The sequence below is a fragment of the Pinus tabuliformis genome, chromosome 5_2 (assembly GCF_031772625.1).
Source record: "Pinus tabuliformis cultivar Carrire ecotype Pingquan chromosome 5_2, CPIR1, whole genome shotgun sequence".
Classification (NCBI taxonomy): domain Eukaryota; kingdom Viridiplantae; phylum Streptophyta; class Pinopsida; order Pinales; family Pinaceae; genus Pinus; species Pinus tabuliformis.
The window spans coordinates 1,046,670,776-1,046,742,864 of record NC_142306.1 but is presented as its reverse complement, the minus strand read 5'-3'; the positions used below and the strand labels follow the sequence as shown (position 1 = coordinate 1,046,742,864).

The window sequence follows — 72,089 nt, the reverse complement described above, 5'->3', positions numbered from 1 at the left end:
CGGTCTGCTGGCTTCCTGTAGAACCAGTTTTCCCTGATTTGGCTTGCTTGGCTGGGGGTGCCTTCTCCTTCAATTTTGCTGTGGTTTCCTTGGATGTGCCCTCACTTGCTTGGACCTTTTCAGTCCTTTCTGCCCTGATTTGCAATATGGAGGGCATCTTCTACTAGCAGCTTGATAAGCCCATGATGGGCCAGCTGGTCTGGTCAGTCAGGAGGAGCCCCAGTGCTTCCCCCTTTGCCAGTTATTGGTGGAACAGGTGTTTCTTCCCATACCCCTAGCACATATACATTATCCCTTTGGGGAATGTCGTCGATCCCATCTATTCCATCCTCAAGTAAACCCAGTGTCCCTTCCTTCAGTTTTGTGCGACACTTAATCAATGACTGTAGGAGGAAGTAGGGGATGCTTAGCTTTTGTTCTGTGGGTAAATCCATCTTATGCCTGAGTTCAGTGAGCAACCGGAAGTGATAACCATATACAATACTGAATCGCCCCCCACAAGTAATGTATTTCATAATCTGAAGGCTGACCTTGCTCCAAAATGGATGTAGGTTAGCTCTCCGGACCCCATTTTTATCCTCTGAAAACTGTTCTTTTCGTAGGAAGAATTCCTTTTTGGCCTTCTGGCCCAATTTCCTTTCCTCTTTATCCCAGGGTACCCCCAATGGCAAGTTAGTGACCCGACTAATGAGTTGTGGGGTGAGTTTTAAGGTCAATCCTCGGAAATTTACAGTGGCCAGTGTCTTTGATTTAGGCTGCAGGGACCTTAGGAACTCCTCTGTTATCTCATTTCCTCCTTTGATTCTCAGGACAGGGTTTCTCAGATGTTTGTGTCTCCCTTTTCACCAATTCCCTGGTTATAATGTTGTTGCTGCCCAAAAACTTGACTGTCAAAATGAAATTAGGCTCTCACAGACAAAGTGCAGAGCAGATTTTTATACCAATCATATAACAGTCACACAAAAAAATTGATACGTGCACAGGTGAGCCTTACAGCAGTTTGTCATAATAGTGGGGAGAGTTTGTTAACAGGAATCATGGAGGTGAGTACAACGCAGCACCATTTAAAAGAAATTTTGTGTATCATATAAGCAAACCACCATTCTTGACCCACAGGCAGACTGGTTTTAATTTTCCCCACTTCAAACAAGCTAGTTCACCACCTTTCGAAATATCATGCATGGGAATGGTGTTTTTGAGCCTACCTCTCTTCAAGCTCCAAATTTGATGAAGAAAAACTCGGGCTTTTCTGCTCTGGAAGGCTTTGCTGTACTTTCCTGTAGAACGTCTTCCTGTAGAACGCCCCTGCGCCTCTGAGTGAGCCCGATACGCTGGAGAATTGTGAACCAGGCTGCAAAGCTCAATGGAGGACGGTGGATTAATCATTTTTTGGAAGTGGAGTATGCATACTTCAGATGAAAATGTTGCAAGTGCAAGTTAACAACAATTTGTGAGTTTCAGCCGAGCGTTCGTTAATTGCTGCGTGATTTGTGGTGAGGTGACAAAAATGTGCGCTGGATTTATTTGAACTGCAGTGATGTTATGAACTGCATGTTCTCTTCTATCTGTTAATCATTTGATGTCCTGTGCGCTGGAGTTCAACACGTCTACCACTACCTGTGTTTTTCAAATTTCACGTGAACGACTATACACGTATGTTGCGTGATTTTTGCCTGGATGAATGCAATCGAATCTAGCTAGCTTCCTAGCTGAATCCCACCATCTCATTCATTCATGCAGTGCTTAGATTAGATTCATGCAATAGAGGAATGAGTTTTAGTCACATACCTGGAAGTCGAATGTGACTGCCGTGAGGTGCTGTGGCCTTTCATTTGCTGCATGCATTGGTTTCTATGGTTGCATGAGGGCTTGGTGGCTGATTCATGGCTATTTTTTCTTGTGAAGGTATCCTCTGGCCGGATCCATGCTGTAGGAGCTGGCTTCACATTCAAATCTGCACCCTCAAGCTGCTGCTGCTTAATTTTCACAGGACCGAAACTTGTTTGCGCCATTGCTTCTAAACGATAGATCGGATCGTTCTGAAACTTTCTAAGCATGTTCCTATCATCATGATGCACCTCCCATAGCAAAATTGCAATCAATGGATGCACAGATTTCGAGAAAAACGGAAAATGGCTGAAGGTTACAAGGATCAATTTCTTGGAAACCGTGCATCGGAATCGGCTGAAACTGCTTGGGTAAGCTACTATCATCCATATGCATCTCCCCATGAAATAGGTTTTGAAATGGATGCACGGATATGGAGAAAATGCAAAAATGGCTGACGGTGATGGAGGCGGATTTCTTGGAAACCGTGCACCAGAATTGGATGAAATTGCTCGGGCATGTTGCCATCGTCCCTATACAACTCCCCCTGTAACATTTTTGCAAATGGATGCACGGTTTTCAAGCTAGGGAAAAAACAAATTATGTTCTATGTATTTTTTTCAAAGCAGTCTGCAAGTTTTTGCATGGAAAGAAAAAATGAGCTTGGGTTGTGATGCAGGCATGGAGATGATGTAGGAGGAGTTTGAAAATTGCAGGAGGACTTATGAACCCTTGCAGAAGCTATCATGTTCGCCAAACCACCTTTTTGAAATCCATTTCTAGCTTCCTGTAGAAATCATGTAATTTCTACAGGAACTTCAAGTAGAACACACAGTTTTGAGGAAAGAAGCACAATGAGATGGAAAAAATGATGGAGAAGGGTGAGGGATGGAAACATGGATGCTTGCAGGCCTCATGGATAGATTCCCGACCTTCGGGTCCTCTTCAGAAATCAATTTTGGCTTGTTTGTAGGCTTCCTGTAGAAGACACAGAACTTCCTGTAGAAAACGCAGAACTTCCTGTAGAAGGCACAGAACTTGCTCTGTCTTTGTTTTGAGCGATCCTCCTGACCTGCAATGTCCTTCTTGCAACCTGCAATTATCCAATGGAAATTAGGTTTATTTTTCTTTTTCTTTTTCTCTTTTTTTTTTTTTGAAAAACAACTAGGGCGCCTCATGGAGGTTTTCACCCTAATTGCCTGCCCTGGGCGCCTCCAAGGGAGGTTTTCACCCAGAGATATTATTCTCTTTTCTCTTTTTTCCCAATCCATTGACTGCCTCATGGAGGTTTTCAATCAACGAGCCAATCTAAGGCGCCTCCGAGGAGGTTTTCACCTTAGATTTCTATTTTCCTCTTATTTTCATTTTTTTTTATGTTTTTTCATTTTTTTTTCTACCCTACCCTACTTGAAAAACAAAATTCTTTTCAAGTATAAGAATACTTCCAATGGAGCCATGTGCACATCGAGATTAGAGACAAAATGATGTGGCGGCTTGAGATGCATGCTTTGACAGCTATCCGGATTTCAGAGACCAAATGATTTGACTTTGAAGGGATCAAACATAGCTGAAGAAGAGAGTACTGCTACAACTTAGTGACTGTCTGAAACCATATCTCAATATAGCTCTGGTATCCTTGGTCCTTTTGCTCATCTGGATCATGTTTCATGTCACCTTCTACCATGACTTTCTCATCTTCCTCTTTTTGCTGATCTTTCTCTTGAATACATGGAATATTTGATGGTAACCATGAGGGAGATTTCTCGATCTCTACTTCTGATGTCTTCCCTTCATCAAGTGCAGCTCATGGTGCTTTGATCTCCTCTTTTGAATCTTCTTTTGCCTTTGGTCCTTCAATGTTGTCAATATAATCTCTGCTTTGCAATACTCTTCTTGAGCTATGGTAAAGAGCATTGAGCTCAAGAGGAGTCATTTGGACATGTTGTGTCTCAGCATTGCAATTGTGTTGAGCTGCTCCAATGGGCAAGTTTGGGAATGGTGGTACGGGTAGAGTGGGGGCGTATATTTGAGATGGATGCGGATGGGGTTGTGTTTGAGCAGGTGGTGGAGGCAAAGGAGTGGGATGAGAGTTGTACTAGGGCCTCCACCCCTGATGAGGTGCATTCCACTGAGGCTGTGGCTGAGCATAAGAATGAAAAGAATGAGCAACTGGTTGGGCATAATATGGATCTTTGAAGGAATAAGGAGGAGGTGTGAACCAGGAAGGATGAGCAGGGGGACCCCAAGAAGGCATGAAAGTGGCTTGATAGGGGTCATAATAGGTCTCGGATGTCCCTTGCAGTTCCTGCTGGTAAGATCTAGGTCCATGTGGCCTCCTTTGGTTCATATAATAGAGTGATTCAGTGGCTCCTTTGGTTCTCTGATATGCAACTTTAAGTCCAGGCAAGGAAGGGCACTGATCTGTAGGATGGTCTCTTTCACAGACAAAACACACTTCTATGGAGTGCAATGGACATTCGTTCCTAGGATGCTTTCTAGTGCATCTAGGACAAAAGATGGCCAAAGTGCTCTTGGCTTCCTCTTGCTTCCTTTGGATCTATAAGGTATCCAGTTGCATGGCAAGAAACTGCCTCATCTCACTCTTGAAATCTTCCATCTGATTTGAAAATTCATTTTTGGATAAGGTACTGCTCCCAACATTTCTGTTTGCAGCTATTTGCTCCAGAGGGATGTTTTCTTCTTCTTCTTCCCTTGAGGTTCTTCAAATATGTCTTGCTGTCCACCTAAGGGTTCTTTAATCACAGCCATTGAAGAAGAGAGAAGGTTGCTGTGTGAAGCAGTGGGGGTGTTGTGCAATCATTTTTCTGAATTATCTCTACTCCTACAAGCCATGAAAGGAAATATTTTTGGTTGATTTTTCTTTTTTCTGCTTGTACCTGCAAAACTAAAATAGATTGAACTGCAACTATCTTGCTGAAATGAAAATGCGGAATTGAAATGAAAGCAGGAAAGAACTAATATATTTTGCTCAAATAAAATTGCAGGAATGAAATGTTAGGCTACGCTTGCGGAATTGAAATGCTAATCTACGCTTACAGAAATGAAATTGCGGAATTGAAATGCTAATCTATGAAAGCGGGAAATGCTAATCTACTTTTGCAGAAACGAAATTGCATAATGGAAATGAAATAAACTACTTAGCAGACGGTTGTAGTGGAAAATAGAAGAAAAGCAGCAATCACCAATACTCTGACTCTTCCCCGACAACGGCGCCAAAAAGAGTGGTGAGCCCCAGTATTGCAGCAATAATGCTGCAACTCCTGGAACTCCCTTCTTTAATTTTATCAACCTGGTAGTTCGTAACAAACTTGGAAGCGACGATGCTGTATGCACAAGTACTAGCTCTTGCCGCAGCTGTCACCTGGTCAGCTGGCACAAGTCCGCTAGGAGCTTAAGCCAACTTCTATGAGCTCTGAGAAGAAACTTTTTAACTGATGGATGAAAGCTAACTAAAAGAAGGCTGATCTACTTGTAAAAAGAAACTGGAAAGCTGAAAGGAAACGTAAACCCTAGCAAACCCTAATTTTACTAGCTATCCCTACCGATGCAAGAAAGAGGATGCAAGCTACTGAAAGAAATTCCATTGACTTCTAGGAAGGTAAAATGCATGTGTCTAAGCTACAACTACATTAACATCTGAAAGAAACATCTTTTTGTATTTTTGAATAAGTTGTTAGAATTATCATGCATGCGATTTAACTGTTTTTTACTGTGCAGAGGTGGATTGGCGAGAGGAAATGCTTGGAGGAGGTTGGGAAGGTCTAGAGAGGGCCTAAGGGTTTCCTAACACCCTTCCAGAGAGTTTCACAGAGTTTGGCTATCAAGAATATGCCCTTGCGAATAATCCTCTTTACTATGGAAATGTTGGTGAGTAGCATGACACTTCATGTCGCAAATAGATCATACATGTTGTATGCGCTTGAGTGTCTCGAGCCAACTATGTTCAACTGGTGTGAGGCAGTATTCTCCTTGATGAAAGAGTAGCTCACTAAGGTAAAAAGCGATAAGATAAAAAAATTCAGCTATGGATTGATCTTGATTGCTTTTAATTTGGAGAGAATTTCATTGATGAAACCTCATCATGTGACATTGAGTTTAGCTGGTCCTAGAGATCCAAAGATGTGTAGAGTTGATGGCTAGACATGCTGGTTAACCATCAATCTCATTTTCTACCGCATTCTTCAGTTGGCTCCGTCGACAACATATTGTCATAGAGGAGAATCCATATGCAGGGATGGATTTCTGTAGAGATCTAGATTTGAGATTAACAGTGGGTGCTCAATGGGGTGCTATAGGTAAATTGTTTTGACCATGTATTTTTTATTTTTTGAGTTTTTACATGTTTTTGTGTTTTTTTTATGCTTCCAAGACTAAACTAAAAATGTTATCATGTATATGATGTTGGCAATGTTCGACCAATGGGTCATCAATAGGAGGCAGGTGAACCAGCAGGGAGAAATGTCGGAAGAGAAGTTCTCCAGGATTTAGATCTAATCGAGACACTGGCGGAGTTGCAGCATCATATAGAGGGGTTAACCCTCGGTATACCAGATGTTTGAATCGAGGAGTTATCGATGAGACTACAACGCCATACTATTGGTGTACCTAGCCATTGGATGAGGCTATTGCACATGATAGCTCAGGCAGTGACTTTTTATCATGAGCATCATTAGATCTACTTAGGATGATTTACTGTATGCATTTTGAGGTTTTGAGGTCAGATGACCAACATGTCTTGGACACACATTTTTGTAAAAACTTTGAAAATCTATCTATTTTACTTTCAGTGTTTCTGTATGGTTATGTGTAATCCTATTCAATTGTTGATGTGAATTGAAAATTTACTCTTTACATATGTCATAAATGTCTATTTAACACATAATTCGCTAAAGAATCAGTCAATGTGTTAAAGTTTCTGGAAATGTGTTGATATTGAATGTAATCAAAATGTCTTTCCAAGAGACGAACTCCAAGGAATATACGATGAATAGTTGGATTTCGGATGGTATAAAGATTCGTAAGTTGTAGTACGACAAGTTGTGAGTCTAGCCTAATGATGATTTGGTGAATGCCAAGTGAAATGGCTTCAGAGAGGAGTTCAATCAATGCACTATACTCAGCGATATTGTTTGTAGAACAACCGATCCAAAACCCTTGAAAACTCACTAACTCTCCACTTGGAGCGAATATGGCCCATGCTACAGAGGATATGTTCTGCATACTATGACTAGCACCATTGACATAACCAACAAATGGTTCCAAAGATTTCAACATCTACAACAAATGAAAAGTGGATTAATAACCACATAAAACCTCTAAAATTCACACTGTGACACACACACGCAATCAAAGCATATATACAATGTTTTTACTACGCACAATCAAGCATAGTAACGTTTAAGATACATCTCGTTTCAGGGCTGCAACAATGGAATTCCATCATAATCAACCAACTCGTAAGCACCTTTTTCCAAAACACACTTGACAATGTAGGGGCCCATCCATAGTGGTTCAAATTTTCTTGTTCCTAATTTATCAGCTTCCTGATCATAAAGCAAGACCAGGTCTCCTTTTGAGAATATGCGAGGCTTGACATTGCGGTCATATTGCACCTTAATTCATTTCTTATGTGCTTCGTTGGCCAATGCAGCTTCACGACGTGTTTCATCTAGATGGATGAGTTCTAAGAAACGTGCTTCCTCATCAGAAGTGTCAGGTAACAAGTCAATTGCAAGTTTTAGTGATGAAATCTCACATTGTATTGGCAATATTACCTCAAGACCATACACTAATTCAAAAGGTGTGAATCCAGTTACATTTCTTACCGAGGTTCAGTAAGCCCACAAAGCTGAGTACAGGATCAAATGCCAGTTTTGTTTGTGAACTCCTATCATTCGTTGAAGCATTCGCTTAAGTACTTTGTTGATGACTTCAACTTGTCCATTAGCAAATGGATAATAAGGAGTGGAAATATCATGTGAGAGTCCTAACTTGGCAGTTAATTCAGTCATTATGTGATTGCGAAAATGCGAACCATGATCTGTAACTACAGCTTGTGGTACACCAAACTATGCAACCACATGGTTGAAGAAAAAAATGAAACTATCTCAACACTATTGTTTAATGTAGGCATCGCCTTGGCCCATTTCGTAAAATAGTCAACGGCGACAATAATATACCCATGCCTCCCCAGCTGAGTGAGGGTTACATGTCATGAAATCAATGCCCCATTTTGCAAATGGTCCAACATTAACGACAGGATGCAGTGGTGCAGGTGGTAATTGAGTTTTACAGTCAAAAATTTGGAATGCATGACAACTTCTGACAGCAGTAATGCAATCGTTAAATATAGTAGGTGAGAAGTAACCAACATGGAGAATTTTCTGTGTGGTAGTATAACCAGATAAATTTCCACCACAAGCACCAGAATGGAAATCATTTAGAACTTTCTCAGATTCCTCATGTGTGAGGCACCTACGAAAAATTGTATCGATACCGCAACGGTAAAGGGTGTCGCCAATGATCACATAATCTTTGGCTTGATATCGAATACATCATTATTGCAAGTGAAAGGTATCAGACCAGAAAGTTTGGTTTTGGAGATAGATAAGTATATATCCATACTGTTAGTTTCCTATACCAATAGGAGTCATAATTTTGAATGACTAAGGTTAAGCCTTGTAATATTGTAAATACCTTTGCTTTCTGCAAATGTTTTCCGTATTATAAAAAATTAAAAAATGTAAATAGGGTATGTCCTAAAAGAAAAAACAAAGGACAAAAAGAATAAGAGAAGGTCAAAAATTGAAAATATATGAACCCCAAAAACAAAGAGACCATGAAAGTCTGCAAGTCCAAATGTCACTACTATTTACTTTTTATGCATAATAAGGATTGTGTGCAACTTGTTATTCATGCCACTATTTAGTCAATTTAGTATGTCCTAAATTGCTACATTAATTATCAATCCGGGAGTCGTAAACTGATGAAGTGTGGCGCACTATATGTGCAAGACAACCTCCTTCTTACTTTTTATTGTTTTCAATTTTTATTTTGTTTTGGGATTTTTATCTTTGTTTATCTCCTAATGTAAATGGGAAATCCTATTCCTGAGTTTTGAGAATACTTTAGAAGGCAAGTATGGATGTAGATATTAAGGCAATTATGTCCTTTATGATGATTTCTAGAGCTTAACACTTCAGAGGATCTCAAAACATATTAGTGATGAAATTAATACTTGGACAAGAATGTAAATGTCCAGCTATTCAAATCAAACAAATAATGAACTACTGATCATGAAATCACTATCTCTGCTGCTCATCTAAATACAGAAAAATAAGTTAAGCTACTGCACTCAAACAAATCAAAAACTACAAACTAGTAAAAGTAAAATCAATTCACTTCACTTATAGTCCGATAGCTCGCCAAGTAATCTTTTCAAGGTTAAGCTATGGCTATGGAGATAACGTCAATAACATGAGGAATTGATATCTAAACTAACTAACAAAGCAAATGAAAATAAAATCAAGTCACTTCACTTATAGTCCAATAGCTCTCCAAGTAGTCTTTTCGGGGTTAAGCTATGGCTTTGGAGATAATGTCAATAACATGAAGAACCTAATATCTAATTGCAGAAAAATAAAAGTAACATCAAATCACATCACTCATAGTCCGATAGCTCGCCAAGTAGTCTTTTCAGGGTTAAGCTATGGCTCTGGAGATAACGTCAATGACATGAAGAATTTGATATTTAAACTAACTAACAAAGCAATTGAATAAGACTAAGATCAAATCATAACTGGAATTGAAAAGCTAAGAAAAAAAAGTCAGCAAAGAGGCTAATCTCATGTCACTAGTTATTGCAAAAATTGTATGAAAATGCCCGGGCCTAACCTATCCTGAAACACACACTGATCAGTGTTAGCAAAAATATACAATGCTTGAAAAATTGTGTACAGGAATGAAACATTAACATCATAACTAACTTATGAAATATATATAGGTGAATAAACTATGAAATATCTACAATGGAAATAAGACAACAGCATATAAAAACTTTACAGAAATAAAGAAACAAAACCTTAGCCAGCAGGGGCCCTCTGCACGGCCTTGGTTAACACGCTGTCAGTCTGGAATTACGCTCACACAATCATGTAAAACAGAGTCTTGTTATATTGCAAAACAGAGGAAGGATCCTCTCGTTACAATAGCAGGGCCAATGTCACGGCACAGTACATGAACTAACAGCAAGATTACCTCCAAAAACTAACTAGCTACATGCGTTTACAAATGCGTTATTTATAAACGAAATTACATAACAGTTTTCCTATGAAACACCTTCAGCAGAGGACACGTAAAAAGACAGCATCCGTGAGCTTAACATGATGGTTGCCAAGATCATTCAATCTACCAAAAGGTAGCTGTTGGATTTACATCACGGGGGCAGTCTACAGCTGTCAAAACATAGCCATGGATCTAGGAACGGCCTCAGACCCTTCACGTGTTGAAAACAGAGACCTGTTTGTCGTAGAACTCCTCGTTTGACTATTTTTTGACCAAGGATTTCCTCTACGAGTTTAGCTGAACCAATAGGATCTGATTCATGTCCAGATCATTCCTAAATTGCCCACGTGCCTCGTTTTGCTTGATGACACCTGTAACCTAGAGATAAAAAAAAACAGCTACGGAAAGTCAAGTCAGCTGTGGAAAGTGGCTGCATTCCGCAGCTGATGAGCAAAATCTAAGTCAAATAGCAAACACAAAAATATAGTTAGAAAACCACTTAAATGCTCTTTTAGAATCAATATGTAAAGATTTTTGATAGCTTGTGGGGAACTGGTGAGGGGAAAAAGTCTAGAAAAGTGTGTAGAAGAGATGTAGTTTTAGGGCTCAACATACCCCCACTGTGAAGGTGTTGCATGTCCTCATGCAACCAAAACTGTGACTATCCTCCCTTCAGTTCATGTGTTCTGAAACCTCTGCTAACACATCCAGCCCTCTTTTCTTCTTTCTTGGTACCACTGTCATCCTAGGCTTCCTCATTAGGCACTTGAATTTGAGGTTGATGAGAGCTCTACTCAACCTCCTGCTCTTGTTCTTCAATTTTCTATTTTTCTTCTGCCACAGCCCAAGATGCAACATGGTGTTGTCGTGAATAATCTTATCCAACCTGCTCTGTTCTTTTAATGTTTCATTTTCTCTTTTGATGTGTCTATTTAGGACTTCCAGTTCAAAAACTTCCTATTTTAGTGATTGGATTAGAGCTTCCTGGGTTGTATTAGGCTGGGCAGATGAGGTTCCTTGATCTGTGGTAGTCTTCTCCAACGACTCAATAAAATCATACATTTCTTGCTGGTTTGGATCTATCTCAGGTGTAGCCTTTCTTGGGCTGTCCCAAAAATCTAGCTGAGAAGGACTGATCTCAAAATCTGGCTGAGAAGGACTGATCTCAAAATTTGGTTGAGAAATAGGAGTATGGTGTGGGCTACGGCCAGGAGGGATTGCTGGAGGTTGTTCCAGTGTTTCCCCTGGTAAATCAATGAAGTGGGGCCCTTTAGTTTGTACTTTCCTCAGTTTTCCTTTAAGTCTGGAGCTCCTCCTTAGATTCTGTGAGCCAGCGTCTCCTTTCTCCACACTCTGTTTTTCTTTCCCTTTTCTCTTTGTAGTAGCTGATTGTTCCTGAAGGTAAACTAGTCTTTTAGAAAGTATTTGGTCCTCTTTTCAGGAAGGTTTTGGGGTTTGATAGACAACTTCAATATTTCTTTTCCCCTTTAGTTTTCTTTGCTTCCTAACCTCATTTATTTCCTTCCTACCTTTAAACAACTTCTCTTCCTTATTAGTTTCTTTAGCTATGTTAGTAGGAGTGTCCTGAATGTTCACACTTGTTTTCCTTCTCCTACTTTTCCTTGCTGAGCTACTCTCGGGTGTTTCAGGTGGGTCCTGAAAGAAGTTTCTAATCAAGAACTGTTCCCAGGTGTCCTTATTTTCCTTCAACTGTTTTTCAATCAAAATTCTTACAAGGCCATGATGGTAAAGGTGGGGTTCTATGTCCTCCAGATTCTTTTGTACAGTTATGGACATCTTTTTCAAGCTATTCAGTAGAAAAGAAGGCAAATTGATGGTTTGATTTTCTAGAAAATTCATTAGCAACCAGATGTGGTACATGTACATGGACCCAAACCAGCCTTCACATGTAATAAACTTCTAGATTATCAATAATAAACTAGTCCACTTTTCCTCTAAAGCAGAGATAGGGATTCCACATTTGATAATGGTTATATCCATACCTAGATTGCGTAGGATAACCCTCCAGGCCCTCTCATCAAAGTTTTTGTTTTTGAACCACCATTCCCCCTCCTATGGGAGTTTCGTTGCTGCTGCGATAAATGCTTCTGTGACTGAAAATTTAAGATCTCCAACCTCAACTTCCACGCCATTAAAAAACCTTGCAAATGTCTTCTTAACTTCTTTATCGTAACCTCTAAATTTCTGGATGAACTATAGCCACCGTGCCTTCCTTAATATGCTTTTCAATTGTGGATACCCCTCTATGAATTTAGGCCCTTCCGGTTCTGCTCTTAGTAAAAGACCCATTCCTTCCTCCTGCTTTAAAATATGTCTGTGAGTGATGGACTGTGAGTAATGGATTGACGGAGGTGAAACAGTTGTGTTAGCGGGGAATGGAGAAGGTTTGTGGAGAAAAACCAGTAGTTATAAACGGAAGAGCAGAGAACAGGTAATGAGAATGAGTTCACGGAGATGTAAATAGGCCAGAAATAACAACCGCAACTTCAATGGGATGGTATGGAAATAGAGTGAGCCCGGCTTTTGAGCTAGAAGGCTACGGGATAGGTGTGAGCATGTTCTCAAAATGACTGCGGATTTGTGCGGTGGGACAGAGCCGTGATCAAATAGATTACGTCCTCATAATTACCCGATTCAGCAGGTGGAATGCCAACATACAAATAAACACGAGTTAAATTCGGAGGCGGATCATGAGGCCGTTAAAAATTAATGCAAAGTTCGTGGAGGAATCATGTAAAGGCCATGGAGTGGTTATGAAATCTATTGATGCTAATCATTACACATAATGGAGCCGGTGGTTTCATAACTATATAGAATGTGCTTTAAAATGCTATTTGAAATGAATCTTGCTCTTACCTTAGAATTTTGCCACTTCTGTCCACTAACCTTCGATTAGCTGCTTTCTGTTGGTGCTTTAGGTGCTTTATATCTTCAAAATATTTTCCTTTGTCATCCCTGCATTTGGTTCTCATCATTATTTGGCTAACATCTGACTGTCAATACTGAATAACAGAGTGTTAGCTGCGGAATCAACAACCAGCTGTGGAATCAGTTTTTAGATGCGGAAACTGAATTCAGCTGCGGAAACTAACACAGTGAACATATGACTGAATGGAGATGGATGAAAATGAATGATGACTGAGTGAATGATATATGAAAACTTGGTCATAAAAGGGATTTTATTGGTGGAATGTGATGATGAAATGAAATGAAGTGAAGCGAAATGAAGTGAATGACATGAAACTATGAATAAAATAAAATAAAAAAATTGGAAAATATAGGGTGTAAGAAGCTTCTGATTTTCGCCCTGTATTTTCTGTATAAGACTGCCAATGAGTGATTGGTTTTCAAACTTATACAAATATTTTTTATTTTTTTTATTTATTTATTTATTTTTATTTTTTTTGTAACAGAAAAGAACAAAGACTAGGCTGGTGGAGAAGAAGGATTCTTCTTCACCAGGCTTATTGCAGAATTATCTTGAAATATTTTGACAAATTCCTCTTTTGAGAGTGGCTTATGATTGATCTTTAATCTGTGGCCATTCACAATAAGAGGCGTTTGATATTCGTCAATGGTTTTGATTTTTACCACTCCATTGCTAAAGACTTTGTTAATCTCATATGGCCCAAGCCAATGAGTCTGAAATTTACCTTTGAAATATTTGAACTTGGAATCAAATAGAAATTCCCAATCTCCTTCTTGAAACTTTTTCTCCTTAATGTATTTGTCATGCCACTTAGCTCTTTGATATTGAACTAGATCAGTTCTTAGGATTACTTCTTGTCTGATCTCATCTAATTCATTCAACGGCTCCATTCGATGCTTTTGGGCTTCTGATAGATCCAATCCCAACTAAACTGCCATCTTGAAAGTTCTAACTTGGAACTCAATGGGGAGCAGAACTTCTTTTACATAAACAAGTTCAGAGGGAGAATGTCCTGTTGTATTCCTCCATGTAGTTTTGTAGGCCCATAAGGCTTCAGGAAGCCTTTCTACCCAATCTCTTCTGTGTAGATGAACAATCTTGGTAATGATGCCTTCAATAACTTTGTTTGTAGACTCCACTTGACCATTTTCTTGCGGATGGTAAGGAGTAGATTTTCTGTGCTTGACCTTGTACTCTTACATCAGCTTCTCCACTAGTTTGGATGTGAACTGACCTCTCTGATCTGTTACAATTTCTCTTGGAACACCAAAGCGAGTAAAAATATCCTCATAAAGAGAACTAACAACTAAATGCTCAGTAGCAGAAAATAATGCTTTGGCTTCTACCCATTTCGTGACATAATCAGTACATACCAATATATACTTTATTTGTTTATATGGTGGGTTAATAGGTCCAATGAAGTCTAAAGCCCATTTTTCAAAGGGTTCGATATACCTGTGGTTGTAATGGCATTTCATTTGAGAGGGTAGGTTTCCCTACTCTTTGGCAACTATCACACCTTTTGTCATATTGTTTTGCATCTTTGAAGAGGGATGGCCAATAATATCCTAAAGAGAGGATTTTATAGGCTGTCCTTCTGTCAGAAAAGTGTCCGTCGCATGGTTCATCATGACATGCTTTGAGAATATCAGGCATTTCATCTTCCCTAACACATCTTCTGATCACAAAATCTGGCCCTGTTTTAAACAATTCGTTAGAAATCCATGAATATTTTGAAATCTCCTGAATAATCTTTCTTCTCTCGCGAGGAAATAAATGTGGAGGTAGTTTCCCTGTAACCAAATAGTTAGCTATATCTGCATACCAAGGAGTCTTAGTAATGACTGCAAATAAATATTCATCATGAAACTTGTCCTCTATAGGAGAATCTTCTTTAGTATTCTGAATCCTAGACAAGAAATCAGCTATTGTATTTTGTTTCCCTGGTCTATCTAACACAGTAATATTGAATTTCTATAAAAGTAGGAGCCACCTTGTAACTCTACCATTAGTAATGGGTTTGTTCATTAGATATCTAATTGCAGAATGATCAGTATGAATAAAAGTTTCATAGCCTGTTATATAATGTCTGAACTTATTGATTGCATGAACAACAGCTAAAAACTCTTTTTTAGTCACAGTATAATTCAACTCAGTAGGAGTTAAATTTTTACTGGTATAGTAAATGGCATAAGAAACTAAATATTTTTGTCCCAATACAGCCCCTAGAGCTGTATCTGAAGCATCTGTAGAAATATGGAAAGGAAGTTTCCAATTTGGTCCTCTCAAGATAGGTGCTTCAGATATTCTTGTTTTCAAAGTTTCAAATGCTGATTGGCAATCAAGACCCATTTGAATTCACAGTCTTTTGTAAGCAGTTTGAAGAGTGGAGATGCTATTTTGGTGAAGTTTTCTATAAATCTACTATAATATCCAGTAAACCCCAGAAAACTTCTAACATCTTTTTGACAATTTGGAATAGGTAACTTGGAGATGACTTCAACTTTTGATCTATCAACTTTAATCCCATCCCCTGAAATATGATGTCCTAAAACAATACCTTCAGTAAACATCATAAAGCATTTTTCATGGCTTAGTGAAAGGTTTGTTTCTTTACATCTTATAAGGACTTTTTCCAAATTTTCTAATGCCTCTTCAAACGAATCACCATAAACTGTAAAATATATACCTCTATACAATCATGGATTAGATCGGCAAAAATTCCTAGTACTGCTATTTGGAATGTTGCGGGTGCATTACATAATCCAAAAGGAAGCACTTGATAAGAAAAAGTTCCCCATGGACACGTAAATGTGGTCTTATTCTGATCTTTAGGTGCTACCTGAATTTGATTATAACCACTAAAACCATCCAAAAATGAAAAGTAGTTTTTGCCTGCTAATGTATCTAATACTTGATCGATAAAGGGCAAAGGAATGTGATCCTTCAAGGTTGCTTTATTCAATTCCCTGTAATCAATGCACACTCTCCATTTACCATTCTTTTTGGGTACTATAACCAAAGGAGAAACCTATTGGCTATCTGAAATTGGGTAAATGAAGTTTACATTGAGTAGTTTTTGGAGCTCTTCTTTCACTCTCCCTAAGATTTGGATTCATCCTTCTCTGAGGTTGTCTGATTAGTCTATTGTTTTACTCGATATAGATATGATGGATGCAAGTCTTAGGATCAATACCTTTCATATCAATATAATCCCATGCAAATGCAACAAAGTGTTTTTGCAAGATTTTGGTTAGCTCTTCTTGTTGTGACTTTTCCAAGTTTTCGTTGATATTCAGTGTTTTACCTGGAAAAATTTCAATGGTAGAACTACCAAACTCTTCCATAGAGTAAAGAGACATTTGTCTTGATGATAGATATTCAATATCAGAATCTAACTGAAATTGTGTGTGGTCATATTCTGAAGATGTTCCAAAATTTTCTAATGTGTTCAAAATTTGACTATCTTCACTAATTTCAGAGATAGTAAAGACAGGTTGTATAATATCTTCATCGTCGACCCATTCATTGTCTCCTACTTTTGTAATTTCCTTTCTTGGAGGATACAAATTGAATTTCTTTAACGAACTACCATCAGAAATTTACATATCTCCAGATCTACAACTAATGAAAGCATCAGTTGTGGCTAGCTAAGGTCTTCCTAAGATGAGTGGATGCCCTCCTAAATTACTCTTGGGAGTCAAAATCATGAAATCTACTAGATATTCCCAAGAATCTAAGGAGACTGAAATATCTTCTAATACACCATCTGGTTTGATTATTGATCTATCTGCAAGTTGCAGTAAGGTGGGTGTGAAAAGAATATTAGGAAGTTTAAGTTGTTCCATAGTCTGTCTACTCATAATGTTGATAGCAGCCCCTAAGTCAATCAAAGTGTTTGGAATTTCTATCCCATTTATATGTGTCTTGACAATTGGACTACCTGGATCTACATACTTCTACATGGTAATTTTTCCCATCATGATATCTACAATTTTTCCTACTAGGTGGATTCTTCTTGTATCTCTTGGTTTCCTTCCTGGTCTTTTAAGACTCAACTCCTTTATTGTTTTTGCTATAATAGGAATCTCTCTAATGGATTGTAGCAAGGGAATCTTAATACAAACATTCTTTAATTCACCTAGAAAATCATAGTCAGGCAACAAGATTTGTTTTTCCACCCCTTCGTCAATTTGTAATCTTTCAGGGAAAGGAGGTGTGGATGAAGATGCAGGTTGCTCAACTATAGGAGTTGTGGGGGTTGACTCTTTTTATTTTTATTTTTGAATGATTGGTTTTTGGAGAGATGCTTCCTCAAAACCTTTATTGACTTTAAGAGAATCCTCCTTAGAGGTACCTTGCTCTTGAACATCTATAGAAGGTTTTTCTAAAACTCTACCAGACCTGAGTTGAACATCATTAAGAGGAACAATCATATAGGTATGAAATTGTTGTCCTTCTACCATATAAGCATTCTAAGGATTCTTGTTGTTGGGATTTGGCAATGGCTGGGCTGGTAGTTGATTTGTCTTTTGTTGAAATGGAAGCAAGAGTTGAGAATTTGGATTTTGTTGAGAAGGTTATTGTTGTGGGAATGGCAATGAAAGTTGTGGGTTTTGATTTGGAATTTGTGGATTTTGTTGATTTTGAAAAGATGGAGGATATTGATAAAATTGAGCAAATCTCCCATAAGGATTTTGCATCCCTTGTGCCCATGATTGGTATGGATTTTGAGGTTGGGGCCAAGGTTGTTGCCAAGAATTCTAATTTGGCGGGAGCTGAAAGTTCATAGGATTGTTAAATCCCTGATTTTGTTGCCCCTGCCACGGTCTTCTTGAAACAAAACAAAGGGACTCTACTGAATTTGGATCTTCCTGAAAGACAGCTTTGAGCCCAGAGATTGAAGGACAATCCTTGGTCTCATGACTTTCTGAGAAAATCATACATGTTTCTACAACTTTTGCATCCAAGGGACATTCCCTTGGAGCATGTTTCTTTCTACATTTTGGACAAAAGATGGCCAAGGCTTCAGCTTCTGCTTTCTGCTTGTTTTGTATTTTAAGGGTGTCTAGTTGTTCACTAAGGCTCCCTAGAATATCAGTTCTAAACTCATCAAGCATATTGCCAATCTCTGCCCTATTTACTGATCCAGTTGAAGATTTGTTTGCTCTAATAAGAGAAGGATCTCTTGGCCCTTTTTTAGTTTTATATTTTCCCCTTGAGAGATGGACACATAGTTCTGCTATATCACGAAGTGGAAGTTGAGAAATGTCTCCTTTCCCCATCATGTTTAAAATATCTATCCATTCATCTCTAATGGCTTTCAATAAAAGGGCTTTCAAGGTTTCCTGATCTAAATTACTCATTTTTGCTCTCTTAAGTTGTATTGAAATCTTTCAAGTAAATCCTCCAAGTTTTCATCTTCTCTTTGCATCATCTTGAATACCTCATCCTTATGATTGGTGGGCATACAATAATCCACGTATCTATCCAAAAATGTTTGTTTCGTATCATTCCAAGTCCAAATAGATTGAGTGACTAATCCCATGAACCATTTCAAAGCAGCTCCTTTCAATGTTGAAGGAAACAGTTTGAGTTTTTGAGAGTCTTCCATATAGTCATAGGTTCGGCACAAGACTTCAAACTCAAATAGAAATGTTTCAGGATCCTCACTTCGCAACCCATAAAAGTTTGGGAGGACAGATGGTGAAATGTTTTTCATTGTTGTATGTGTTTCCTCATTAACTATAGGGAATCCAAATGAGTTATCTCCTTCCCTATTTCCCCCATTGTTACCTCTACCTCCTCCATTATTTCCTCTTCCTCTACCTCTACCCCCTCCTCCAAATCCATCTACTACTTCCTCTATCATGATAGTTTCCTCAGAGTCTTCTGGTTCTTCTATTAATGGTGAACGAGGGAGAGTTTCTCCCTTTCCCTCTTCTTCAGGTGATTCTACTTCTTTGATTACAATATGTTCCCCTATAGAAGTGAAGAAAGGTTCTTCTCCTAGATTAGATTTAGTAGATAGTGTGGGAGAATCTCCTAATTCGGCTGCTGCCCCTTGAATTCCAAGAATCATAAGGCTAGGAGTATGAGTTGGAGATGATGGAGGTGTATCTTGTCTATGCCTTGAATTAGCTGGAGTTGTGAAAATCAAACTTTTGGCCCTAGCTATAAACCTTCCCCTAGAATCTCTTGCCCTATGCATGTCATTTTTTATTTATTTTATTTATTTTTATTTTTTAATTTGGGCTAATAATTCTCTTTCTCATCTTCCAGGTCACACTTGGTGCAAGAATAGAGCATAATCAAGAAATTATTGAACTAATAACTCTCTTTTCTGATCCTCCAGATCACACTAGGTGCAAGAGGAGAGCATACTTCAAGAAGTTATCAATTTTCCCTTCTTCTTTTTTTTTAAGAGATCGGCTACCTAGTTACACTTCCCCGGCAACGACGCCAAACTGTTTAGTCAATTTAGTATGTCCTAAATTGCTACATTAATTATCAATCCGGGAGTCATAAACTAATGAAGTGTGGCACACTATATGTGCAAGACAAACTCCTTCTTACTTTTTATTGTTTTCAATTTTTATTTTGTTTTGGAGTTTTTATCTTTGTTTATCGCTTAATGTGAATGGGAAATCCTATTCCTGAGTTTTGAGAATACTTTATAAGGCAAGTATGGATGTAGATATTAAGGCAATTATGTCCTTTATGATGATTTCCAGAGCTTAACACTTCAGAGGATCTCAAAACATATTAGTGATGAAATTAATACTTGGATAAGAATGTAAACGTGCAGCTATTCAAATCAAACGAATAATGAACTATTGATCATGAAATCACTATCTCTGCTGCTCATCTAAATACAGAAAAATAAGTTAAGCTACTGCACTCAAACAAATCAAAAACTGCAAACTAGTAAAAGTAAAATCAATTCACTTCACTTATAGTCCGATAGCTCGCCAAGTAGTATTTTCGGGGTTAAGCTATGGCTCTAGAGATAACTTCAATAACATGAGGAATTGATATCTAAACTAACTAACAAAGCAAATGAAAATAAAATCAAGGCACTTCACTTATAGTCTGATAGCTCGCCAAGTAGTCTTTTCGGGGTTAGGTTATGGCTCTGGAGATAACGTCAATAACATGACGAACCTGATATTTAATTGCAGAAAAATAAAAGTAACATCATATCACATCACTCATAGTCCGATAGCTCGCCAAGTAGTCTTTTCGGGGTTAAGCTATGGCTTTGGAGATAACATCAATGACATGAAGAATTTGATATTTAAACTAACTAACAAAGCAATTGAATAAGACTGAGATCAAAGCATAACTGGAATTGAAAAGCTAAGAAAACAAAGTCATCAAAGAGGCAAATCTCATGTCACTAGTTATTGCAAAAATTGTATGAAAATGCCTGGGCCTAGCCTATCCTAAAACACACACTGATCAGTGTTAGCAAAAATATACAATGCTTGAAAAATCATGTACAAGAATGAAACATTAACATCATAACTAACTTATGAAATATACACAGGTGAATAAACTATGAAATATCTACAATGGAAATAAGACAACAACATATAAAAACTTTACAAAAATAAAGAAACAAAACCTCAGCCAGCAGGGGCCCTCTGCACGGCCTTGGTTAACACGCTGTCAGTCTGGAATTACGCTCACACAGTCATGTAAAACAAAGTCTTGTTATATTGCAAAACAGAGGAAGGATCCTCTCGTTACAATAGCAGGGCCAATGTCACGACACAGTGCATGAACTAACAGCAAGATTACCTCCAAAAACTAACTAGATACATTTGTTTGCAAATGCGTTATTTATAAAGGAAATTACATAACAGTTTTCCTATGAAACACCTTCGGCAAAGGACATGTAAAAAACAACATCCGTGAGCTTAACATGATGGTTGCCAAGATCATTCAATCTACCGAAAGGTGGCTGTTGGATTTACATCGTGGGGGTAGTCTACAGTTGTCAAAGCGTAGCCATGGATCTAGGAATGGCCTTGGACCCTTCACGTGTTGAAAACAGAGACCTGTTTGCCATAGAACTCCTCATTTGACTATTGTTTGACCAAGGCTTTCCTCTACGAATTTAGCTGAACCAATAGGACCTGATCCATGTCCAGATCATTCCTAAACTGCCCACGTGCCTCGTTTTGCTTGATGACACCTGTAACCTAGAGATAAACAAAAACAGTTGCGGAAATTCGAGTCAGCTGCGGAAAGTGGCTGCATTCTACGGCTGATGAGCAAAATCGAAGTCAAATAGCAAACACAAAAATATAGTTAGAAAACCACTTAAATGCTCTTTTAGAATCAATATGTAATGATTTTTGATAGCTTGTGGGGCACTAGTGAGGGGAAAAAGTCTAGAAAAGTGTGTAGAAGAGATGTAGTTTCAGGGCTCAACAACTACAATCCATGGTAATCAAATAATTTAATCTTGGCTATTCCATGATTTGAATTTCATGTTTATAGATTAGAGAATAAAATCTGACCAAACAGTTTAATCTTGGCAGATCATAGTTAGGTAGAGAAAATAAAAGGATCTCATAGCTTAATCTGAGCCCTTAGATGATATAAGATTAGAGTTAGATAGTTTTCTTTATGTAAGAAAAATAGATGAATAAGGGTTTTCTAGCTTAAATGCACCTTAAGAAATGAAGAAAATATGTTAGAGTTAAGAAATGGGTAAGTAGAATAAAGGTTACTGAACTACAAAGTTACTTGGGTCAAAGAACATGCATCATGCTTATATACATCTTTCAACATGTATGGTCAGCTATGAAGGCAAATACAAAGGTTTACTAGTTCATGTGATTAACTTCCCCTCATTCACTTATCCCCTTTACTTACTAATTTCCTGTCAACAATTATGTTCTAAATACTTTTAACCCTACAGTAAAAGAGGCTCAAGAGCATTTCTCTGACTTTTGGAGGGACCAGACCCTCGACTTAATGACTTATGGACTCAAGTGCTAGAATCCCCTTCATAAACACATTACCCCTTCAAAAAAATCCATTTCCTCTTATTACCCTAAAAAACCCCATTTCCTAAGGTTTAAACCCAATTTACCTAAGAAAAGTAATACCCCCCCATGTAAATCCCTTTCACACAAAAAACCCACAAAAAAGCATTTTTCCTAAGTATAAAGCTAAAATGTGCAATTGCATGCCTTTTGCCCTTTTAACTTAGGAAAAAACCCTTGCCATCGCTTTTCATATTAATTAACTAATTTTATTATATAACTCCCCTATAACCCTTTTCTCATAAATAAATTAAAACCCTATATAAAATACCCCAACCTCTTAGTTTTAAATAAAAACTATATAAACTACCCATATCCCGACATGAGTAATTAATCCTGGTAGTTAACCCTACCCCATCGCCTAATCCTATCATTAAGCGGCACTCGATCACTTAACCCAGGGTTTAAGCCTAAAATAATTCCCAAATTGCCCTGATTAAACCCTTGGCCCCCCCTCAACTCCCGTTTATTTCCCCCCGCGCAGCTCTCCCACCAAACTACCATCAGATCTCAATCCCGCAGATCTAACAACCTACATTCATATCGGTTGAACCCGATCACCTAACTTTACCCGCCTGATAAGACGATTTTCCCCCGACCCTCGATGGCTACGTGTCACGCACTAAAGCACATCAGGTGACCCCTCCTCAAAACCGCCCACGCCTCTAAAGCGGTGCGAGGGCCCTCCAATACCACTTCTCCATCATTCCGATCAATCACCCATCATTCAAAAATATGAATTTCGTGCCATATTTCATAAGTTTTCCCGTTAAAGTTTAAACCTTGAAAAACCCATGTTTTCTCACTTTTCGCCTGTTTTACTGTGTAAACCTATGAAACCCTTCAGCACCACCCTGTCCCTCTGCAATGCGATTTCACCTCCATTTATGCCTATAACACTGCCCTGAGACCTTACCCAAGCATCCCTATGCTAGAAAGCCACCAAGAGCCCTTCATTGCAGACTGGTGTTTTCTTAAAAATTATTGAATTTTTCAGGTTATCAGACTAAGATCGAGCTTGGATAAACAGTTCTGATACTAGTCAAAGAACCTGTTTACTCCAAGACTCGGACAAGAAACCTATTAAAAGACCAAATTCAGAAGGAGAAGATCAATTATATGAGGAACAAAAGATGAAGACCCTTACACACAGAGCCAAGAAGAAGACAAGGAATAGAGCAGTGACCGTTTAGAACAGAGTAACCAGACCAGAGATGCAGTTAGAAGACAAGTAAACAAACACACTGAAACTTGATCGATATCCACTTCCGATGCTGAGACATGAAAAAACATAAGAATTTACTGTTGAAAAACACAGTAAAAGTTAAATTGTAACAGTGAAAGGAAGAAACACAGAAAGGATAAAGACAGGTCATAAGAGTGAAAAAGTATCAGTAACAGAGTATCAGATGAAAGACAGAAGTGAATAAAACCTCCAACGCAAATGCATTCAACAGTAAAGAGCATAAAGAGCTAGAAGCAAACCATAATAGCCAGCAACACCACAATAAAAGGGACAACATGAAATCAGTTCATTAGCTACCTCTATCTTCTTGCGATAAGATATTTGTAATTCCTAGATTAAATCTCAAGTTAGTTTGAGATATTTGTAATAACACGTTCGTATAAATACTTCACAATCTGAAGTATGTGGGGTGGATTCTTAGACATTTCTATAGATTGCTTGATTGAAAGACAGTAAAAGCTATTGGAGCATTAACTGAGCCAGCAAGTTGGATTGGTGAATAAAGACAATATATTTCAAAGGATTCATGTGCAAAGCGAAGTGCAAACAAGTATTTTCTCACATTGTTGTTATCTCTTAAAATTTTCATATTGTTGATCTAAATCTGGATGCCATAACTGGAAGTATTATATCATAATTTGTTTAATTACACTCTGCTATAACAGTTAGGAAAATATATGTTTTCTACAAATGATCTAAATTAAGGAATTCTTAGTTTCTCCTTAGTTCAGGTTGTTTCTTTTAATCTATAAAAGGATTCTTAATTGCCCTTTGTTTCTGACCACCCCCCGTTCCTTGTTTCAATCCTAGTCTGAGAATTCTTAATTGCTCTCTCACCCTGGTTAAAACCTTTTCCACCCCTCTGGCCTAAAGACCTACACTCTACTCTGCTATCTTGCCCTTTGAACATTCCCTTTAATGAGTTGATCTAGTTCTGTTGCCCTTCTTTTGACACCATATGCCCAATGGTCTAGAGACATCATTCTATCCATTTGTTTCAAGGATTCCACCACCCAATCTTCAATACAAATAAAAATCCCCCGAAACCTTAAGAGCTAGCCTAATATCCAAACAAGCAAAGCTAAATCATATAGAGAGAGCCCTCTCTGAGCATCAGGAAGGCTAGATCCTGATCTCTAAAAGTGGTTAGTGGTTACCCCGATGATCTCCTTATTTAACCTTGGGAAATTACTGGGTGATAACACATACCAAGGGTCGGATGACGAGATCAGAAACAAAGACTCATCCAGAATTAATGGTTCCGTTGTTGAGTCGATGGAGGTAGAGGGAAGGTAAAAAAGAAGCTCGGAAAAAAGTATAGATTTATTTGACTTGGATTTGATGAATTCCAAATCAAATTCTTTCGAAATGACGATCCATTTTGAATATTTCCCCCCAGCAATTGACGTGACAAGATGTATGTCACAGGGATGCAATCCAAAATGACAGTGGTCTTTCAAACCAGGATATAATGGCGAAATCTCTGTACATCTTGAACAGAAGCCAAAGCTAGCTTCTCAACATAAGAATACTTAACTTTCATATCATTGAGATTACGAATCAAATAATAGATCGGATGTTCAATCCCATCTTCTTCTTGGACTAAAATCATAGCAATGGTTGTATCTGTAGCAGCGAGATACATGAAATAGTCATTCTGATAATTAGGGGAATACATTAATGGCGCTCGGATCAGGGTATCTTTGAGAGCATCCAAGGAAGCTTGCGCAACCTGGTCCCAATGGAAGGGAATTCTGTTTTTCAAAAGACAAGTGAATCCTTTAGCCATTTCGGCATAGTTGGGAATGAATCTCCTTAGAAAGTTAGCCTTCCCTTGTAGTCTCTGTAATTGAAGTAAATTGGAAGATGGAGGCAGATCAAGAATTTCCTTAACCTTCAAGGGGTTGAGTCAAATTCCTTCTTTCGACACTAGGAAACCAAACAAACGACCAGAACCAACACAAAATAGACATTTATGTGGATTGAGTTGAATTTTCTAGTGTCAGAACCGTAAAAAGATGGCTCTCAAATGTTGCGGGTGATCAACCCATTTCCGTGAATGGGTAGGTAAGTCATCTAGATAGGGTTGAATGATGTGTTTGATTTCATGGAAGGCATAATTCATTACCCTCTGAAAATTTGCCCCAGTGTTCTTCAAACGAAAAGGGAGTTTCCTATATGTGAATGTGCCATAGGGACAAATAAAGGCAGTTTTAGATTGGTCTTCTAGGCAGATATTGATCTTATTATAGCAGAAAAAGCCATCCATAAATGAAAATATTTCACGTCCGGTGCATTCATCAATTATCTGGTCAATAAAGGGAGTGGGATAGTTGTCTTTTGGACAAGCATGATTAACATCCCTATAATCAACACACACTCGTATTGTTCCTTGTTTCTTCATGACAGGAACAATATTGGAAACCCAATTGGTAAGAGGAACGGGGTATATGAAACCAGCATGCAAAAGTTTTTCAACTTCTTCTTTTATGGCAACAGCCTTCTTCGGATGAACAAGATGGAGGCATTGTCGTACCGGCTTGACATCAGGATACATTTTAATCTCATGTTCAACTATACTAGAATCAATACCTGGCATTTCCTCATATGACCAAGCAAATATATCATGGAATTCATGAAAAAGAGCATGGTAAGTTTCAAGTTCCGATGGAGAACAAGATTTTCCAACATCGATGTTTTCTACAATTTCAGGTTTGGTCAAAATATCGATAGAAATGGTTTCTTCAATATTCGATAAGTTTCGTTTGGAATTGAATGTGTCTATAAATACAAAATTTGAAAGGAAATCAACGATTGAAGGTCAATTTAGTTCATTTGGAATATCTTTTATGTGATCTGGAAGATGGGATCGATGATAATAATCTACCCATGGTTCTTCTTCTGTCATCATTGATTGGATGATTCCTTCATCAGTAGAAAATGTACATGAAAAAGGATCAGAGAAAGTACCATATTCTAACGAACGATCAACCCATACAATCAGTGATGATGGATTTGGATTTGTTGCGCAAGACAAAAAGATTGATTGTTATGCAAGATCAATTGGGCTTGGCGGCATGGTTTCATTATGCATATCAAATTCAGAATTATTGGAAATATTCCATGAATTAGATGAATTGGAAGATATCATGTTGCAAATCTCAACTTTTGCAACTTCCGCTGTTTGTGATGGTGACGGTAGTGAAAAGGTGCCCATTAGGGAAGAATCTTTGAAGAGACCTACTCCAATGTTCTAAAGAGATAGCGGAGGTCCGTGAACTAATAGAACACTCCCAGTTGCCTGTGAACTAGAGGCGAAGAAGGCAAGTTGTTTTATTACTGCGATTCCACCTTTATGAGGGAAAGCGATCATACGAAAGTATGTCGAAACCACAGCAGCCATAGCATAAACCCATAGTCTTCCTAGTAAAATATTGTAGTCAAGGGGTCCATCAACGACCTCAACTTCAACAGTTACAATTTTTCCCCTTAGTTCTATTTGCAAGTTACTTAAAATTCCACAAGGTGTATAAATGAGATAGTCAAAAAAATTTAACATTGTAGGTGATTGTGACAATGGTGGTGAGACATGTGTTTTCCAGCAATTCATTGACATGATATAAGTAGATGTGTCGTCGTCAATAATGGTTCAGTGAATGAGGTGATTCAAAGCATTTACTTGGATCAAGAATGCTAACTGTGCTGGTAATTGTGGCATGTAACCCGCATGGTTAAAAAATATGAGATTGGAATCCGTTGGATCAATTCCACCAATTGTTGACAATAAAGCATGCTTTTGGGAGGGACAATTTTGAAGCACCTCAATCTTCAACATAGAGAAGGTAACTGAGACAAATCTTCTACTATGTTATAATTTTGTGCTGCTCGAGATTGAGGATTGAATGTAGATTTATGAACAACTCCCTTAGGTGGTTTTATTGTTAACTCTGGTGCAATGGGTGGTGGAATGGAGTCAGACGAAGTCGAAGTCGAAGTATTGGGTTGATCTATAGCCTAGTTATTCGACAATGACAGTGGATTACCATAATATTTACTTGGTGTAGTCACCAAAACATTAGTCTTAGGCTTAGTGGCAGATAGCATAAGAACTTGTGAAGTGGAAGCATGATCTGTAGCAACCAAATGAGTCTCTGGGTTAGGAAAAGGGTCTGCTAACACAACGAATGTACTACAAGCCTTAAGAAGTTTTGAGACTTCAGAGCAGTGAGGACAGTCTCACATAAAGTGCTCCTCATTACAAATTAAACATGGGTAACAAGGTTTCCTTGCCAGAGAATAGGAATCAGATGATTTCTCTTGAGGGGGAGAATTTTGTTTCTTTTTGGCTTTCCCCCTTTTCTTGCTTCCAAGTTTCTTTTCATTTTTACCTTTTTCAGATGACACGACATTTATTTCGGAAGCGAGTGTATTATCTGGTGTATTAGAGGTTTGATTTGAAATAGCAAGTGTTTGACTAGATGGTCTACTTGCAGTTTGAGTGTTTGAAGAACATATCACACTGTCACCGGCATGAGAGTCCTTACTGGATGGAGGTGGTGAAACAGTAAAAGCTGGTCTAGGTGCATTTGGAATCTTATCATAGAGCATGCCATACTAGGTGTAAATCAAGTCTAAGTATTAGGCAGGAGAAATTACTTGCTCTTCAGTAACAACTCCTCCTTTAACCACATCCTCGGTGATAGATGGCAATAAGTATTTAATAAACTACTCAGCTAAAATCTGACTAGGAACAAAAGTTTTGACCATTCGATGATGGCAACGCCACTCATGAATATGATCAGAAATGTGAGTAGAAGTGGTCTATTTAAAGTTGGTCAACAGTTCCGTTCCAGTTTCATATCTGATGGGTAACTGGAAATGGGTTAAAAATGTAGTGGCTAAGGCTATGAAGTTGTCAAATGAAGCTCGTGGCAATTCAATATACCACTTTGCAGTAGGACTAGTGAGCATTCACTGAAAAAGATGTAGTCTTACTGAATCATCATTTAGGAAGTTGGATGAATACCATAAATGAAAATTCATACCATGATTGGACAGATCTTCTCCATGGTTTCCATTGAACTTAAGAATCTCATAAGGCAATTTGTGTGGAATCACTAGCCACCAAGCTTAATAAAGAATGGGATCATTAGTAAGCCGATTTAAATTCGGTAATTCAAGTGTTGCGACAAAAGGCAACTATTGGTTTAGGTCGGGTTGAGCGTAACCAGGGCAAGATGGAACTGCCTAGGAAATAGGCCTTTGCATACCAGCATAAGGAAATTGCTATCGGTAACCTTGATAGGGGTAGGTTTGTTGAGAATATCCAGTATAAGGTTGTTGTTGGGAACCAGAATAGATTTGCTATTGACCAAAACCATCATAGACTTGTTGACTAGAACCTGGGTAAGCTTGTTGTTGACCAAACCTAGCATAGGGTTATTGACCAAGTCTAGGATAAGTTTGGTACTATTGGAATTGATGTTGTTGTATTGTGGCTGCCACGGTTGTTGATACAATGGTTGTTTCCCACCATTATAAGTTTGACCAGGTTGTGGATAAATTGGACCAGTATAAGTCTGAGTCATCCCAGTTAATAGTAAACTATCATAAGGTTGTTGGATTTCATACACAAATGGTTGTTGTAAAATGGTCTGAGAAGACTGAGTCTGTAGACTTGAAACTTGAGGGTAAGAGGTAGAAGGATTAGCTTACAAAGGTTGAGATACAATCAACTGAGATTGCGACTGTGGTAAAGTCTTAACAACAAGCGTAGTAGGTATGGATGAAACAAGTCGTATTGGTTTTGATGAATACACAAGCCTTGGTTGAACAGGCATGGTAGGCTGCCATTAACAAACAATCATTCTAGAATAAGTTGGACCTAAAGATGATGGTATATTGCCATATGGTGGCCATCCAGAGTATGGAGAATAAGCAGATTGGGCATATTTTTCTCCATATGGAGGTAATCTGGTGTTAAGTGGATACATTGGACGGTAACCAGATGGAGCAGCTTGATATTGACTTGATGGATCAAACTGTTGAGTATCTGTAAGTGAAGAACTAGGTAAAATTCTTGTGGACAACATGGGTAAAGTCCATGGACTAGAAGAAACACCGAAGTGAGTTCCAGATAATTATTGGTAACCCAGTGGTATGGACGGACCACCATACAGATGTGACTCAGGTGTTGTGGTAAACATCAAAGATGTAGCGACAGTAGATGTTGTCGCAGTTGTAACAGATGATACAGTCTGGGATGTTATTTCAACCATAATCAAATGACCCAATAAATGTCCTAATGAATCTACGGGAGTTTGAAAGTAAACAGGATCAAGACGAGTAGTATAAGTTAACCGAGGAAAAGAAGGATAAAGATAAAGCCCTGGTCGAAAATGAGTTGGAGTTCTAGGTGAAATTTCTTCTTCAAATTCCTCTTCAATAGCAATCAAACCGGGTGGAAGGATTTCACCATCAGGTTCATAAGAAATTTATGGTGTTTGACTCTGCAGTAAAGGAGAAGTCTCAATAGTTACAGATGTCTGAAGATAAACTAGTTGATCTTTTTCCAGTACGGGAACAACTTTTGGTTGTTCAAATTTAGGATCCAAGTGTTTTGGTAAAAGAACAACAAGTTCAGGATGAATTTCTTGAACAACTTCTAGTTGAGGATCAACATTTTGTTGGACAACTTCAGTTACCGTTTCACTAAGTTCACTTTCAGTGTCCTCAGGTAATTATAGAGGTTCCACTTCAGTAAGAGATAAACCAGTAATAGGAGGAGTAACTTGAATCGCAGTACGTACCAGTATAGGTGACTTTGGTAAATCAGATGAAGAACCAAAAGTTTGTGATGTATTGGACTCAGTTAAATGAGACTGCTTTCACCGACTAGGTGTAGTTTCAGCCAGTAAAGGCGGTTTACTCGCTGTCCTACACAAACGATGGGGTAAAGGTTGATTTTCTTCCATGATTGCTGATTGATTTTATTATAAAAATAAATAAACAAAAGGAGGGTAATCTAGGAAAAATAATTACCAAGTAACTATGAACTGTAATATACCGCCTCAGAGGAGCCTAGGACTTAACATATGTGTAGGTAATCTCCTAGAATGCTATTTTCGGTGTATCACAATATACAAGGTGGCCGACTCAGTTACCTATGGATGGATAGACACCTAATGTAGTCCTCCCAAATATACCCAAAAGTATGTGGAGGCCCAATCCGTATTAGCGTTGTCTAGTGTGAAACCGCACAGTGAGAGCATTCCCTTATACATTTTGTACTATAACACCGCTCGATATACCCGAAAGTACGTTGATGAGATATGAGATACTTACGTATGTGGAATGAGGTATCACACTTGGAATGTATCACAGACCGTTAGTGACAGCTACTATGTTTAACGAAGCCGAAACATGTCTCTAGCCTAGACCTCTAAATATTATTCGTTAACTTACAATGCTCCATTAGGTTAATTGAGATAAATTTTAGTTGATCTTGTTTAAAAGTTTGCCTTTCAGGTTCACCACGTGATGTTTCTGAAACTCGTAGAATGCAACTAAGATGGGAAACATTCTTTTCATTTGATTTAAACAATGAAAACCGTAACTAAAAGGGATAGAGCAATCATAATCTTTAAACAAATAACATAGATGACATCTAATGCAACTTTCCCTATACCATTCCTACATGCACACACAAACTTCTAAATTCATTATGCATGTTTTTCTTTTCATTCCTTTAATGTTTAGATGAAGATAAAGAAACTAAATACACAAATGATCAATAAATGCTTTTCACAAGAAACGAAGACTTTACGACATTTTTTTTTCAGAAAAATAAAGACTAATCAATGTAAACTAACCTTGGGATTGATTCAACAATGATAAAGAAAACATAAAGAAACATTGAACAAACAAAGCCAAAGTGGGCATGGAAAAGAAATGCTAATTTGGACTTCAGGGACAGAGAAACGTTGACCATTCAGCAAACAAGATGTGAAACAATTTGGAAAAAATCAAGCAAAAAGATGGGCTTTTGGCTTGACAGGGACCAACGCAGCCCTGAGTGGGTGACAGTGCGTTGCAGAGCACTGTCTCTAGGTTAAGGCTGCTCTGCAACGCACTGTTTTAAGAACAACAATGTGTTGATACCAGAGAGCACTATCAACACACAAATAAGCAACATTTTGACCAAACAAGCTTGAAAATGACTGAATATAGGTAAATGAACTCAGGCAAAGTCTATTGGTGCTGCTAAGACAAGGGATAACTACTAGGAATGATGGTCGTTCCCCAGTATGGTCGCTAATTTGTTATACAGAATATATACCTATGGATAATTATATCTCCCCTAAGTGGGTAGTTACACTTAGCACAACTGAAGTAACGATGTTTAACCTTTTCCTACAGTAAACATATAAGATAAAAGAACCTACTAGTGATCCTTCGCTTCTTTTGATCTCCTTTGAGTTTCTCCCGTCTCTCCCGCTCAAATGGAATTCGCTCAATTGGTACCTGCCAACATAAACAGAAGATGACAACAATCAAAGCATATGATCTATTTATCGTAAACAAATGGAATCAACAACATTTGAACATACATTGATCATATATATATAGACAAAAGTATTGGAAAAGGAACAAACAACTTTATTGATTGATGGAAGGAGAAGTTACACCCAATGTGGTTCGATCTCATGTTACTCATCCAGCTTAGTCCAAGCCCTCATCACACCAATAGCAACATCAATCTAGCAGCATAACATCACTTTGACAATGATTTTAAGTCTCTAAACCAACAATACTTCTCTATAATATCCAATCCCCTTGGCTCTATGATGGGAGGCCAATTTATAGATGAATGCAAGTGGTTTTTTCATTAATATGGCATTGAATGGTTTTCCATAATTGGATGATTAGTTTCCATGTTCAAAGGGATGAGAGGATAGAGGATTAGATGATCCAAGGCTATCCTAAGTCGAGCTCATCTTGATAGGATAGGAGTTGGGTTCCTTCTAGAAGGCTCTAGAAAGGAGGAATATACTTAGGATCCAATGAACATTTCAAGGATTCTCACCCAGCGCAGGCTTGAGTGGGCTTAGGTGCTCTACAACGCAGCCTTGAATGGGGCTACCTACTCTGCAGAGCACTTACCCCTGACCAGGGGTGCACTGGTGACCCAAGGAAGCACTTCAGCGGGGTTTGAAGTCAAGGAACTCTCATGGATGAAAGCACCCAATGAGGTGGCATGTCTAGTGCATGTAGCAACTGAATTAGGGTTTGATAGACCCTATTTACACTAATCTGATTGTCGGGAGTGATGTGCCCAAATAGACCGGTAAATGATGGGCTAGGCTTTCTTGGTTTACACCTTCGGCCTCCTGCTTGATATTTTTGGGAATCCAAGAAGACATAGATGGAGAAGAAGCAAAGGCATATGGGGCAATGAATTAAATGTATCGATAAGAGCTTTGATTACAAAATTTAAGAATTTAATGTATATATATAGGGATATGTTATGGTTACTTAAATTTGGATTTTTTATAAGAGATGAAAGCTTACTAATCTGAAGCTTTTCAAAGAATAAAATGCCATACCTACATTGGAAATTAGAATTGAAGTTATTTTTCCGCAAATCTAGTTGGGTAGCATATGAATTTACTCCTACAACTGATAACATTGGGAGGGCGTAGGATTCATCCTAGGTAGCCAATTTTCTAATGGCAATAATATGGATCATATTATTTCTAGGTTTAGGAATGGGATATAGAATTGTATTCCTGACACAACATTGAAGATAATGGTAACTGGATTTTTCATTGCCTTTGTCTCTCACAAATCAACTATCTCAACAAATTTGTGTTTCAAAAAAGATGGTTTTTTGACAACCTCCCTATTGAAAATGAACTTTGTTTCTAGATTAAACAACTTAAGCCTTTAATAGAGGGTTGCTAGCCTCAAAAGCTATGAAAACAGTTTGATGTTTGCTGCCTTAAAAGTCAAGCTGTGATCGAAACTTGAGGTCACTCTAGGTTTAAATTCAGTAGCATTCTCTAGGTTCAATGTTGATGTGTACTCCTTGGACTATTCAAATTTGCTGCCTTAAGTACAAAATCTATTCCCAAATGTATTGATGGGCTAGGCTTTCTTGGTCTACACCTTCGGCCTTCTACTTGATATTTCTGGGAAGCCAAGAAGACGTAGATGGAAAAGAAGCAGAGGCATATTAACTCATTTAAATTTGTAACAAAAAAGAACATGATACACACAATTATACAAAGACAAAGTTCTATGTAAGTTTGTACCTTTGTAGATAAGAGATTTGTATGAATCAAGACGCACCACTCTGAATCCCAATCCAAATCCTAACCTATAGCATCGGCTTCGAGAGTGCCCTCTACAAGTTCTTTACAAGTATCTTATGAAACTTTGGGCCCAAAAGGCGACATCATGAGTGTTGACATACCTAAAATGCTTTTCATGTCTCATTTGCTTCTCAGCATCTGGCATTGTAATGGCAATATTCATAGCATCAGCTAAAGCTTCAATATTCCAGGGATTTACACGAATAACTCCACTTAGAGGGGGGTAGCATCCAACAAACTCGGAAACTACCAACATACTTTCTATAGGTTATCAAATGTGATTCCAAATCTGGCATCTAGTTCTATAATACCTTGCCTGCAAACAATGTATTCATATGGGATCAAATTCATACCATCCCGAACATTCTGCAATTGTGTAATATGCAACCCTTTCATGCAACAAAACATGTCTCTACACCAATTCAACAGGTTGATATCTTTCAGTTCCGAATTACTCATTTATCCTTTCTGAGGTGACAGATATCTCCTCCTGGATCTCCAAAACATCTGTACCTCGCTCGCGTGTAGGGTTGAGAATTTGCACCATGAGCAATTTACCAACCAATTTTGGGTGTTGATACAGAAGTTTTTCCATTGCCAAAAGTTTCAACCCTATGCCCTTGAAAATGTGCATGTCATCAATCCCAAAAGCACAATCTTGCCCTCATACTTTGCCTTCAACTCACTAATCCGTCAATCGGTATCGGCAAGCCTCAATACACCCTCAAGCTGACTCATATGTATGCCCACATGCATAATCTTGATCCCCACAGTGCACCCATAATACTCCAGCCCTATATACCCTCTCTTGGACTCATACTCCAATCCCAACATCCTACTACAACAAGAAAGAAAGTACCTCGCATAATCGAATGTATGGAACCCAATCAGATCAACATTGAGCAGACCCCTCAGAATCTCTTCACGCACCGAGTGCGGTATATCTCATAGGAGGGAAATGTGTTGCAAAGGAAGAAGCACCTGGAAGTAGTGTCTAGCAAGGGCGATTCGGGTAGTGTCGATTAATGGCGAGGTTGATCTGCGTGACTATAATTTGTAATTAAATTTCTAACTAACTTAATACAGGTCGAATCTATAGGATGGGTGAAACTATTTTAATAATCTAACACCTAAATCAAGAGCCCACGAATGTACATGTACCGTGAGAGGGAAGTTGATATTAGAGGAAAACGCCTTACAATGTATTATCCAATTATAACTTTAATTACATTTTATTAGTTCATGCACTAAATTATAATAATATAAATTTTAATGCCCATGGGGCTTTGGATTGACGATCCCGTGGGTGCTTACCTACCAAAAGAAAATAATATAATTCTAATAAAAACAATCTACCAATATAGAAGAAATTCTAATTAAAGCTTTTAAAAGGTGAAGCTATATAGCTGAGATTTACTCGACAGAAAATGGAGATTTACTTAGACAGAGGCTCATTAGACCGTTTTACACGGTGAAGCTATTTAGTTGGCCATTTACTCGACCAAAAAATAAAAATTTACCTGTACAAAAAATCAGTTACAATACAATGTAACAATGCTATTTCAATAAAATCTAAATCAAAATATGGAAAGGTATTTGTGCCAACGACATCGAGGAGGAAAAGAATGATAAAAGAAAGATTATAGAAGTATGGATTATCAAAGATCGTTTCATTATGACACGAGGTGAATTTCTACAAAAAGATTCGATGTGTTTCATTAGGAGAATTGAGAGAACCAATGGTAAAACAGCTGCTTTTCTAAATAACACAAAAGTCAATGGGATGATTGTGTGGCTAAATCCATTGAACCAACACAGATCGTACAAAATGAATCTGAACTACGGATTTTGAAAGTTTTTAACCATAACTGTGAACCATTGAAATCATTTCAATTTCTTCATTGAAATCATGGCTATGACTAGGTGCTTTATGTATAAGAAGAGGTTATACAACATGGACCTAAAAAGGTTTCCTTAAATTTCTTCTAACTCTAGCCAAAACCCCCACTTTTGACTGAAGCAAGGGTGGCATTAGAATGTTGAGTCTTGGTTGGACCATTGGAGAATAAAGTAGAATATCATTTTGTAGACTCTGGATGATATTAAAAATATTATTATTCCCAAATTTAAGGAAAAATGTGGGGCAATAAAGAGCCTGAGTGAGAAAGGGAACTATTATATTATAAAGAGGCAATCAAGCCCAATCTCAACAGCCAAAATTATTTTTCTATATTTTTCTATCTTGACTAGTGTTAAGAAGAAAATGAACATTTCCAATACAAGAACTAATTCTCATAAGTTTGAAAGTGAAATTGCCCATTAGAAATGAACATTGCCAATATAAGAACTAATTCTTATGAGCTTCAGATTGAAATTGGGCATTGGCCAATTCCCAAAAGAACATGAGATGAAAGAGTTTGTCACTTATGCTATTCTAAAAGGGTTGAAGATGAAAATCACTTAGATTGTCCATCTTATACTCATTTCAGTCTAAATTTTCAAAATATTTGTCACAATACTAACCTTCTTGACATTTTAAGCTAGTTAAACTATGATGATTTGGGAACCCTTCTCTTATATCATTTTTAGAATAGAAATAAAAATGTTAAAAAAATCTTATTAATCTCTTACTTTCTTTAGCGCCTATATAAATCTTAGTAGACATTAATCATCATCTAATATCCCTATATAAATCACAATTATCTCTGAACTTGAAATTAAAAAATGTTTTATTCATTTTTTTCCAAAAAAGAGAAAAAAAAAAAAGCAAAAAAAATATATAAATATATTTAATCAAAATCTGCAAATTTAATCTTCTTTAAGATAAGTGTGAAAAAATTAACGGATTTATGCAAAGTTTATGTTGAGGGGACCAACTGATCAGGGACTTCGATCATGTCCAGCGATAACTATACAAACGAATACATAGACAGTTGGGTTATCAGTTCACATGTATTCACGTGAAAGCTTGCCTGTGGCCACTAGATGGTCCTGACGTCCAAACAAGCAAAGCTTCCGGGGCTGCCGAGGCCAAACGTCGCGGACGACAGGTTCCGACACCTGGGAGGTTGAAGGCAGTACAGACTATATAGCGTTGGGAGAACTCGACGTCGAATCTCGTGAATTCTTCTTCGACTGCAAAAGGAACGTTGGCGAGAGGGGCGAAGCGGCGGGCTTCTCCACCTGGGTCCTCCTTTCCGCCTGCTCAGCGAGGCTCTCCGCCAGCTGTCTGTACGCCAGGCTAATGGGAGACGCAGATCTATAGTCCGCCCATGTCCAATCCATCGGAGTGAAGTCCATCAAGGGCGAGAACAGGATCGGGACTGGGGACAGGGGGAACAGATCAGCATTTAAACGTTGGGCGGAGGTAGGGCCGAGCGGAGGCGGAGCGAATTTCTTCAAGCGGCCGTTGGAAGCTGCGAGAGGTGCTGGCGTCCCGGGTTCGAAACCGTTCCCTGTGAGTTCCTGTACCCGCTATCGAAAGCACGATCGGTGAATGTGGTAAACCTTGGGAGCCGGGCGGGGCATGGACTTCTTGGTTATCTTGGATGAGCCTTTGCTCACGCTCAGCCGTTCCGCCATTCTCAACCTATATGCCCGCGCTTTGTCTTCCAGTTGCATAAGCTTTTCCAGGGTAATAGAACCGTGTCCAACCTCGTTCGGCTTCGAATTAGAATTGGGTCGCCACACAGCTACGGCGGCGGGCAGGCCGTACCATTTTATGGCGGAGTGTGCGGTCATCCCATTGACTTCATTGTCATGTGAGTACGTCTTTTCAGGCACATCATCGAGAAGGTATGGTGTGTATCTTAAAACATGGGCATCTGAGTGTACGTGTCACATGTCTACATGCTAATACTTATATGCATAAAAAAAAAAATTTGTTATACAGTGCCATACCTTAGATATGCATCAGCACTCTATTAAATATATGTAACATCATGTGGGTCGCCACCACCACGTATTCAGGCCTAACCTAAGGCGATATATGGTGGCAGGTAATGTTTTATTAAACCAATGTTTAATCAATGCGCACTGATGGTCTATTGTTTAACCTTGATACGATGGTGTAACATCACCCTTCGAGCAAATCAAGCCTGTGTTGACTTCGTTGGCTGGCACCTCCAGCGCTGGACATCTGGCAACAGTGTTAAATTCCACTGTCTGGATCACGTGACAGGGGTATGGTCACTGAGCATGGATCTTTCCCGCGCCTTCCTCTTTGGTAGTATCGCCTCCATCGACGGTGTGCATCTGCTGCCGGAGATCAAAGGCCAGCATTGTTCCACGCTCTCACCACTGGCAGGTAAAGTATATACGTGGTTTCCTCCGGTATTTTCGAAGTTTCCCTCCCTCTGCTCAGCGATCTCCAGCTCTCTCTGCTTACCACTGCAAAGGGTGCTGCTCCACCATTCCGCGCCGAGACCACCGCTACTTCAGGTACATGCGCCATTCCAAAGGGGTTTCACTCCATGGATCTCCAGTCTTGGTTCGGCCAGGTAAACACGCAACCAGTTTAATGATTTGATACGATTCTGCGTTTTACAGGTTTATGCAAATATCTAATGTTTGTTCTTTTGGTTGCCAGGTGTGAACGGCATCTCCCAACTTCTGCGGATTTGAAAGAGTCCCTCCAAATGAGGCCCGCCGAGCTACAGAGGTATTTATCTAATTACCAGGGTTTGGTTCCGGTTGATGCATCTTCATCTCTCTCGGGTTGCCAGAGGGTTTCCTCTGTTTTTAGAATGAGACCCCAACCTGATATTACATGGTTGGCCGCAGGTTATGACGGACCCATGGTCTCATTCTGGTTACAATGTCTTGAGCAAATTCATTAAGGCGTCTGGCACCTTTCTGCTTCCGGTGATTTGGGTTTTTACCCTAGCTCCCGAGGCTATAGATTTCACTTGGTCTACTAGACAGATGTGTATTATTCCTTTCGTTTTTGTTGAACATTTTCATGGCTACAGCCATATATTCTGAATATTGTGAAACCCTGGTTGACAACCAGCTTGTTACTAAATTTTGAACTCATATATAGCTCACGGCCTATGGTTTTTAATATATGCATACATATCACGGTTGTATTTCGCTATTGTTTGCTCATTATGCTGGTAGGAATGGTTTCCTTCTATAAATTGTAGGGTTTACTGGTTAACCGAATGCGTAATACATTCTTCTTATTTGGAATCCTGCTTGCTCGAATAATGTCCTGCATGCATTTTATTACAGAATGATTCAAAGGTTTACGCCGTATATTTGTTGAAATACTTATGTGTAAAGGATAGCAGAGCTGTCGCACCTGCATCTGACCTCTATAGATGTATGGTCGATCAGCTAAGGGTTCACCGCGACAGGAAACCCTGAGGAACTGTAAATTGTATAATGGTTACGCAGTATGGATTATAGACTCCTGTTATGATTCTAGCAGTCGATACATCTGCGACTTAATGCTATCGAGTTTTGATATTTCCTCGGCATATTTCGATGTTTATGTGATACATTTCCGGAATGTCTGTTAATATTCCTGCATGACTCTTGTCTGATATTGGTAATAACTCACGTATTAAATCTTTGTGATATTATACTATGAGCTGCACAAATCTTTAGATTCGAATTTATGTTTAAGATTTCTTTGCCGTCATTTCGGACTCGCCAGAAACCCCACCTGCTACGGCTGGACCGATTCAGGGTTTCATAGTTTGTTATTGCCTTCCCATTGTCTTATTTAATCTCTATTTGACATTACCAGCCGGTCGAGGCTATAGGAAAGGCATTTGTTTTTAAGATTATCATAAGAGTTTATGGCTGACTGTGATCATTGGACCACGAAATGAAATCGACCAGAATGATTATCGGGGTTTGAGTAACCAGTTTTTCTGGCTCGGATATTCTTAGACTGTGAACCAATCTTCTTGTAAGAATAGGCTTGTTTAATGGTTCTATCGTCTTCTTTGTTTGGATATTCAAATGTTCTCAGTACTCTGTCTTTTGAATTTTACAGATACTCTAAATATAATGTTCTTTCGTACAGAAAGTCAAGGATATATTTCTTGTTTGTACAGATAACCGGAATTGCTCTGTCTTTTGGTTTACAGCTATACTGTCTCTAACTTGTACAGTTGACCATAATCACACTGTGTTTTCTTTCTTTACAGCTAGGTTGTTTATATCTGGTACAGATAACCATAGTTGTACTATCTTTCGTTCTTTATAGCTAGTAATGTTTACATCCTATACTGCTAACTACAGCTTCATTATAACAGACAATCACAAATACTTTTATAAGTTACACAGATAAATATGGAGACATAAGGGTCCGTTACTTACCTGGTCTCCACTGACAAGGTGAGTCTGGAACAAGTCTCCTGGCCAAATCTCTGTGTAAAGCTTGTTATCCACCCAACCGTGAGACCAGTCCTTCTAGACCTGAGTCTCCCCCCAAGCTTCTGCTTACCGGATCACTATCCTCAGTAAGCCATCACTGTGTGCTTGACTATCTGGTCCTTACCAGACTTAGTCCATACAGGGTTTTTCCTTCCCTTTCTCCTCCTCTGCCTGTCTCTACAGCCCAGAGTTTCTCAACCAACCCCCTTTTTCCCTGGAAACCCTTCCAATTAGGGAAGGTGGTTATTTCTAGTTTTATTAACTAACTTTTCTTTTCCAGTTCCCTTTGGGAATTCAGATATCTTCATGATTAATTCTTTTAATCATTAATTTAGTGCACATGTCAAATCAACAGAATATCTTCAAAAGAAAATAAATTCCTCAATATTATTTCAATTCAGTTTTCTATGCTGTAGTAACTTTTAAATAATTACATTTTTACGGGGTCATCACAGTACGCGTCACTTTTTTGTTTCCATTCGTACACAACGCAAGTTCACAGAAAATACTCAGATCAGAGCAAAGTGGAAAGTGGAACTGTTGCATCTGTGGGTTTTCACTTTTTCAGTTAGAACGGGTAAATATAATTTTAGATGGGATTGTTAATATATTTTGTTTGCATGGTATATATTACGCAATTTAAATTAGTGTAGTTATGGATAAACATCAACTAAGAATAAATATCAAAATATTTATTTTATCATACATTTTAATCATAATTACTAATTAATTTACAATTTTATTTTAATTTATTATATATGTGTTTTAATTAAACAAATTTGTTTTCAATTTTATTATGGAAATTTTCAATTTATAAATGAGCCAATACTATGACTTATTAATACAACATGTTTCAAAAATCATAACTCACTTTAAGTCAAAAAAATCACTACTCACTTTATATGACACTTGTTCATATCATTGTTTTTTTAATTAAACAATTCAATTAAAAAGAAAAAATAACATAATTACTTTGAAGATATGAAACTTTGATTTGTCTATGCCATTAAGAATATCCCATGATGTTCTAGGGAGGTTAAATCTCTACTATCTACTTAATAATTATTAATAGTTATATTAAAATTTTGGAAACTCTAAAATAGAGACATTTATTAATGTAATTATTTATTTTAATATTTTTAATAAAAATAACAATTATAAAATTAATTTAATTATATTTTTAAAAAAATATTTTCAAGATGTAATTATATATATATTAAATTAATTATAAAGAAAAGTAATAAAAAGTAATTCATCAAAATAAGTAATATGATTTAATTTTGAAATTTAAAAATAAATTAATGAAAAGAAGTAATGTAATTTTTATAATTTTAATAAGAAAAATAATAAGGATGAGCTGCATTGCTAATTCACTCGATGATGTGAAGGTCACTAGAATTCTTTGGGCAAAAATCCAGTGGTGTTAAGGGCTTGTGTGGCCAAGGCACGATGCAATCCCCCGAAAATGAAAATTTTAATCATAAAATCTCATTAATTATCTTTTGATAGATAATTATCTTTTAAATAAAGTTTCTAGAATTTTAATTTAATAATCAATAATTATTATGTAAATGGTAGAGATGTAAGCTCCACACAATATTGTATAATGTTTATAGTAATATACACAAATAAAAATTTTTGTTCTTTTAATTAAATTGGTAAATTAAAAATAATTTCACATGAGCAAGTCACATATAAAATGAGTTATAATTTTTTTGGACATATAATATTGATGAACTTGATATTGAACTACAATATTATAATAAAAGTTCTCAATAAATTAAAAATCTCCATAAAAATATGAGAGTACTGTTTTGATGAATGTACTTTGATACTTCTTATAGATTAATACCTATATACATTTAGTAACTATTTAATTATAACTATATGAGTATACCATTTTACTACGATTATAACTATTTAATTTATACATTTATAACTATTTAATTTAGATAACTATACGAGTATACCATTTTTACTGAAATTTACAAATACATCATAATTTTTTGAAATATTTATAACTCGAATGCAAATTAATGAACAGATTACAATAAATATATTATTGTGACATTTTCAAGTCAAAAGCCGCCACCGGGTTTGGTGATAGGAAAGTAGCTTTGACCAATAAAACGAAAGCGTTGAATATATTTTTTTAAATAGGAGAATAGTAAACAGGATTCTTAATATGGAAAAACGCAACGACTTTTTTTTGCTGAAAAGACTGGAGCTTTGATAAATGAAACAAAACCATTGAATGTATTCTTTAAAGCTGAGACGAGGAAAGAAGGTTCTAATAAGTAATGCAATTACTTTTTGTTTCTCTAATTATGCCTATATGTGAAGGCCTTTAGTGTCAATACTCCATATCCATATGAAAGGGTTATTAATTCTAGCGAAGTATTTGAAGTTTTAAATATAGTATTAGGTGGCGATAAATTATTTTTGGGAGTTTTTTATGGAGGTGGAGGAATTGGTTGGATGGTTAAAAGTGATTGGAATTTGGGTAAATTTTTTTCAAAAAATCATGGAGTAGTGGTGTTTGAATCATGTTTTTGATGGTGGAAATAGATTCAGCACTATCAAAAACCTTTGGGGCACACCAAATATTGAAGATTGACAGCGATAACTAAGATTTAGAAATTTTTTACCAAATTTTATCAAAATATGATGAGGTTTCTATAATTTTGAGGGAAAAAAACACTCTGAATAGACTACAACTTATTTTTTTTTGTTAATATGATTTTGGAATAACTCTGTAAATAATTTTATTTAATTCAATTTTTCTTTATTAAATATGGTTTAATTTTCCATTGAATATAAAAAAATAATTTACTAATTAATAAATCATTACGCAAAATAAAAATAAAAAGGATGTTAATATAGATGGATAGTAATGAGCTCAGGGTTAAGTCTATGTATTATGAATCATCATTAAACTATTCTAAGTAGTCGTTACCAATAAGTGGTTAGCTTTTGTCTTTGGGATAGATTTAAGAATGCTATTTTAAGGATGTTATTAATAAGTAGGCTTAGAAGTATGAGATATTTTTTCACACTTAACTATTTAAGTGTTTTTAAGGTCCTTATTCTTGACCATTTTTATTTGATTCAACATAAGTGATTATAGTTTTTTGATTGAGTTTTGGTGTTTTTTATTTAACTTAAGATGAATTCGTAATCGGGGGACTTTTTTTTTATGTTTTTTTATTGGGAGTTTTGATGTTTTTTTATTCAACTTAAGATGGATGAGAATTTGTTAATTTGTTAATTTTTTATTTTTTTATTTTTTTATTGACCACTTAGATTGATTCTCAAGGGAATATGCTTAACATATACTTTGTCTCAATGCTTATCTATTGTTGTAGTGTGTTACAAAGTTTGTTAGGTTGCATTGACTTCTAATAAATTAAAAAAATTAAATTCCTGTGGCTTCTTGCCCACCAATTTTCTATGGATTTGAGATTATTCCAATTTTAATAAGTTCATATTCTAATTCGATGGGGAAATTAATATATAAGAAAATTTTAATTAGCAAAATGGTCCATTTTACAATAAGATGTGTAATTCCTTTTTTTTCTAAGTTAAATTAGATTCATGCCAGTGGCTCCCCACCCATCAATTTCCTAGAGATTTGAGATTAATCCAATTCTAATAAGTTCATATTCTAATTAGATGGGGAAATTAATATATAAACAAATTCTATTTATCAAAATGGTCATTTTACAATAAGATGTGTAATTTTTTTTTTCTCAAGTTAAAATTGACACAACATTTTTATACATGGTTAATCAGGTAAATGTATGCATTGCTAAGACATTATTCGTAATGCAATAGTTTTTTTTTTGTTGCGATAAATTTTTTTGGTTATATTTATAAAGATTTAGGCTATATCAACCACATTAATATTTTTAATGTGGTTGTACTAGTGTAAATTGTGACTACCTTGATTTTGTAACCATAGTGATAATTTAATACCAATATTGTGGGGTCAAAATTTTCACATATTTTCTTAGGTCTTTTAATTTTTCATGTATTTTAATTATGTTTAATGGTAAAAGGCTAGATTCAATGTGAAAATAAATATTTATTTCTTAATAGTAATGGGTGAATCTGTAATAATATGAGCAAGACCTAGAAAATAGAACTTGTTAGCTTCCACTTGATCTATTGTTGTTTGAAAATTTATCGTGCAATTATTATTTCAAAAAATCTTTTATTATTTTCAAAAATCTAATATAATCCAAAATAACATAACATAGAAAAAATTAAGGCTGTGAGAAAATTATAAGGGTTAAGTTTTGTCTTTTCTATTTTATTTTAGAAATGATTTACTCAAATTCTATAAAATAAAATCAACTTGCATAACCAAATTCTAAATTTTATTAAAAGATTTCAATTAACCTCTTTCCTTCTCAAAATTCAATAAAACTCATTGGTCTCAACAAACATCAAACATCATCAACAGGAAAAGCTTACAAAATTCATAAAATTACAGATAATTTTACAAAACTACCATCACATATATAATGAATCAATAAAACTCATCAAAATTATTACATTTAGTTTGAGTATCTAAAATTTTCCTTATTTAATATCATTAAAAAAACTTAGTATCTTAGCAAAGTAATTTGTGAATGACATTAGCCACTATGTAAGTTCTTAAAATTATATTTTGTATTTTCTTTATAATATTATATTTTCTATTTTATACTAAATTAAATTTATATAAAACATTCTTTTAATAATTATATTATATAACCATTTTTTTTATTATATAAAACATTTTTTTAATAACTATATTATATAACAATTTGTTATTAATCAAAATGTAAATTTGATAATTTTCATCAATTTTAATCATCTTTCTTTCTAATTCATAATAAAATAAATTATATTATTTTTTATATTTGTTCACCACAATTTATGAATTTGTTTGATTTACATATATTACACTCATCTCAATCTTAACGATATAAAGTTCTAAAAACCAATAATCTTTTCTTTCAATTATATAAATAAAAACACATTTATAAACTAACCAAACTATTATAAACTAATTTTATAAACGACAACCAAATTAGAGCCGGAAAAGAAAACTTATCCATCACAAAATCTTAAATAAAGCAGAAAAAAAAAAATCATTAAATAAAATATGGACTTTCTAATTTAATTTAATTTAATTTCTATATATATATATATAAGTAAGCCCACTCTTCATTTAAAAAAAAAAATTATTAAACCAAAAACAAATTAACAAACAAAATATCGACTTCCTGATCCCTACCCACATATGGACCACAAAGAGGACAAATAAATCCACGCCTGTCCCGCCCCTACAAAAAAAAATGACATTACTCAGAATGGGCTTCAACAATTGCCAACCACATATTTCCTCATATCGTTTGGAAGCGACTTCAACAATTGCCAATCACATTTTCTGTAATGCCCCTAGTAAGCGATAGTGTTTTAAATTAAAGGCAGTAAATTTAACTGTTTGACTATGGTTATGTTTGGTTAAATTGAATAACTATTATTGTTACTACTGTTTAAATTAATTATGTTGTTAAATTGTTGTTTGGTTGTTGTTGATTGTTGTTGAAAGAAAACAACTGATAATGGTTATAGTGCCTCCTCATGAGAGGAGGATTAAATTTAAAATATGACATTTGTCAAAAAGGGGAAAAAAAAGAAACCTAACTACCTTTTGGAAACGGTTGAGACTCTCGTAGGGGGAAGAAAAGGAAAAAAAAAAAAAAAGACACTATGTCTGGAAAAAGAGACCAGATAGTGAAGGCCGGGAGCCAGAGGAGGAAAAGAACGCTAAGTCTGGTAATGACCAGATAGCGAGGCTCAGTAAGTTGTATCCTAGCAGAGAACGCTTAGTCTGGTAAAGACCAGATAGTGCATATTTGGGAAGCAGAAGCCTTCCTGGAACCGCTACGTCTGGTAGTGACCAGATAGCGCAGGTCTGGCAGCGCCAGAGGGCTTGCAGACAGCAAGGGTCTTGCAGGAGTGCTTGGGGGTGGAAGGTCGAGGAGGACCCTCCTAAGGTCGGGAGGTTGACAAGCGCATTAGAGAGGTTTGCCCTCTGATCAGGTATGAAATACCGATAACTTAATAGATTTGGTTTACACTGTTATATTTGCTAATGTCTATGGCAAACAGAGAACTGAAATGGGTATTTAGGAAAGAATATTTGAAATAATACAGGCAATAAAAGACATGATAAATGTAAATCCATAAATCATTTAAGATTGAATCCCTGTGTGGTTGCCATAAAAACAGAAATAAGAAATAAACCCAGGCTCACAGTTTTTCCAGAATACATCTTCGTAAATATAAGTAACAGTTGAATAAACAGGATTCCGTGTAACATTTATTTCAGCATACGAAGCTAGACCGAAACAATGCATATATATATATATATATATATATATATATATATATATATATATATATATATATATATATATATATATATATATATATATATATATATATATATATATATATATATATATATATATATATACCTAAATTCCCATAGTCATTGCTGATTTAAAATTAAGAAAAACAACAACATGACGATAAGAACAAGTAGATGCATGAGTATGCAGGAAAAAATTCTTGAGCGATGGCTGTAAGGCTTCTTTCTTTAATAATGTAGTTTCAGGAAAGGACAAACAGGAGAGTGAAGCAAACCTCAGAGTTAATGTGGCTAGAAAGGACTAGCGTCCATGCAACAAATATATCTCAACCATGTAATAGACGTTCCAAATAGTCGTGGAATAACTCTGTAAATGAAAGGCCGTAGCCTGTGTGAATAGGGTAGGGTTTGCTAGAGAGGTTTCCAAAAATTGAAGCCGGCAACCTTCATTCATCAAAACAGATAACAACAAGCAAACCCTGGAGATAGTTCCTATATCGAAACCTTGAAAGGGAGTCTACGGAACAGGTAAAGCATTTAATCATTCCACAGCAAGCTACGAGAACTTCAAAATTCAGACCGAGATTACATATAGAAATCCAACAATCCTCAGAACCATTTAATGAACAATAAAACATTACTATGGAAAGAAAATACATTTCATTATCCAGCCAAAGGAGGAATAAATATCAGTTATTGAACTAAAGTATTACATGGATAATCACCATGGGGTTAACCCTCGGTTCCATAATAAATTATACAATAGAAGTCTGATAACAGGCGCAACCCAGCTAGGGCTTCGTCGTCAGAACTGTTCTGGGCAGAACCCAACTCATTATAGAGAAAGAAAGAGTGGGCTTGCAGCCTTACACAATAATGAAAACACACAAAACAAATGATAGACTCCATAGCTCAAGCATAGCTCAGGAAAGCCTGCCAAGAAGGGAACCGGCTCAGTCCTTCTTCCAGATTCATTCCTTTAACCCTTAAATCTGTTGTGACGGGTGCCTCTTACCAAGAAAGAAAAATGAGTGAGGAAGTCTGTGCTGGTCGCCCACCGAAACGCTGGTCATGGTACCAAGGCTCAGCACCTGTGACAGAGGGGTCACCCAAAACTGAATAAGAGCAAGAACATTAGCGAAAATTTGTAACCAAGATAGCAATTACCAAAGGAAAGGGAGCGCAGGTTACCATGACCATTGTCGGTAGGCAGAACTCTTCGATTCTGCCGCGAACTGACCTGTTGGGAAGTTTGTGCTGTGGGAAAAATGCAAATCGCCAGAGACCTGTAGGAGTCGGAAGCTACCCTGTGAATGAGTTGAAAGGGTTCGATTACCGCATTGAAACTCTCAAACCGTATTACCCATACCTGGAATGATACCGATCATCGATTCAAGAGGTCTCATCTCCACCGTTGGAATGGGCGTAGGAATCCAGGATGGGAGCTGCTATATGAGGTTGCTCATGTCGTGCATGTCAGGGTGGAGGAAAGTACCAGGCGTATTAAGTATCCACCTCAGTATAGCTAGCTGGAGTATTAAATCAACATCACTGTAGCATAAGCATGCCGACAAGATGCATGCTCTGTACGCCAAGTGGAGGCAATATTGAAAACCAAGCCATCGTGTACAAGGAAATACTGCCGGAATTTGATAACCGGAGGAAGTTTCCAGCATAACGTAACCCCAGGCCCATTTAAATAAATGCTTGAAGCTTGATTTAAATGTTCATACAATGAAAATAATAAATAGCACTGCAGTTCCGTAGGATGGTCCTCGAGATCGAGGACTGAATCAAACGTAAACAAAAACATATGTATTTACTGTTACTGTGATTCAACGTAAAAAAAGAAATTTCACATCCGGTAGGTAGCATTACAAGTGGTATCAGAGCGAGGTTGCAACTCTGTGACCTCGGGTTAACCATAGTAGTGAAACTAATATAAATAACTAAATTAATAAGTAAGCAAGGGCTATCAAGCAATGTATTGCATATCTTATCTGTTGAAATGTACTAATCTTCTGACTCAGGTGACAACAGATTATGAGGAGAACAAGCAGTGCCCCTCATAGGAATGTGGACAGACCAGAAAACGTCACCCACCCTCAGGGGAATCCTGAAATATGGGTGCAACTGGGGGAGGAGGCACGCAACACCAATTTGACTATATTGGAGACAGTCCAGGAATTGAAGAACGAGATGGCCCGTTTGCGTGAGGACAATGCCAGATTAACCATGGAACAGGAAAGGATCCTGAAAATTTTATCGGATAAACAAAACCAGCACCAGCCAAATCCCAGCGCAGAGCAAACACGTGTATTAGAAGAACAGGGTTACCATACTGATCAGGAAGAGATAGAAGGAAGGGAGGAGGTTCGAGGAGAGAAATCTGATAACGCCTCCGAACATCAAACCTCAAAAAGACAGTGGATAGAGTTGCAGGGGGAGTTTCGGAAGATCAAGCCGCCACATTTTGATGGGGAGTCCGAGGAGGCAGCGGAAGCTTGGTTAATTAATATGAACAAATATTTCCAAGTTTACGAGTATGATCACAATCTTAAGGCGTGGCTAGCTATTTTCCAGCTGCAAGGTAAAGCTACCTTATGGTGGGAGGAAGTCAAGATAGTGCGGGGAGTGAGTGAGCAAGATATAACTTGGGAAACTTTTCAAAGATACTTCAAAGAAAAATATTTGACTGAACGTTTCTATGATGAAAAAGCAAGGGAATTTCATGATCTGCGGCTTGGGCAGCAGACCATGGATGAATTCATTACTAAATTTACATCTCTGCTCCACTATGTACTGTATATTCGGGAGGAAAAGGCAAAAGTGCAGCGGTTTGTTAGCAGTCTACCCCAGACAATGAGGGAAAGGATCGAATTTGATAACCCAAAGACCATGGATGAAGCGATACGGAAAGCTAGAATATGCTATCAGCAGAATAAACAAAAGGGAGAAAGTTCTGGGAAGCGTTGGGCAGATAAAAAGGGCAGCAGAACGACTATGGGAGTCAAGGGAGCTCGTGGTAGTTTTAGTAAGGGATTCTCCAAGGGGCCCAGCAATAGGAACCAGCCCAGAAATCAGCTCAGATTAAAGCCACCTAATGAATCCAAATATAGCGAGCAGTTAGGCAGAGTTGATAACGAGGGGACAGCTAGGCCACTAGTACAGTGTTGGGGGTGTGGCGGGCCACACTATATTAAGAATTACCCTCATCGAAAGGGTAATGATCAAGTGTCCCAGGTTTATGAAGCCTCTACAGTGGGAGACGTGGCTCGGTCCATACCAAGAATAAATGCTACTCTCGAGGACCGTCAAGCTGATTACCAGCCAACGATGGTAGAGTTCGAAGGTAAGATTTTTGATCGAACTGTTTCTGTTTTAGTTGACCCAGGAGCTACATTAAGTTATGTTAGTCCCAAGGTTGTGGAAAACTGTAATTTGCAATCTATTAAGTTTAAGAGTCCATGGTTAGTTCAGCTAGCTACCTGGGCCAAAAGGCGGGTGCTGGCCAAGGTTAGCAACTGCCCATTGAAGATAGCAGGTCAGACAGTGACGGAAGAATTGAACGTACTTCCTCTCGGATCATATGATGTGCTGATCGGAATGGACTGGCTGGAAAAGTGGTGGTCCATAATAAATTGCAAAACAAAGACAATTTCTTACCGGGACGAACTGGGAAACGAACAGGAAATTCAGGGTATTCTGAAGCCGGTGCAGATCCGGCCAATTACCGCCTCACAACTGGCTAAATGCATCAGGAAAAAGTGTCAAGTATATGCAATTCAAGTGGGTTATGCCAATTCAAAAGATAAAGTTGATACTTTGGAAAGCATACCAGTAGTGCAAGAATTTGCAGATGTGTTTCCCGAAGAAATACCAGGACTGCCACCTAAAAGAGATTTGGACTTTACCATAGAGCTGGTACCTGGTGCAGCCCCAGTGTCCCGAGCACCATACCGGATGAGTGTGCCGGAATTGACAGAATTAAAGATGCAGCTGCAAGAGCTATTGGACAAGAAGTACATCCGTCCCAGCGTATCACCCTGGGGAGCCCCTGTACTGTTCGTCAGGAAAAAGGATGGAACTCTCCGTATGTGCATAGATTATCGACAGCTGAATAAATTAAGAGTTAAAAATAAATACCCACTACCACGTATCGATGAACTGTTTGATCAGGTGAAAGGGGCGACGATATTTTCAAAGATCGATTTGAGATCCGGGTATCATCAAATCAGAATTAAGGAGGAGGACATAGCCAAAACTGCTTTTCGAACCCGTTATGGGCACTATGAGTTTGTGGTACTGCCTTTCGGGTTGACCAATGCACCTGCGACATTTATGTGCTTGATGAATAGTGTATTTCATCGGTACTTGGATAAGTTCGTATTAATTTTTATTGATGATATACTCATATATTCCCAGAATGTTAAAGAGCATGAGGAGCACCTCAGACTCGTGTTACAGACGCTACGGGAGCATCAGCTATATGCTAAGTTTAGCAAATGCGATTTCTATAAGGAGCAGATCCAGTATTTGGGGCATATCATCACCAAAGAAGGCATTGCAGTGGACCCCGAAAAGATTAGAACCATAATGGAATGGCCAATACCAAAAGATGTGGCGGATATAAGGTCTTTCATGGGGCTGGCAGGATATTATAGGCGGTTTGTGGAAGGATTTTCAAGGGTTGCTTACCCTATCACTTCTTTACAAAAAAAGGGAAAATATTTAAGTGGACTGCAGAATGTCAACGGAGCTTTGAACAGCTCAAACATCTGCTCACAACTGCACCGGTGTTGAGCATAGCAGACCCGGAAAAGGATTACGTGGTCTGCACAGATGCAAGTAAAGAAGGTGTAGGAGGGGTATTGATGCAGGAAGGGAAAGTGATCGCCTACGAATCCAGAAAATTGAAAGAGCATGAGCAGAAGTATTCTGCTTATGATCTGGAACTAATTGCTGTTGTGCATGCATTAAAAATGTGGCGCCATTATCTAGTAGGGAGGAAATTCTTATTGATGACAGACCACCACAGCCTGACTAGCTATTTTAACCAACCGACTTTAAACGCTAGGCAAGCTAGGTGGGTGGACTTCTTGAGCGGATTCGATTTTGAGATCAAACACCTGAAAGGAAAAGAAAATTGGGTGGCTGATGCTCTAAGTCGGAAGGTGCACTGTGGTGAGCCCCAGTATTGCAGCAATAATGTTGCAACTCCTGGAACTCCCTTATTTAATTTTATCATCCCGGTAGTTCGTAACAAACTTGGAAGCGACGGTGCTGTATGCACAAGTACTAGCTCTTGCCGCAGCTTCCACCTGGTCAGCTGGCACAAGTCCGCTAGGAGCTTAAGCCAACTTCTATGAGCTCTGAGAAGAAGCTTTTTAACTGATGGATGAAAGCTAACTCAAAGAAGGCTGATCTACTTGTAAAAAGAAACTGGAAAGCTGAAAGGAAACGTAAACCCTAGCAAACCCTAATTTTACCAGCTATCCCTACCGATGCAAGAAAGAGGATGCAAGCTACTAAAAGAAATGCCATTGACTTCTAGGAATGTAAAATGCATGTGTCTAAGCTACTTCTACATTAACATCTGAAAGAAACATCTTTTTGTATTTTTGAATAAGTTGTTAGAATTATCATGCATGCGATTTAACTGTTTTTGACTGTGCAGAGGTGGATTGGCGAGAGGAAATGCTTGGAGGAGGTTGGGAAGGTTTAGAGAGGGCCTAAGGGGTTCCTAACACCCTTCTAGAGAGTTTCACAGAGTTTGGCTATCAAGAAACCTCATTCGTGAGCTTCTACAGGAAGTCTGCAGGGGTTCTACAGGATGTTCTGGGATTTCTACAAGATGTTCTGTAATTTTCTACAGGATGTTCTGAAAAGTGGATTTTGGAGGATGGATGGAGGAAGAAAGATGAAGGAGTGCATATGGAGGCGAGATAAGGGTGTGAGGAGGTCCAGGACTTGGGGAATGGAGCTGAGAAGTGGTTGGATTTGGTTTAAGGATGGAGGAAGCGATGATGCACAAGAATGTAGAAATTAGGGCAAGGTGGGAAAAGTAGGGCAAATGAAGGGTAGGAATCATGGATTAAGGGTTGGAGTAGATTATCTGATGGAGGAAAGGTAGATAGAGAGGTAATACAGGTGATCTGCATACAATTTTCTAAAACTGACCAAACAAAGATTATGCAAACCTAAGATCTAGCTATCTTGACCTAATTTGACCTAAATAACAGCAAGGAAAATGAACAACAGTTTATTTGCAATGAAATAATGTGAAATGCTATGCAAACTAAGCAGTCAATACTCTGAACATGTAACCAACTTCTGCAAATAAAAATCGAACACTAATGATTGCATGGCGAAGAAAAGACTGTGTTTTTGTTGGCAGCAAGGTCGCCTTGATCCCAGCTCCTGAACCCACTAAGGGAGAGGTGAAATCAGAGGTGCTTGATGGCCTTTTTCTGAAGCTCTTCCCTGTTAATAACCTATCAACTCAATCTGAACATAAAAAGTCTTTTTAATCATCAAAACCAACCTAAACAACAAAACAAGATTTAAATCTAAACAGCAGATTTTATTCTAAGAATGCAGCAAAGACACATAAAAGTAAACAAAGGAGGTACTGGGCACTTGAGATGGGCCCAACCCCAAGAGCTACAGCCTCCTAAGAGGGATTTAGAGCTGGTGCAAAGCTGGATTCATTTTTATTGAGCAAGAAAAGAAGAGTTACATAAAAAATTGTCCACAAGGGAAAGCTTGAAAATGTGTTGAAATGCAAAGCTAATCTACTGACTAAAATCGAACTACAAACTAGCTAACTTCTACCTACAAAGTGACTAACTACTGGCTAACCAAAATGAGGCCCTAAGCCTTCTTAGTTATACAAATTGAGGACCCCAACAGCCCTCCTAAACTTTAGGAACTCAGCTGCCAAAACTTGTAGTTAACAACACTTTTACTAGAACTTGCTCGGCTGCCCTTGTGATAATTCATTTGGTGGCCCTTGAACTCCAAGCTGATGGTGGAGAATTCGAGGTAAGGGCCCATAAATGAAGGGAACACCTTCCTACAAATCCTCTCCCTTGTTCTCCCACGAATTTGGTTGCCAAGTGCTCATTAAAACCTTTGATTTTGTCTCCAAATTGACCAAAAAGACTACACAAAGCACACATTAGACTTGTTGGCATAATGACTAACCCAATTCACTCTATTAGCATAAATGTAATAAAAAACATGCAATAAACTAATGAGAATGGTGGATTAAGTCGAATTAGGAGGTTGAATGAGCCCATATAATTATCCATTTTTGGGGCTCATCATCACCCCCCTACTGAAAGTGTTGCTCATCCTCTGAGCAACTGATCTATCTCCTCATCTTTGATGGCCCTGGTGGCCTCCCTGTCATGCCAAGCTTCTGAAGTGACGTCCTCTTCTCGGTCATGAAACCATGCTTTTCTCTCTGCTTCTTCCCACTGCATGTGCTCCTTTTCCTAGAAAATTCTCAGCTTCCTGTAGAACTGTCTCAGCATCCTGTACAGGGGCCTTTGTGTCGAACATTTCCATTCTTTCTCTCCAGGTGTATCTCTTCGGGCTTCCCTGTTCATAGGTGATGGATGCCTTGGAGGGAGACCTCTCCTTTTGTGTAGCTGAGGTGTCTACAATTGTGATTGGCTCTTTTTACTGTGGTTGGGGTCTACCAGTTCTTATCTGCATGCTCCTTCTTGCCTTAAAATATAGTGGAAGCTCCCTCTTTCGCTTCTCCTTCTGCTTGGGGGATGTGCTTAGGGTGGCCAGCACAGCTGCTGCCTCCCTAGCTAAAATCTTGGCCAATTTCTCCTTCTGCTGCCCTTTCCCCAGACTTCCTATAGAAAGTCCTGTAGTGGCCGTTTTCTGGCTTCCTGTAGAAGCAGTTTTCTGGCTTCCTGTAGAAGCAGTTTTCTGGCTTCCTGTAGAAGCAGTTTTCTGGCTTCCTGTAGAAACAGTCTGTTGGCTTCCTGTAGAACCAGTTTTCCCTGATTTGGCTTGCTTGGCTTGGGGTGCCTTCTCCTTCAATTTTTCTGTGGTTTCCTTGGATGTGCCCTCACTTGCTTGGACCTTTTTAGTCCTTTCTGCCCTGATTTGCAATATGGAGGGCATCTTCTACTAGCAGCTTGATAAGCCCATAATGGGCCAGCTGGTTTGGTCAATCAGGAGGAGCCCCAATGCTTCCCACTTTGCCAGTTATTGGTGGAACAGGTGTTTCTTCCCATACCCCTAGCACATATACATTCTCCCTTTGGGGAATGTCGTCGATCCCATCTATTCCATCCTCAAGTAAACCCAGTGTCCCTTCCTTCAGTTTTGTGCCACAGTCAATCAATGACTGTAGGAGGAAGTAGGGGATGCTTAGCTTTTGTTCTGTGGGTAAATCCATCTTATGCCTGAGTTCAGTGAGCAATCGGAAGTGATAACCATATACAATACTGAATCGCCCCCCACAGGTAATGTATTTCATAATCTGAAGGGTGACCTTGCTCCAAAATGGATGTAGGCTAGCTCTCCAGACCCCATTTTTATCCTCTGAAAACTGTTCTTTTGGTAGGAAGAATTCCTTTTTTGCCTTCTGGCCCAATTTCCTTTCCTCTTTATCCTAGGGTACCCCCAATGGCAAGTTAGTGACCCGACTAATGAGTTGTGGGGTGAGTTTTAAGGTCAATCCTCAGAAATTTACAGTGGCCAGTGTCTTTGATTTAGGCTGCAGGGACCTTAGGAACTCCTCTGTTATCTCATTTCCTCCTTTGATTCTCAGGACAGGGTTTCTCATATGTTTGTGTCTCCCTTTTCACCAATTCCCTGGTTATAATGCTGTTGCTACCCCAAAACTTGACTGTCAAAATGAAATTAGGCTCTCACAAACAAAGTGCAGAGCAAATTTTTATACCAATCATATAACAGTCACACAAAAAAATTGATAGGTGCACAGGTGAGCCTTACAACGGTTTGTCATAATAGTGGGGAGAGTTTGTTAACAGCAATCATGGAGGTGAGTACAACGCAGCACCATTTAAAAGAAATTTTGTGTATCATATAAGCAAACCACCATTCTTGACCCACAGGCAGACTGGTTTTAATTTTCCCCACTTCAAACAAGCTAGTTCACCACCTTTCGAAATATCATGCATGGGAATAGTGCTTTTGAGCCTACCTCTCTTCAAGCTCCAAATTTGATGAAGAAAAAATCGGGCTTTTCTGCTCTGGAAGGCGTTGTTGTACTTTCCTGTAGAACGCCCCTGCGCCTCTGAGTGAGCCCGATACGCTGGAGAATTGTGAACCAGGCCGCAAAGCTCAATGGAGGACGACGGATTAATCATTTTTTGGAAGCGGAGTATGCATACTTCAGTTGAAAATGTTGCAAGTGCAAGTTAACAGCAATTTGTGAGTTTCAGCCGAGCGTTCGTTAATTGCTGCGTTATTTGTGGTGAGGTGACAAAAATGTGCGCTGGCTTTATTTGAACTGCAATGATGTTATGAACTGCATGTTCTCTTCTATCTGTTAACCATTTGATGTCCTGTGCGCTGGAGTTCAACACGTCTACCACTACATGTGTTTTTCAAATTTCACGTGAACGACTATACACATATGTTGCGTGATTTTTGCCTAGATGAGTGCAATCGAATCTGGCTAGCTTCCTGGCTGAATCCCACCGTCTCATTCCTTCATGCAGTGCTTAGATTAGATTCATGCAATAGAGGAATGAGTTTTAGTCACATACCTAGAAGTCGAATGTGGCTGTCGTGAGGTGTTGTGGCCTTTCATTTGCTGCATGCATTAGTTTCTGTGGTTGCATGAGGGCTTGGTGGCTGATTCATGGCTATTTTTTCTTGTGAAGGTATACTCTGGCCGGATCCATGCTGTAGGAGCTGGCTTCACGTTCAAATCTGCACCCTCAAGCTGCTGCTGCTTAATTTTCACAGGACCGAAACTTGTTTTCGCCATTGCTTCCGAACGATAGATCAGATCGATCTGAAACTTTCTGAGCATGTTCCTGTCATCATGATGTACCTCCCATAACAAAATTGCAATCAATGGATGCACATATTTCGAGAAAAATGGAAAATGGCTGAAGGTTACAAAGATCAATTTCTCGGAAACGGTGCATCAGAATCGGCTGAAACTACTTGGGTAGGCTACTATCACCCATATGCATCTCCCCATGAAACAGGTTTTGAAATGGATGCACGGATATGGAGAAAATGCAAAAATGGCTGACGGTGATGGAGGCGGATTTCTTGGAAACCGTGCACTGGAATTGGATGAAATTGCTCGGGAATGTTGCCATCGTCCCTATACAACTCCCCCTGTAACATTTTTGCAAATGGATGCACGGTTTTCAAGCTAGGGAAAAAACAAATTATGTTCTATGTATTTTTTCTTCAAAGCAGTCTGCAAGTTTTTGCATGGAAAGAAAAACTGAGCTTGGGCTGTGATGCAGGCATGGAGATGATGGAGGAGGAGTTTGAAGATTGCAGGAGGACTTCTGAACCCTTGCAGAAGCTATCATGTTCGCCAAACCACCTTTTTGAAATCCATTTCTAGCTTCCTGTAGAAATCCTATAATTTCTACAGGAACTTCCTGTAGAACACACAGTTTTGAGGAAAGAAGCACAATGAGATGTAAAAAATGATGGAGAAGGGTGCGGGATGGAAACATGGATGCTTCCAGGCCTCATGGATAGATTCCCGACCTTCGGGTCCTCTTCAGAAATCAATTTTGGCTTGTTTGTAGGCTTCCTGTAGAAGACACAGAACTTCCTGTAGAAAACGCAGAACTTCCTGTAGAAGGCACAGAACTTCCTCTATCTTTGTTTTGAGCGATCCTCCTGACCTGCAATGTCCTTCTTGCAACCTGCAATTATCCAATGGAAATTAGGTTTATTTTTATTTTTCTTTTTCTCTTTTTTTTTTTGAAAAACAACTAGGGCGCCTCATGGAGGTTTTCACCCTAATTGCCTGCCCTGGGCGCCTCCAAGGGAGGTTTTCACCCAGAGATCTTATTCTCTTTTCTCTTTTTTCCCAACCCATTGACCGCCTCATGGAGGTTTTCAATCAATGAGCCAATCTAAGGCGCCTCCGAGGAGGTTTTCACCTTAGATTTCTATTTTCCTCTTATTTTCATTTTTTTTTATCTTTTTTCATTTTTTTTTCTACCCTACCCTACTTGAAAAACAAAATTCTTTTCAAGTATAAGAATACTTCCAATGGAGCCATGTGCACATCAAGATTAGAGACAAAATGATGTGGGGGCTTGAGATGCATGCTTTGACAGCTATCCGGATTTCAGAGACCAAATGATTTGACTTTGAAGTGATCAAACATAGCTGAAGAAGAGAGTACTTCTACAACTTAGTGACTGTCTGAAACCATATCTCAATATAGCTCTGGTATCCTTGGTCCTTTTTCTGATCTGGATCATGTTTCATGTAACCTTCTACCATGACTTTCTCATCTTCCTCTTTTTGTTGATCTTTCTCTTGAATACATGGAAGATTTGATGGTAACCATGAGGGAGATTTCTCGATCTCTGCTTCTGATGTCTTCCCTTCATCAAGTGCAGCCCGTTGTGCTTTGATCTCCTCTTTTGAATCTTCTTTTGCCTTTGGTCCTTCAATGTTGTCAATATAATCTCTGCTTTGCAACACTCTTCTTGAGCTATGGTAAAGAGCATTGAGCTCAAGAGGAGTCATTTGGACATGTTGTGTCTCAGCATTGCAATTGTGTTGAGCTACTCCAATGGGCAAGTTTGGGAATGGTGGTACGGGTAGTTGAGTGGGGGTGTATATTTGAGATGGATGCGGATGGGGTTGTGGTTGAGCAGGTGGTGGAGGCAAAGGAGTGGGATGAGAGTTGTACTGGGGCCTCCACCCTTGATGAGGTGCATTCCACTAAGGCTGTGATTGAGCATAAGAATGAAACGAATGAGCAACTGGTTGGGCATAATATGGATCTTTGAAGGAATAAGGAGGAGGTGTGAACCAGGAAGGATGAGCAGGGGGACCCCAAGAAGGCATGAAAGTGGCTTGATAGGGGTCATAATAGGTCTCGGATGTCCCTTGCAGTTCCTGCTGGTAAGATCTAGGTCCATGTGGCCTCCTTTGGTTCATATAATAGAGTGATTCAGTGGCTCCTTTGGTTCTCTGATATGCAGCTTTAAGTCCAGGCAAGGAAGGGCACTGATCTGTAGGATGGTCTCTTTCACAGACAAAACACACTTCTATGGAGTGCAATGGACATTCGTTCCTAGGATGCTTTCTAGTGCATCTGGGACAAAAGATGGCGAAAGTGCTCTTGGCTTCCACTTGCTTCCTTTGGATCTGTAAGGTATCTAGTTGCATGGCAAGAAACTGCCTCATCTCACTCTTGAAATCTTCCATCTGATTTGAAAATTCATTTTTGGATAAGGTACTGCTCCCAACATTTCTGTTTGCAACTATTTGCTCCAGAGGAATGTTTTCTTCTTTTTCTTCCCTTGAGGTTCTTCAAATATGTCTTGCTGTCCACCTAAGGGTTCTTTAATCACAGCCATTGAAGAAGAGAGAAGGTTGGCTGTGTGAAGTAGTGGGGGTGTTGTGCAATCATTTTTCTGAATTATCTCTACTCCTACAAAGCATGAAAGGAAATCTTTTTGGTTGATTTTTCTTCTTTCTGCTTGTACCTGCAAAAATAAAATAGATTGAACTGCAACTAACTATCTTGCTGAAATGAAAATGCGGAATTGAAATGAAAGCAGGAAAGGACTAATATATTTTGCTCAAATAAAATTGCAGGAATGAAATGCTAGGCTACGCTTGCGGAATTGAAATGCTAATCTATGCTTACAGAAATGAAATTGCGGAAGTGAAATGCTAATCTATGAAAGCGGGAAATGCTAATCTACTTTTGCAGAAACGAAATTGCATAATGGAAATGAATTAAACTACTTAGCAGAAGGTTGTAGTGGAAAATAGAAGAAAAGCAGCAATCACCAATACTCTGACTCTTCCCTGACAACGGCGCCAAAAAGAGTGGTGAGCCCCAGTATTGCAGCAATAATGCTGCAACTCCTGGAACTCCCTTATTTAATTTTATCAACCTGGTAGTTTGTAACAAACTTGGAAGCGACGATGCTGTATGCACAAGTACTAGCTCTTGTCGCAGCTGTCACCTGGTAAGCTGGCACAAGTCCGCTAGGAGCTTAAGCCAACTTCTATGAGCTCTGAGAAGAAACTTTTTAACTGATGGACGAAAGCTAACTCAAAGAAGGCAGATCTACTTGTAAAAAGAAACTGGAAAGCTGAAAGGAAACGTAAACCCTAGAAAACCCTAATTTTACTAGCTATCCCTACCGATGCAAGAAAGAGGATGCAAGCTACTGAAAGAAATGCCATTGACTTCTAGGAAGGTAAAATGCATGTGTCTAAGCTACCACTACATTAACATCTGAAAGAAACATCTTTTTGTATCTTTGAATAAGTTGTTAGAATTATCATGCATGCGATTTAATTGTTCTTGACTGTGCAGAGGTGGATTGGGGAGAGGAAATGCTTGGAGGAGGTTGGGAAGGTCCAGAGAGGGCCTAAGGGGTTCCTAACACCCTTCCAGAGAGTTTCACAGAGTTTGGCTATCAAGAATATGCCCTTGCGAATAATCCTCTTTACTATGGAAAAGTTGGCGAGTAGCATGACATTTCATGTCGCAAATAGATCATACATGTTGTATGCACTTGAGTGTCTCGAGCCAACTATGTTCAACTGGTGTGAGGCAGTATTCTCCTTGATGAAAGAGTAGCTGACTAAAGTAAAAAGTGATAAGATGAAAAATTTCAACTATGGATTGATCTTGATCGCTTTTAATTTGGAGAGAATTTCATTGATGAAACCTCATCATGTGACATTGAGTTTAGCTGGTCCTAGAGATCCACAGATGCAGAGATGGGTAGAGTTGATGGCTAGACATGATGGTTAGCCATCAATCTCATTTTCTACCGCATTCTTCAGTTGGCTCCGTCAACAACATATTGTCATAGAGGAGAATCCATATGCAGGGATGGATTTCTGTAGAGATCTAGATTTGAGATTAACAGTGGGTGCTCAATGGGGTGCTATAGGTAAATTGTTTTGACCATGTATTTTTTATTTTTTGAGTTTTTACATGTTTTTGTGTTTTTTTATGTTTCCAAGACTAAACTAAAAATGTTATCATGTATATGATGTTGGCAATGTTCGACCAATGGGTCATCAATAGGAGGCAGGTGAACCAGCAGAGAGAAATGTCGGAAGAGAAGTTCTCCAGGATTTAGATCTAATCGAGACACTGGCGGAGTTGCAGCATCATATAGAGGGGTTAACCCTCGATATACCAGATGTTTTAATCGAGGAGTTATCGATGAGACTACAACGCCATACTATTGGTGTACCTAGCCATTGGATGAGGCTATTGCACATGATAGCTCAGGCAGTGACTTTTTATCATGAGCATCGTTAGATCTACTTAGGATGATTTACTATATGCATTTTGAGGTTTTGAGGTCAGATGACCAACATGTCTTGGACACACATTTTTGTAAAAACTTTGAAAATCTATCTATTTTACTTTCAGTGTTTCTGTATGGTTATGTGTAATCCTATTCAATTGTTGATGTGAATTGAAAATTTACTCTTTACATATGTCATAAATGTCTGTTTAACACATAATTCGCTAAAGAATCAGTCAATGTGTTAAAGTTTCTGGAAATGTGTTGATATTGAATGTAATCAAAATGTCTTTCCAAGAGACGAACTCCAAGGAATATACGATGAATAGTTGGATTTCGGATGGTATAAAGATTCGTAAGTTGTAGTACGACAAGTTGTGAGTCTAGCCTAATGATGATTTGGCGAATGCCAAGTGAAATGGCTTCAGAGAGGAGTTCAATCAATGCACTATACTCAGCGATATTGTTTGTAGAACAACTGATCCAAAACCCTTGAAAACTCACTAACTCTCCACTTGGAGCGAATATGGCCCATGCTACAGAGGATATGTTCTGCATACTATGACTAGCACCATTGACATAACCAACAAATGGTTCCAAAGATTTCAACATCTACAACAAATGAAAAGTGGATTAATAACCACATAAAACCTCTAAAAGTCACACTGTGACACACACGCAATCAAATCATATATACAATGTTTTTACTATGCACAAACAAGCATAGTAATGTTTAAGATACATCTCGTTTTAGGGCTGCAGCAATGGAATTCCATCATAATCAACCAACTTGTTAGCACCTTTTTCCAAAACACACTTGACAATGTAGGGGCCCATCCATAGTGGTTCAAATTTTCTTGTTCCTAATTTATTAGCTTCCTGATCATAAAGCAAGACCATGTCTCCTCTTGAGAATATGCGAGGCTTGACATTGCGGTCATATTGCACCGTAATTCATTTCTTATGTGCTTCGTTGGCCAATGCATCTTCACGACGTGTTTCATCTAGATGGATGAGTTCTAAGAAACGTGCTTCCTCATCAGAAGTGTCAGGTAACAACTCAATTGCAAGTTTTAGTGATGAAATCTCACATTGTATTGGCAATATTACCTCAAGACCATACACTAATTCAAAAGGTGTGAATCCAGTTACATTTATTACCGAGGTTCGGTAAGCCCACAAAGCTGAGTACAGGATCAAATGCTAGTTTTGTTTGTGAACTTCTATCATTCGTTGAAGCATTCGCTTAAGTACTTTGTTGATGACTTCAACCTGTCCACTAGCAAATGGATAATAAGGAGTGGAAATATCATGTGAGAGTCCTAACTTGGCAATTAATTAAGTCATTATGTGATTGCGAAAAGGCGAACCATGATCTGTAACCACAGCTTGTGGTACACCAAACTGTGCAACCACATGGTTGAAGAAAAAAAATGCAGCTATCTCAACACTATTGTTTAATGTAGGCATCGCCTTGGCCCATTTCGTAATATAGTCAACGACGACAATAATATACCCATGCCTCCCCAGCTGAGTGAGGGTTACATGTCATGAAATCAATGCCCCATTTTGCAAATGGTCCAACATTAACGACAGGATGCAGTGGTGCAGGTGGTAATTGAGTTTTACGGTCAAAAATTTGGCATGCATGACAACTTCTGACAGCAGTAATGCAATCGTTAAATATAATAGGTGAGAAGTAACCAACATGGAGAATTTTCTGTGCGGTAGTATAACCAGATAAATTTCCACCACAAGCACCAGAATGGAAATCATTTAGAACTTTCTCAGATTCCTCATGTGTGAGGCACCTACGAAAAATTGCATCGATACCGCAACGGTAAAGGGTGTCGCCAATGATCACATAATCTTTGGCTTGATATTGAATACATCATTATTGCAAGTGAAAGGTATCAGACCAGAAAGTTTGGTTTTGGAGATAGATCAGTATATATCCATACTGTTAGTTTCCTATACCAATAGGAGTCATAATTTTGAATGACTAAGGTTAAGCCTTGTAATATTGTAAATACCTTTACTTTCTGCAAATGTTTTCCATATTATAAAAAATTAAAAAATGTAAATAGGGTATGTCCTAAACGAAAAATCAAAGGACAAAAAGAATAAGAGAAGGTCAAAAATTGAAAATATATGAACCCCAAAAACAAAGAGACCATGAAAGTTTGCAAGTCCAAATGTCACTACTATTTACTTTTTATGCATAATAAGGATTATGTGCAACTTGTTATTCATGCCAGTGTTTAGTCAATTTAGTATATCCTAAATTGCTACATTAATTATCAATCCGGGAGTCGTAAACTGATGAAGTGTGGCGCACTATATGTGCAAGACAACCTCCTTCTTACTTTTTATTGTTTTCAATTTTTATTTTGTTTTGGGATTTTTATCTTTGTTTATCTCCTAATGTAAATGGGAAATCCTATTCCTGAGTTTTGAGAATACTTTATAAGGCAAGTATGGATGTAGATCTTAAGGCAATTATGTCCTTTATGATGATTTCTAGAGCTTAACACTTCAGAGGATCTCAAAACATATTAGTGATGAAATTAATACTTGGACAAGAATGTAAATGTGCAGCTATTCAAATCAAACAAATAATGAACTACTGATCATGAAATCACTATCTCTGCTGCTCATCTAAATACAGAAAAATAAGTTAAGCTATTGCACTCAAACAAATCAAAAACTACAAACTAGTAAAGTAAAATCAATTCACTTCACTTATAGTCCGATAGCTCGCCAAGTAATATTTTCAGGGTTAAGCTATGGCTCTGGAGATAACGTCAATAACATGAGGAATTGATATCTAAACTAACTAACAAAGCAAATGAAAATAAAATCAAGTCACTTCACTTATAGTCCAATAGCTCTCCAAGTAGTCTTTTCGGGGTTAAGCTATGGCTTTGGAGATAATGTCAATAACATGAAGAACCTGATATCTAATTGCAGAAAAATAAAAGTAACATCAAATCACATCACTCATAGTCCGATAGCTCGCCAAGTAGTCTTTTTGGGGTTAAGCTATGGCTCTGGAGATAACATCAATGACATGAAGAATTTGATATTTAAACTAACTAACAAAGCAATTGAATAAGACTGAGATCAAAGCATAACTGGAATTGAAAAGCTAAGAAAACAAAGTCAGCAAAGAGGCTAATCTCATGTCACTAGTTATTGCAAAAATTGTATGAAAATGCCCGGGCCTAACCTATCCTGAAACACACACTGATCAGTGTTAGCAAAAATATACGATGCTTGAAAAATCGTGTACAGGAATGAAACATTAACATCATAACTAACTTATGAAATATATATAGGTGAATAAACTATGAAATATCTACAATGGAAATAAGACAACAACATATAAAAACTTTACAGAAATAAAGAAACAAAACCTTAGCCAGCAGGGGCCCTCTGCACGGCCTTGGTTAACACGCTGTCAGTCTGGAATTACGCTCACACAATCATGTAAAACAGAGTCTTGTTATATTGCAAAACAGAGGAAGGATCCTCTCTTTACAATAGCAGGGCCAATGTCACGGCACAGTACATGAACTAACAGCAAGATTACCTCCAAAAACTAACTAGCTACATGCGTTTACAAATGTGTTATTTATAAAGGAAATTACATAACCATTTTCCTATGAAACATCTTCAGCAGAGGACACGTAAAAAGACAACATCCGTGAGCTTAACATGATGGTTTCCAAGATCATTCAATCTACCAAAAGGTAGCTGTTGGATTTACATCATGGGGGCAGTCTACAGCTGTCAAAACATAGCCATGGATCTAGGAACGGCCTTAGACCCTTCACGTGTTGAAAACAGAGACCTGTTTGTCGTAGAACTCCTCGTTTGACTATTGTTTGACCAAGGCTTTCCTCCATGAGTTTAGCTGAACCAATAGGATCTGATACATGTCTAGATCATTCCTAAATTGCCCACATGCCTCGTTTTTCTTGATGACACCTGTAACCTAGAGATCAACAAAAACAGCTACAGAAAGTCAAGTCAGCTGTGGAAAGTGGCTGCATTCCGCAGCTGATGAGCAAAATCTAAGTCAAATAGAAAACACAAAAATATAGTTAGAAAACCACTTAAATGCTCTTTCAGAATCAATATGTAAAGATTTTTGATAGCTTGTGGGGAACTGGTGAGGGGAAAAAGTCTAGAAAAGTGTGTAGAAGAGATGTAGTTTCAGGGCTCAACATACCCCCACTGTGAAGGTGTTGCATGTCCTCATGCAACCAAAACTGTGACTATCCTCCCTTCAGTTCATGTGTTCTGAAACCTCTGCTAACACATCCAGCCCTCTTTTCTTCTTTCTTAGTACCACTGTTGTCCTAGGCTTCCTCATTATGCACTTGAATTTGAGGTTGATGAGAGCTCTGCTCAACCTCCTGCTCTTGTTCTTCAATTTTCTATTTTTCTTCTGCCACAGCCCAAGATGCAACATGGTGTTGTCATGAATAATCTTATCCAACCTGCTCTATTTTTTTAATGTTTCACTTTCTCTTTTGATGTGTCTATTTAGGACTTCCAGTTCAAAAACTTCCTATTTTAGTGATTGGATTAGAGCTTCCTGGGTTGTATTAGGCTGGGCAGATGAGGTGCCTTGATCTGTGGTAGTCTTCTCCAACGACTCAATAAAATCATACATTTCTTGCTAGTTTGGATCTATCTCAGCTGTAGCCTTTCTTGGGATGTCCCCAAAATCTAGCTGAGAAGGACTGATCTCAAAATCTGGCTGAGAAGAACTGATCTCAACATTTGGTTGAGAAATAGGAGTATGGTGTGGGCTATGGCCAGGAGGGATTGCTGGAGGCTGTTCCAGTGTTTCCCCTCCTAAATCAATGAAGTGGGGCCCTTTAGTTTGTACTTTCCTCGGTTTTCCTTTAAGTCTGGAGCTCCTCCTTAGATTCTGTGAGCCAGCGTCTCCTTTCTCCACACTCTGTTTTTCTTTCCCTTTTCTCTTTGTAGTAGCTGATTGTTCCTGAAGGTAAACTAGTCTTTTAGAAAGTATTTGGTCCTCTTCTGAGGAAGGTTCTGGGGTTTGATAGACAACTTCAATATTTCTTTTCCCCTTTAGTTTTCTTTGCTTCCTAACCTCAGTTCTTTCCTTCCTACCTTTAGACAACTTCTCTTCCTTATTAGTTTTTTTAGCTATGTTAGTAGGAGTGTCCTGAATGTTCACACTTGTTTTCCTTCTCCTACTTTTCCTTGCTGAGCTACTCTCGGGTGTTTCAGGTGGGTCCTGAAAGAAGTTTCTAATCAAGAACTGTTCCCAGGTGTCCTTATTTTCCTTCAACTGTTTTTCAATCAAAATTCTTACAAGGCCATGATGGTAAAGGTGGGGTTCTATGTTCTCCAGATTCTTTTGTACAGTTATGGACATCTTTTTCAGGCTATTCAGTAGAAAATAAGGCAAATTGATGGTTTGATTTTCTAGAAAATTCATTAGAAACCAGATTTGGTACATGTACATGGACCCAAACCGTCCTTCACATGTAATAAACTTCTAGATTATCAATAATAAACTAGTCCACTTTTCCTCTAAAGCAGAGACAGGGATTCCACATTTGATAATGGTTATATCCATACCTAGATTGCGTAGGATAACCCTCCAGGCCCTCTCATCAAAGTTTTTGTTTTTGAACCACCGTTCCCCCTCCTATGGGAGTTCCGTTGCTACTGCGATAAATGCTTCTGTACTGAAAATTTAAGATCTCCAACCTCAACTTCCACGCCATTAAAAAACCTTGCAAATGTCTTCGTAACTTCTTTATCGTAACCTCTAAATTTCTGGATGAACTATAGCCACCGTGCCTTCCTTAATATGCTTTTCAATTGTGGATACCCCTCTATGAATTTAGGCCCTTACGGTTCTACTCTTAGTAAAAGACCTATTCCTTCCTCCTGCTTTAAAATACATCTGTGAGTGATGGACTGTGAGTAATGGATTGACGGAGTTGAAACAGTTGTGTTAGCGGGGAATGGAGAAGGTTTGTGGAGAAAAACCAGTAATTATAAACGGAAGAGCAGAGAACAGGTAATGAGAATGAGTTCACGGAGATGTAAACAGGCCAGAAATAACAACCGCAACTTCAATGGGATGGTATGGAAATAGAGTGAGCCCGGCTTTTGAGCTAGAAGGCTACGAGATAGGTGTGAGCATGTTCTCAAAATGATTGCGGATTTGTGCGGTGGGACAGAGCCGTGATCAAATAGATTACGTCCTCATAATTACCCGATTCAGCAGGTGGAATGCCAACATACAAATGAACACGAGTTAAATTCAGAGGCGGATCATGAGGCCGTTAAAAATTAATGCAAAGTTCATGGAGGAATCATGTAAAGGCCATGGAGTGGTTATGAAAGCTATTGATGCTAATCATTACACATAATGGAGCCGGTGGTTTCATAACTATATAGAATGTGCTTTAAAATGCTATTTGAAATGAATCTTGCTCTTACCTTAGAATTTTGCCACTTCTGTCCACTAACCTTTGATTAGCTGCTTTCTGTTGGTGCTTTAGGTGCTTTATATCTTCAAAATATTTTCCTTTGTCATACCTGCATTTGGTTCTCATCATTATTTGGCTAACATCTGACTGTCAATACTGAATAACGGAGTGTTAGCTGCGGAATTAACAACCAGCTGTGGAATCAGTTTTTAGATGCGGAAACTGAATTCAGTTGCGGAAACTGACACAGTGAACATATGACTGAATGGAGATGGATGAAAATGAATGATGACTGAGTGAATGATATATGAAAACTTGGTCATAAAAGATATTTTATTGCTGGAATGTGATGATGAAATGAAATGAAGTGAAGAGAAATGAAGTGAATGACATGAAACTATGAATAAAATAAAATAAAAAAATTGGAAAATATAGGGCGTCAGAAGTTTCTGATTTTCGCTCTGTATTTTCTGTATAAGACTGCCAATCAGTGATTGGTTTTCAAACTTATACAAATATTTTTTATTTTTATTTTTATTTTTTTTGTAACAGAAAACAACAAAGACTAGGCTGGTGGAGAAGAAGGATTCTTCTTCACCAGGCTTATTGCAGAATTATCTTGAAATATTTTGACAAATTCCTCTTTTGAGAGTGGCTTATGATTGATCTTTAATCTGTGGCCATTCACAATAAGAGGCGTTTGATATTCGTCAATGGTTTTGATTTTTACCACTCCATTGCTAAAGACTTTGTTAATCTCATATGGCCCAAGCCAATGAGTCTGAAATTTACCTTTGAAATATTTGAACTTGGAATCAAATAGAAATTCCCAATCTCCTTCTTGAAACTTTTTCTCCTTAATGTATTTGTCATGCCACTTAGCTCTTTGATATTGAACTAGATCAGTTCTTAGGATTACTTCTTGTCTGATCTCATCTAATTCATTCAACTGCTCCATTCTATGCTTTTGGGCTTCTGATAGATCCAATCCCAACTAAACTGCCATCTTGAAAGTTCTAACTTGGAACTCAATAGGGAGCAAAACTTCTTTTACATAAACAAGTTCAGAGGGAGAATGTCCCGTTGTATTCCTCCATGTAGTTTTGTAGAACCATAAGGCTTCAGGAAGCCTTTCTACCCAATCTCTTATGTGTAGATGAACAATCTTGGTAATGATGCCTTCAATAACTTTGTTTGTAGACTCCACTTGACCATTTGCTTGTGGATGGTAAGGAGTAGATTTTCTGTGCTTGACCTTGTACTCTTCCATCAGCTTCTCCACTAGTTTGGATGTGAACTGACCTCTCTGATCTGTTACAATTTCTCTTGGAACACCAAAGTGAGTAAAAATATCCTCATAAAGAAAACTAACAACTAAATGCTCAGTAGCAGAAAATAATGCTTTGGCTTCTACCCATTTAGTGACATAATCAGTACATACCAATATATACTTTATTTGTTTATATGGTGGGTTAATAGGTCCAATGAAGTCTAAAGCCCATTTTTCAAAGGGTTCGATGTACCTGTGGTTGTAATGGCATTTCATTTGAGAGGGTAGGTTTCCCTACTCTTTGGCAGCTATCACACCTTTTGACATATTGTTTTGCATCTTTGAAGAGGGATGGCCAATAATATCCTAAAGAGAGGATTTTATAGGCTGTCCTTCTGTCAGAAAAGTGTCCGCCGCATGGTTCATCATGACATGCTTTGAGAATATCAGGCATTTCATCTTCCCTAACACATCTTATGATCACAAAATCTGGCCCTGTTTTAAACAATTCGTTAGAAATCCATGAATATTTTGAAATCTCCTGAATAATCTTTCTTCTCTCGCGAGAAAATAAATGTGGAGGTAGTTTCCCTGTAACCAAATAGTTAGCTGTATCTGCATACCAAGGAGTCTTAGTAATGACTGCAAATAAATATTCATCATGAAACTTGTCCTCTATAGGAGAATCTTCTTTAGTATTCTGAATCCTAGACAAGAAATCAGCTACTGTATTTTGTTTCCCTGGTCTATCTAACACAGTAATATTGAATTTCTATAAAAGTAGGAGCCACCTTGTAACTCTACCATTAGTAATGGGTTTGTTCATTAGATATCTAATTGCAGAATGATCAGTATGAATAAAAGTTTCATAGCCTGTTATATAATGTCTGAACTTATTGATTGCATGAACAACAGCTAAAAACGTTTTTTTAGTCACAGTATAATTCAACTCAGTAGGAGTTAAATTTTTACTGGTATAGTAAATGGCATAAGGAACTAAATCTTTTTGTCCCAATACAACCCCTAGAGCTGTATCTGAAGCATCTGTAGAAATATGGAAAGGAAGTTTCCAATTTGGTCCTCTCAAGATAGGTGCTTCAGATATTCTTGTTTTCAAAGTTTCAAATGCTAATTGGCAATCAGGATCCCATTTGAATTCACAGTCTTTTGTAAGCAGTTTGAAGAGTGGAGATGCTATTTTGGTGAAGTTTTCTATAAATATACTATAATATCCAGTAAATCCCAGAAAACTTCTAACATCTTTTTGACAATTTGGAATAGGTAACTTGGAGATGACTTCAACTTTTGATCTATCAACTTTAATCCCATCCCCTGAAATATGATGTCCTAAAACAATACCTTCAGTAAACATCATAAAGAATTTTTCATGGCTTAGTGAAAGGTTTGTTTCTTTACATCTTATAAGGATTTTTTCCAAATTTTCTAATGCCTCTTCAAACGAATCACCATAAACTGTAAAATCATCCATATATACCTCTATACAATCATGGATTAGATCGGCAAAAATTTCTAGTACTGCTCTTTGGAATGTTGCGGGTGCATTACATAATCCAAAAGGAAGCACTCGATAAGAAAAAGTTCCCCATGGACACGTAAATGTGGTCTTATCCTGATCTTTAGGTGCTACCTTAATTTGATTATAACCATTAAAAGCATTCAAAAATGAAAAGTACTTTTTTCCTACTAATGTATCTAATACTTGATCGATAAAGGGCAAAGGAATATGATCCTTCAAGGTTGCTTTATTCAATTCCTTGTAATCAATGCACACTCTCCATTTACCATTCTTTTTGGGTACTATAACCAAAGGAGAAACCCATTGGCTATATGAAATTGGGTAAATGAAGTTTACATTGAGTAGTTTTTGGAGCTCTTCTTTCACTATCTCCCTAAGATTTGGATTCATCCTTCTCTGAGGTTTTCTGATTAGTCTATTGTTTTCCTCGATATAGATATGACTGATGCAAGTCTTAGGATCAATACTTTTCATATCAATATAATCCCATGCAAATGCAACAAAGTGTTTTTGCAAGATTTTGGTTAGCTCTTCTTGTTGTGACTTTTCCAAGTTTTCGTTGATATTCAGTGTTTTACCTGGAAAAAAATTTCAATGGTAGAACTACCAAACTCTTCCATAGAGTAAAGAGACATTTGTCTTGATGATAGATATTCAATATCAGAATCTAACTGAAATTGTGTGTGGTCATATTCTGAAGATGTTCCAAAATTTTCTAATGTGTTCAAAATTTGACTATCTTCACTAATTTCAGAGATAGTAAAGACAGGTTGTATAATATCTTCATCGTCGACCTATTCATTGTCTCCTACTTTTGTAATTTTCTTTGTTGGAGGATACAAATTGAATTTCTTTGTCGAACTACCATCAGAAATATACATATCTCCAGATCTACAACTAATGAAAGCATCAGTTGTGGCTAGCCAAGGTCTTCCTAAGATGAGTGGATGCCCTCCTAAATTACTCTTGGGAGTCAAAATCATGAAATCTACTGGATATTCTCAAGAATCTAAGGAGACTGAAATATCTTCTAATACACCATCTGGTTTGATTATTGATCTATCTGCAAGTTGCAGTAAGGTGGGTGTGAAAGGAATATTAGGAAGTTTAAGTTGTTCCATAGTCTGTCTACTCATAATGTTGATAGCAGCCCCTAAGTCAATCAAAGTGTTTGGAATTTCTATCCCATTTATATGTGTCTTGACAATTGGACTACTTGGATCTACATACTTCTACATGGTAATTTTTCCCATCATGATATCTGCAATTTTTCCTACCAGGTGGATTCTTCTTATATCTCTTGGTTTCCTTCCTGGTCTTTTAAGACTCAACTCCTTTATTGTTTTTGCTAGAATAGGAATCTCTCTAATGGCTTGTAGCAAGGGAATCTTGATACAAACATTCTTTAATTCACCTAGAAAATCATAGTCAGGCAACAAGATTTGTTTTTCCACCCCTTCGTCAATTTGTAATCTTTCAGGGAAAGGAGGTGTGGATGAAGATGCAGGTTGCTCAACTATAGGAGTTGTGGGGGTTGACTCTTTTTCTTTTTATTTTTGATTGATTGGGTTTTGAAGAGATGCTTCCTCAGAACCTTTATTGACTTTAAGAGAATCCTCCTTAGAGGTACCTTGCTCTTGAACATCTATAGAAGGTTTTTCTAAAACTCTACTAGACCTGAGTTGAACATCATTAAGAGGAACAATCATATAGGTATGAAATTGTT

The 72,089-nt window shown here is 37.9% G+C and overlaps 2 pseudogenes; both read right to left on the bottom strand.

Moving 5' to 3' along the window:
* Nucleotides 1-29,238: 29,238 nt before the first annotated feature.
* On the bottom strand, nucleotides 29,239-36,293 carry LOC149162829 (alpha,alpha-trehalose-phosphate synthase [UDP-forming] 5 pseudogene; annotated as a pseudogene).
* A 550-nt stretch (nucleotides 36,294-36,843) lies between these two features.
* LOC149162828 (uncharacterized) lies at nucleotides 36,844-37,500 on the bottom strand (annotated as a pseudogene).
* Between the last annotated feature and the right edge of the window lie 34,589 nt (nucleotides 37,501-72,089).